This window comes from Melospiza melodia, chromosome 3 (assembly GCF_035770615.1).
Source record: "Melospiza melodia melodia isolate bMelMel2 chromosome 3, bMelMel2.pri, whole genome shotgun sequence".
Taxonomy (NCBI): domain Eukaryota; kingdom Metazoa; phylum Chordata; class Aves; order Passeriformes; family Passerellidae; genus Melospiza; species Melospiza melodia.
Genome location: NC_086196.1, coordinates 56,562,340 through 56,634,428, shown reverse-complemented (window position 1 = coordinate 56,634,428; position 72,089 = coordinate 56,562,340).

Genomic DNA, 72,089 nt, shown 5'->3' with positions numbered 1-72,089 from the left:
TTGCAGAGAATTCAGGAACAAAGGGAAAGAAGGAAGGATTTTCTGATGGGGAAATGTATGTGTCTCAGCTTGGAGTGGCCACAGAGAGAATTCCTCTCTGCTTTTCAGTGAGTGACTGATTTGTCTGTAACAGGACAGGACGGCTAGATGTAAGAAGCAAATGCTTGTTACGTAGTGTAAAAGCATTGTTTGAATTCCTTTTCTTTTACAACATTTTTCACCAGGAATGTATCCTTTGCATTACAGAGCAGGATAGGAACTAGCCACACTTAAGAACTACTAGAGAAGTATTTCCTCAGTGTAAGAAAAAATGTGTGGCTATTTATTTCAAACTGAATTTAAAGAGCACCTTGTTTTAGACCAATATGTGGCTGTCAATGAAACTTACATGTGGGTCCAGAGATTTTCTTTTGTCACTTATTTTATGCCTGGATCTGAGAGTTTTGATGGCACCTAAAAAAAAAAAAATAGAAAAGGAAATTGGAAAAAAATGCAGGATAGAGAAAATAGTAGAGGTAGTTATGCATTTGGTAGAGGTACAGAGAGAGATAATGGTCCCTTTGCTACCAAAAGAAAATGGGTAGGCAAGGTTAAAAGGCATTGGAAGCAACACTGATTGCAGTGTAATTTCTGGAAATGAAAATGGTTATGATTTTTATTGGCCTCTAGAAGAACTACGTGGTAATAGTACTGCAGCTGGTGAATCTCAAAAGGCAGCTGAGGAATAAAAGCATGAAGTGGTGCCAAATCACCTCCTTGGCAGCCATGAGACCATCAGTTCCAATGGGGATGCTTTTCAGACTTCCATACAGGATGCTTTACTTGGCCCTTCAGCCCATCAGCTCTGGAAAAGGTGGTAGGCACCGAAGCATTCATTTTAGGTTTTTACCCTGTAAACACTAATGAGGATATTTTGCTCCCTTTTCCCCTCTACTTCCCTTAGCCATTCATGGTCCCTGGCTGTGATGGAATCAGAAAGAGCCAGGAATGCAGTGGCCCGTGCCACTGGCAGTGTGGATGGTGCTCAGGGGGACAGTGCCCCATCTCTCACCAAACATCAGCTAGGGTCTGATCTGCTGGGAACAAAGCTCCTCTTTCCTCAGTGCCTGCTGTCCTCTCTGCTGCTTGCCCGCTGGTGTGTGCAGACAGATCCCTTCTACAGGCAGTGGTTCTCTTCCTCTCCATCTGTTTGCACACTGAGAAACAGGAGGAGAGCCTGATTTCAGTCTAATCTGACTTTACAGCTCTCCATCACTTAAGATAACCTACTGAAGTGTCCTTTCTACTAAAACTGGCATCATGGATAAAGCATGGAATTCCATAGATTTTATCCCAGCTCACACCATTGCTATATAAGCTTGGACACAAAGGGATAGTAGGAGAGAGAAAACATTGAATATTTTCATGGTTTAGTTCACTATTTTAACTTAATGGGAAATAAAAGACCTTTTTGTTTTAGAGATGTTTGTTCTTGGTAAAAGGCATGAAAATGGCTGATGGTAACTACTGTTAGGGAAAGATTTTCTGTTGGGAAAACAGAGGGTCTGCAAATCAATATATCTCCAGGGAAAGATCAATTTTTATGCAATTTAACAATCACAATAATATAAATTAAATACTTTATGTTCACATTAATTTCTGCTTCCAGTTAGACCAACACACTGCCTGATAGCACTTGCAACCAGAAAATACTCTTCCTTATTCTCCCCAATGAGCCAAGATTTTTGTTTGATCTGCATCTCCCTCATGCACCAGAGGTTTGCAATGATCATGATTTGCTCTGACGAATTCCCAGAGTTTCAATTGAACTCAGAAATGGGAATGTAAGGGAAGGAAAACCAAGAACTACATTACAAATAGGCATTAAAGAAGCTAAGGCATGGTGATAACAAATTCAAGCTAAGCTAGATGAGCTGATATTGCCAGTTCCCTTTGATTTTCAGTAATTTAATTCTGAAAAAGTTCTTAAATTTTTGATTGCTTGCTCTGAATCAGGTTTGGATTTAAGTTTGTGTACTTATATTTTGCTCAGATGTATTTGACTGCTAACAAAAGAACCAACAAAAGAGTGCGAGGGAGAATAATTTCTGTAAATGGTATGGCAAGTAGTGCAAGGAGCACAGCATGACAAAGCACTGATCAAGCACAGAAGGATAAAAAATTAAAGGGAAAACATGGAAGGACAAAACTTGGTTGATTTCAGCAGAAGTTTGCATTGATTGTCTTTGAAACTGTGTTGTGCACCGCTGTCCTGCCTGATGTTGCCGTGGAAGAGGGAAAGCTTCTCACACTCATATTTTTGACACCAGCACAGTGGGATTTCCTGAAAGAATAGAGACAGCTACTGAAATCCTCTTTCACCTGCTCCTAAGGTGGCCCTTCTTAAGGGCTCACAATGGACAAGGAAGGGGACTTGGGGTGAAAAGTCACCATCCCTTTCAGGAGCTATGGTGACACCCCTTTCTGGCAGAAAAGGTACAACAAGCCATGTCTGTGAAGGTGACTGGTATATAGTGACCATCTGGTGATCTCCATGGGTTTGCACCTCCTAGGTGAGCTAGTCCCTGGGGGCTGAGGCTGCCAGGGTGAAGTACAGGCTTTCTGTGGTTCTCTGGCAAGGAAATTGCTGCTAAGTGGGGAAACCTGGGGGTGTGGAGGGTGGTGTCCTTCTTTTTTTGTGCTACAATATAGTCACTCTGTCATATATAATCTCTCTGCTTTAATGAGTAATACATCCTAACCCATGCTCTCTACTAAATATATTTCTCTACTATCTTGCTTGTTTAAACTCGACTTTAATGATGGTTTCTTCCCCTGTTTTAATTAGAAAATGTGATAAAGCTATTCAGTGAAGTGGAGAACAAGGTCCTATCAAATGAAAACTTGCAAAGGTTGCTTTATGACAGAGACAGTTTGAGAAGTGATAAAATAATAATGCAAGTTCTTTCTTTTTCGACAGGCCAAATTTACTAGTAGACCCCAGACACAACACTCCTCAACAGCAACACAAAACAGCTGTAAACCTGGATTAACCAGGCTGTTAAATTGAGTTTACAGCTGCTCTGCATCACCAGAATGACCCAAAGCAAGCAGCACATACCAGTAGATATGGGCCTAATTGTACACTAATGAACAATGAAGTAGTTTAGGATGCAGTATTCACTTTGGCAGAATGAAAAAGAAATCTTCATATAGAGCAGATATGTTAGAATTTATCCTGGCTTTGCTCAAAGGGAAAATTCATCCTCTTTTATTCTGAATGGATTATAATTAAGAAAAGCATGAGAGACAAATTATTCAAGGTTAGAAATTTAAAAGAGCTTTAAGAATACATCCACTCATTCCAGATATATTAATGCCTGCTTAGGCTGGAGTTACAACAAGTGGAATTCATAGTTTAATTATAAAATGATGGACAAAAAAACCTGCTTAGGTAAGCTTGTGTTTCCATTAGGGAAGAAAAATCATTACAGAAAACAAGATTAAAAGTTAATGTTGCAAATCTCATTGTCTGTATAACTTCATTAATGCTGGATAACTACTGTATAATTAGCATGGTGTTCATTGTAGAAATCTGTTTAAAAAGTTGAAATTAAGTCCACCTGCTTAGTCTGTAGTTACCTTAAAAAAAAACTGCAAAGATCAGAGTGTTTTTCAGTGCTTTAAGACACTGGGTTTTCTCTTACAGTGTTAAGGCGTTCACTTTGCTGGGAATCCAACAGTCTTCAACATATTTGACAAACACAGAAAGCATAAAAACTCCAGATCCCTGGTTCTCATTCACATATGCAATGAATCATACTTAAATTGCAGGGAAAAGCTGGGACAGGACAACCCAGGAGCAGAGTAGCTCATTTTCCTCTTCTCCCTCACAAGCCTTCACCAGCAGTAGTGCAAGATGTGCTCAGGAGGCCTGGGCCCTCTGTAGTGAAGTGAAGTGAGGACTCCTGCCTCATACATCCCTCCAGGTCACTCCAGAAGCCAAGAGGGACCCAGCCTTTCAACTTGAATCACCTTGGGGGCTCTGCCTTCCAAAACTGGTTGCAAAAACAGAGTTTTCATTTAAGTAGAACTGAGCCTATTGCCCAGGCTGGGGACAGTCTGGCTGTGGGTACATTCATGCGGCCAGGGCCAGGCTCAGGTGAGCACAGCTTTGTGTGCTGAGCCTTAGCCCACATCCACACAGACACGCAGGGCTGTGCCTGCTGGGCAGGAGCCCATATCCCACCTCCCAGCTGGATGATGGCCAGCTTAGGCCAAGGGCCGTGCTCGGCACGAGTACATGGCTTCCCCTTCACAGCTGAGCAGCATCCAGCTGGCCCAGAGCACGAGCACAGAGAGATGATGCTCACCTACTAAACACCGTGTAAAATATACCAGTAAAATATTACATTCACTTTGAAAACACATTATCCCAAGAGGGGTGAAATATATAGCAGTTCAAAGAAAAAGCCAGGAAAATCTGATCTTCAGGTTGTAAGATATTTAACTTTTTTCGTTCTTGGGTGTTGAGCATCCCACACACTCTCAGTGACAATAATAGCAGTAACAATAATAAGAGAAATTCAAAACCTGAAACAAAAGGCAAAGCTGAACTCAAAATACTGAGGCATTCTGAAAATTATGCACCTACAAGGCACAATTTAAGAAATCATACTTAACCAGTGCAAATAGAAAAAGGGAGGAAAACCACATTAAAAAAAAAAAAGAAAAAACTATTCAGAAGAGTCTTTTGTTGCTGAAACTACAAAAGCAAATGGTGAATCAGATTGTGGCATGTCATTAGAAGGAAATGTCTCTTCCCAATGAAAACGGCTTTTATACAACTCAAAAATACAATTTTCATGCTGTATTTAATGGAGATCTCACTTCTTAGGGGAAAAACATGCGCAAAAAATACATTTCCAGAGCCAATATAAAGCCTTTTGATAAAAGTAACTACTTCAAACAAGCAAAAAGCTTGTGGACACATTCATAACAGACAATATTCAGACGATATTACAACAATAATAGAATATGGTTGTTTAATAGATGCACACTACTACTGTTTCCCTTTTTTACACTGCCCAAGAGATACTTTATTATAATAAATCCAGCCAAGTCCAAATGGGAAGATACTGCTAACATACAATTGCAATTCTCTGACTGTAATCCCACAGGAAGTATATTGCTACATGTCCTTCCAGATCAATCTCTCGGTTAGCATAAAAATTTTTCACCACCTTGATCTCAAAAGAATGAGCCCAGATTATACACAAGGAGGATTTGGACCCTTATTTATTGTGCATATCTGTCTTTTTTAGTGCTTCATTATTATCTTCATGGATGAGCAGATTAACTGGGTATCTCTGTCTGGGAGGATAAATATACTTGTATGTGATATCTAGGAGGAAGGGTGGATGTTTTTCTGGATGCCTGCTCCCAGAGACTAAATTGGTTTATGGAGGAGTCTTCTGGCTCTCATTTAGGGGACAGTTAACTTTTGGGTCATATTGAAGGTGTTTTGGGAAGAGTTTGGCTTCTGGAAGTAGGATCTTGACATAACAGACAGGGAATGGAAGGAAAAAAAAAAAGAATAAATAGATTACAGGGTGCTAGTTCACTCCCAAATTAGGGCTAGGTATCCGGGGTTTCCAGACAGGGGCAGCCACAATTTGAGCTGCCCACAAAAGGCTGAGCTCTCCTTCACTGCTCACTGGGGTGAAAGGGTGACCCAAGCCTGATGTGCTCTGGATGCTTGATGACTCCATCCCCAGCCACCCAGGGCATTGAAGAAAGTCAGGCACATGTCACTCTGAGTTTATCCCTGCATATGCTTTGATGGAAAAAATGTGTCCTAGGGGATAGGGGATGCTCATCCTCTGCTACAACAGCACACACTTATGTGTTTATGTCAGTGCATTGGTACCAGATGGGGCTCTCACTCCAACCATTCTCCACTTCATCCATGTTCTTAAAGAATATTCAGCATTGGGTAAGGCACTGAAATATTTCAGGATCTGTGTCTCTGTTGGGGTCAAGATGGCTCCAGGTGAACTTTGCATGCAACCATCACATGTGAATGTAAATATTTACACTCATCTCTGAAATGTCTGAAAGTGGCCCTTTGTGGCCACAGATCAGTGGACAACTCATCTGGTCTGTTATAACCGTATTTCATATGTTATAACTAACACAAAAATAATGCTGATGTCCTGCCTGTCTGTACAAAAAGAGCTAGGAAGATGCAAAATAGGAACTGAATTAGACTCCCCTAAGAGGAGTGCTAGTGATCAGCCAAATAGGGACTCATTACAGGCAAACCAGAAGGCTCACATGTGACCCCAGGAATACACCAGACCTAGTGGGAAAAAATGTCCTATTGAGAACATATCCTTTCTCAAGAAGAAAGAAAAAATTCAATACCACAGTTTTAATTGAAAGCACTGATAGAAAATCTACTGTGAGAAGAAACAAATAAATATACAGCACAAAAGCCAAAGGTTGGACAAGGTAGATTACTGGTCTTCCCCTTTCCAAACTAGATTGTTTTCTACATTCCTTTAAACATGAAGCTGCAAACTATACAAGGTGATTTTGCCAAAATGCAGCTTTGAAAAAAGATTTCTGTTGGACACAGTTGAGTGTGTTGGGTTTGTTCCCACTAATGCTATGTCTGATTTTCAGTATAACTTCTTGATATGGGTTGTAAAGTGGAAAATAATAACAAACATGTTATTTTCTTATGTAAAAGAAAAATGCATTTCTTACACTATTTGCTACAATCATTCTTGGTTAAAGATCACCATTTGTTAAAACGTTACATAGGAAGAAACCTGGGAAGAATTTTGAGGGTTTTTATTTCTTCATTTTAAGTTTGGATAAATGACTTTCTTTAAAAACAAGATTTTCTAATAGTTCAGATTCCATGGAAAAACACAGTTGTCAATCTAACCTAGTTTTTGATAAAAAACAAGAAAGCAGGTTAACTGCACTGAAGAGATTTATCTCATAAATGAAACATTGTACGTGTTTCAGGTACACCAGTCCTCAAAAATCCCTGCATTATGAACTTTAATGTATGTCCTGAAAGTTAGGTACACTTAGGAAGGAAAGTCTTCCTGAACTACTATGACAATATGCTAAACACCACATAACAAGACCTAAATGATTGGGGTAGGGTTTTCTTGAAGAGGTAACATTAACACTCTTAATTAATAAGAAAAAAACCAAGAAATTATCTTTTTTTGTTGTTGCAATATAAAGAATGATTTACAAATAGAAATAATGGATATATATATATATATATATATATATATATATATATATATATATATATATATATATATATATATAAAATGAATTCTATCCCATTATAAATATAATCCATGGAGTCTGGTGTATCATATTTGTCAACAAAGATTTGAGACCATTACTGTTATTACATCCAAGTGAGTTATGAAAAAGCAATGCATCCATGTTTTCTTTATATTCTCTAAAAATATGCATCTGTGTTTAGACAGGCAGATATATATATGTGTGTGTGTCTACAGACATGTCTGCACTGAAAAAAGGAAATGAATGTACTAATATATTGAGAAATATATCTGAAAAAACAAATAGCCAGAACATATGTTTCCTACTTGAACAACCTGGAGAGCATTGGAGAAATTGGGTTTCTTGTCAGGTTTCTGCTCTGATTTCCCTCCAGAGCACAGGATGGACACCTCTCTCCTCTTACTCCACCAGGTGCTGGCAGAGATTGCACATCCCCTGTCACTAGGTCCCTTATGCTGAGGAACCACAGTGGGGTGACAGCAATCCTCTCTATATTTATCATGTCTTGGGCACATCTGTAGAGACAGAGAGCAGTGCTGAAAGCCACAAAAATAGGCCATGCTATATAAAAGAGCTTTTTAGGTGCATATTCTTCTAAACATCAGCTTGAATATCAGTCTCACAGCCACAAAACTCTGTGTCAGGCCCTTCTAGGGTTAGAAATAAATCCTGAGTATCTTTGATATTATCCCCTTCCCCTCATAGGAAATATCTTCTTCCTTTTCTTGAGACCTACAGATTATGCAACTCGTATATAAATGGAATTTGACAGATTTCCAGGACTCTTGCTTGGTCTTCTGGCACTAGGACTACTACATCTTTAAGGAGAAATATAGGTGTTTGCTCAGGAAAGGAAATAAATGTCTGGAAGGTTAGACTGGGACAAAGAGGAAAAAAGACATCAGTTTGAACCTGCTCAAAAGTTTGGGTGTTGAATGAAGTTTCTGGAGAAGATAGCAGCAGGCAGATAAACTTCTTGAATCCACTATATTAACATTTCTAATTGAAAAGGTCCCACCTACTTGACTTCCTAGTGACAGATGAAATCACATAGCACATATATTAGAAATGTATGTAGAAATGTGTATCAATCAAAAACCAGTGGAAATTTTCCACCCTTTTGTCTTTCTCTTTTACAGCAAGAGACAACAGAGAAATGAGGCAATCGATCATAGCTTGTACACTCAGTGTCCTAAGGCTTGCAGGATGCTCTGTAATTTGTGATTTGACCTCTTGGTACCTTTCTCTTGCTGAGGTTCTCACAGAAAAAAATTATGTGCCAATGAAGAGTGACACAAGATTTATCTTGTTTGACTGGCTAGGTCACAACAACAGTTTGGGTTATTCTATAGCCATGTGTGATGGCTGGGAAAGATATAGTGAGGCTCTGTGGAATTGCTTCCTACAAGCATCACCAGGAAAGCCACAAAACATACCTAAGGCTATTAGATGGAGGATCAGGTGATTCATAATACAGCAACAAGCACAACAACATCAATATCTTGGATTAAAGGAAGAACAAACCAATCTGAATTAACAGTGGGTAGCACCCTGCACTGCAAGTGTGTCCACTGCACTGTTCCAGTACATGCTACAAGTCTCATGCCATAATTTCCATGTCACTGCCACTTGCACATTCAGCAACCAGGACAGACTGGGCTTGGGTCTGGCTAGTCCTCAGATCCTCAGTGGGTGTGCTGAGATCCCTGGCTGGTGCTGGTTTGGCCTGCAAAGTTCTGCAGTGTCCTCTGGGAGATGAACCAAGGCACTCACTGCTGGCCTAGGATCAAGAGTTGGGAATATATGTTTTGCACCTGTTCATTCAGCATCCTCTGCACCTGCATCTCCTACTAGCTCATTACTGGTGCTTAATCAACCCTTTGTTATCCTGGACAGTATAGGCCAGCAATCCCTTGTGTATCACCCTCTTGCCAGGATAACTCAGAGGCATTCTATAGACCTGGTAGTTCTCTGATAACAATAACCTTCATGTTGTTGTGTAAGCCTGAGACGTAGATTGCAGGAGATATTTGCTTACACACTAGGAAGGCAGCAGTGGGACTCACAGAGGGATAACCTGCTCTTCTTATCTGGCACCTTTGCTCTTCCTGGCAGCCAGGTCATACATTTATTTGCTGGGTACAACTGTATATAATGAGTGCTGCCACATCCAGCAGCTGATGCACTGCCCTCACGCACACAGACACTCACCTCACTCACTGCTCTGCTATTTACTTCTGATTTATGGTCCGCTGGCAATCCGCATGGAATGGGATTGAAAACGTTGCACTGAGTGAATTAATTATATACCACTAGATTTATAGGCCACCTACTGTATTTAAAAATAATTGAACTGTGAAATTATTAAGTTAATTGACAATTTCTGTAAGTTGAGGGTTAGGTAATTACAAATGGCAATTATGGAAGAACAAAAGTATATTAAGCAGCACAGGCAAGAATAACAAATTTCTGGCACTTCAGAGGTCTCTTTTTAACTTCAGTATGTATGAGCTCCCATCAAACCAATGAATCCGAACAAGGTATTAATCTTCAAGAGAGAAGAATTAAAATAGCATCAAATGTATTAGAAAAATATATTAATTTCTGAGAAAGCAGGCTAATAATGAAACCAAGCTAAATAAAATATTGGGGAAACAGGCAAAAGTGGGAAATTGCAAATACTAAAGAAAATTGCAAATGTTAAAAAAACCACTTGTGTTAAAATAGTTGTATGACAAATTGCAAATATGGAGACATACATGGAGAAATAGTGCATCATTTTTAGAAAGAGGTTTTAATAGTACAGGATGTGGCAAATAAGATCATTTGTACCATTACATTGGCCTGTAATGAAATCCATGATTCTGTAAGAATCTGTAAGAAACTGTAAGAAGAAAAATTATAATAGCATTTTAAGCAGAAAAAAACAATTAGAAAAGCTCAGATGATCTTAAACTGTAATGAAGGACTGAGTACTGGAATCACAAATATACTCTGCTAAAAAAGTGAATACAGAGACAATATTGGCATAGACCTAAGTGTTTTCTTCTCCTTTGTATTTCACCACATAAAACTGGTGACATTTCTGACTCTCTGCCACATTTACTCTGCAGTGAAAGATATGGAAGAAGTCTCCTAAATGTCACCTCAAAAATCCCTTGGTAATTATATTTCCTTAAGAAGACAAAACCTTGGTCATTGGTGAGACCCTCTAACATTTCAGAGGCACAGAAAAGGGAATATAAGGAAAAATCTTACCAGGACATCCTTTAGACAAAGTGTTTGTATTCAATAATGTCAACAACAGGCTTCCCATCTGCTTCAGGAGGAAGAAGAGATTAATAAAAGAAACTTTTACCAAGACAGAGTTAATCCCCAGCTCCCACTCCTGTTGCTGTGGAGAGGCAGACTGCAACAGGGTCCATGTGGTTCTCCAGCCTCTTGCCCCAGCACCCTGTGCTGGTGGTGAAGTCTCAGGGACATGGCAAGGTCACAGCTGTCCTTCTGACCCTGCTCTTCTAACCTCTGTCTCCCAATGTCCATTCATCACTTGGCCCAGTGCTGATAGCCCCCCACCTCCTGATAAATCTCCTCATCTTATGCCAGTGTTAAGTTTTTTTAACAGCATCACTAGCCAAGGACTGCCCACTTTACAGTATCACAAAAACCCTTGTTGACCAGCTTGAAAACAGAGCTAGTCAAAACTCAGGGCTTTGTATTTATTGGAAATGGTAATACTTCGCAAAAAAAACCCCAAACTGAAGTGAATTACAGAAATAATACCAGTGTATTATAGATTTCCATTTCAAATTATCTCAAGTTTCATTCATCACTTCCAGAAAAATTTCTGGTTTCTTTTCATGTTTACATTGATTTTATACAGTTTTGCAACATCAATAGTGGGTACACACTGCATGGCATATGATAGATAACCTCTTATGTTTATTTTACAGTTAAATTATCAAAAGGCTTTATCTATAATGATATCATAATATCATGATATAATGATATAATATATATAATAATGATTTACCATCTTCTTTTCAGGCTCAAAATATCTTCTGCCTGACTTGTATTGACAGCTTGTGTGATAATCAAAGCTTTTTCCCTAAGAAAAACATTTTCAAGGATAGTTTCTTAATAGCCTGTTAAAACCTCATTTATCCTGTCAAGTAATTATTCACAGAACTAGCACCATGAAGTCAATGTGACAAGGGGAGAAATGATGCTCACATCTGGGCCACATCTCCCTAGTGATTTGGAAAAGCCTGATATGTGGGGCCCCTTCTTTGCTTGCCAGGTTCAGCAGGAGCAGAAGGGCTTCAGCAGCATTAGAGGCACTCGTCTCCCAGGATCAGCCCTCCCAGCTCAAGGAATGCTCAGGTATCTCTTGATGTACCTGAAACAGGTTCTTTAACACTTCCTTATAACAAAATCCTAAAAGTGCAGTAGAGTGTGAAAAAACCTGTCACAAAGAGTAAACCATATAGCATAGTGTAAATTGACTAGTCATGGGGGAAACAACCCACACATAACAAGAGAACACTCAGAAAAATGGGTTGCTACCCTAACTTCAGAAACCTACTGTGCAGCCTGTGAATTGTCTGTACAGTTTCTTGGCATGGTGTTATTAAAAACAAAACAAAAAAAAGAACAGGAGAAATTGTCTCATAACCATTTGCACAGTTTTTATGGTATCATTAGAATATACCTTTGGAGCAGAAATCTCACTGTGAAAGTACACAGCATTATTTTCTGATAATTTTTCTATTATTTTCATCTGCTGTGCATTTTTTACCATATATTATGCATGTTTGCTTTCTCCACTGGTGCATAACAATGGTAATGGCTGATCTGTACAGTACAACCAGCAGCCCATGCAAAATTTCATAGAAGCACTTTTTGGTGTGCATTGAAGGACGAATGGAGGCATCACAGATGTTTGAATGTGATTTATCTTCATTTTATCTCTTAAAGAAACTCAAACACCCTTTCTGTCTAGCATGATAATTTGTTTAGTGTAATGTGCATTTGGTAATGATAACAATGTTTGACCTGAGGTACTGCACACTGCACTCAAAAGAACTGACTCTTTAAAGTGTGCTTGTATAAACTGAGAATTTAAACTCTCTGTCCATGTGAACAGCTCCTCAGATATTATGTTTGTATTAGAGGAAAACTTTTAGGACATCCCTAGGAAACTAATCCCCAGGAGGCCTGAAATTCAGAGGAGGCTAATATGTCTGTACCTTTGATCCACTTTCCACACAGCAAAGCCAGACAGGATTATGTCAAAGCCTTTAACAAAAATACTTGGGGAATTTTAAACCCAGAAGTATCTGCAATGCTAGAATCCAGGATCCTTTTCATTAGGTCATCTTATGTAATATTTCTGACTTATACACATGCAAATCAGTTTGCAGGGATGAAAAGAGTAAATGCCACTAAAGGCCTCTGTGCAATCTTCATGTTCTGCCATGTAGCAGACACTGCTGAAGTATGTCAAAGGCTTAATTTAATGAAAAGCAACATTTTCACTGCCTTACCTTTGTCTGTCTCCCTAAAATTACTAAATATATTGTAAGTTTAAAATTTTAACCATTGATTTGTTCAAATACTGCTTACCTTCATTTTTCAAGGCAAGAGAACTTATGTGTAAAACAAGCCTTGAAAAATCTGTCTGAATTAAGTTCTTTTGCAAAAATATGATTCACTCACACAGCACTACAATGAAATGCATAATTTGCTGCTTATTGACAGCCAGCTCAGTATCTGCGCAATAGTATCAAAGTCATACTTATGGAAGACTCAGCAGAGCAACTCACCCCTGGTAAGATTAGAAACACTGCTAATTTCCAGAGCTGTTTTGACTAGCAGCAATACAAGAACGTTAGAAAAAAAAAATCTTGTCTTTTCAGTGAGAGAGACCACTATGTCATTTAATTGCATTTGAAGAGCTTTTAAAGGATAGGTTTTGTTCTGAGTAGGTGATGACAGTACTGCAGAATTTCTCCAGATAACTGTGGTAAATGCAGCAGCAAAGGCAAAGACTGCTTAATAGACAAGGAACCTCAGCACCTCTTATTACTATTCTTCCAAGAAGTAGGATTTCCTTAAATCAATTTCATATTTCAAGGGGTTTTAGTCAGCATTCAAAAATTTGTATTTAGAACTCAACAGATCAAAATCTACAGACACAGCACTGGAGATTCCGGTTAATGTAATGGAAATTGGCTGTGAATATCTAAAGAAATATGCTTGAAGATCTCGCTGTCACTATAGAAATGAAAAGTCAAGCCTACTTAGCACTTCAGCTTCGTGTCATAATTATTTTTTCTTGTCCAACTTTACGTTCCTATGATCTGTCTTTTCTGTAGGGATCAGAATTTTTTTTTTTAAAAAAGTCATCCCTCAAGATGGATATTTCAGGTTCTCAGAAAAGCCCTCCATAGCTCCTGGAAACCATGTCATTCAGGTAGCCAAGGGAGCCAACCTGATGTCCATTTCACATTTTGCTAGTGACATTCTGCTGTAAGACCAGTCTCATTTGGAGCCAGCCCTAAGTGATTCTGCTTCTCTGTGCAGGTCAATGGATAACTAAATGCCTGTGAAATAGTACCATGGCAGAAAGGTAATACTCCTATATTTCCTTTAATGACAGTTTTTGTTTTTCACTGCCACTATACCCCATTAATCCCACTCTGAGAGCTGAAAAACGAGGTTCCATATATCCAGGTAATGGGTTGCATGCTTTCAAGGTCTCCTCCACATCCAAGTCTTCCTAACTCTTGAAGAACCATTACCAAAGTTCCTGAATTCTTTCTCATCTCATACAATGTTATAAAGCACTTTATACCTCAATGAATTCCTAATATGTGTTGCTCTCCACCTTCCTGTGGCAGCCCTGAGGTCTGCTGAGCAAGAGGATACAAAGTCATCTTTCTCTACACTTGCAAGCTCTAACAGGGAAAAACACAGGCACATTGGATCTTGCTCTTGTTGGAGTACAAAGTAGAATTTATTCTACTGAGGTTATAGTAGACAAACATGTTTCTTCTCAGAAGGAAACAATTCCATTCTCACCACACAGCTCAGGGCCTGTGTTCTGTCTCACTGCCCATCCAGCTCAGGACTGAGCCCAGACTTTGACCCAATGTTGGCCAGGTTGGATGACCTGGATGAGTTGTTCTGCTCAAAGTCACTTGCAGTCTCTGTTAGGGGACCTTATTTTTAATGGCACCGCAGCCCAGCCCTACCCTGCCTTGAAGCTTCCCACAATTCCTGGGGAGCTTGAAGGAGTCCTGGGGCAATGATGCTAGAAAGCCCTTCCCTTCCATCCACAGCTGATCCTTCACTTCATAAATGCCTGCAAAGTAATCTCAGAGTCTGGTGGAACAGGGGTTTGCAGCAGTCTGGACACAGATATGGCATCCAGTGTAATGTGGGATTTGTCATAGGCATCTTACTCTTAGATGGAACACCAGCAACTTTTCCTTCATCAGAATGGCTGCATGCTCTCTCTTGCAGTCTGCCCTGAAGTTATTCAAGGTTTTAACTTCCCCCTCATCTTGTATTTTATGTGACTAGGAGATTTTTGGTAGCAAGTGTTTGGCCCTCATTTCTACGAGCATGCCATTCATGTTTACCTCAGAAAGCCGTGCCTGGACTTGTTTAGAAGAGTAAGTAACAAATCAGATAAAACCTGTGTGACAGGGCAAAAGAGAGTAAATCACTTTAAGAGCATAAATCAGCCTCCTGCCGCTTGTCCTTCTAGAGGTTAGAGATAAAGTGACAAGCAAAGAGGACAGAGATTAAGGAATAGAGTAGCTAAGCTGTCTTGTAAGGAGTTTATAATCTTTTGGTAATTAATCACCAATAGTGGGGTCTGATCTGCAAACACCTAAAAAAACTGCTATTCCTTTTTGCCCAAATAGAGCAAAATACAGAAGGGTATTGGAGCTGTGAAAATGGACAAGGATCTGGAAATATCCCAACATACTACCTAGGATCATTCAGATGAAAGTTTTTAACAGATAGGTTTTAGCTTTGAATAATAGAAGATGGGAAACCTGGAATTTCTTCTGCCCTCTTTTTTTTGTTTGCTTTTTTGTTTAATTATACCTATTAAAAATATTATTTGACACAAGATTACTCAGCATCCATTAATGTACTTTCCTGGCATAGAAATTTGCAGAAGAAAAGTAATGCATTGTGAATAAGAAAGTGCTATTTTTATGCACTCAAGTAGGGCAGGTTACACAGGCATCTCCCAGCCAGAAGTAAAACCTTGCCCTTGATCCTGGCCCATGGCACAGTCATTTTACACTGCTCCATCAACCTAAAACAGACTTAAAACTTAATTCATCCAACTTCAAAGAAGCACTGGAGGCATTGCAGTGTTGCCATTTCAGGTTCCGTGGGGCAAGACCCCCAGCTAATGGGAGTGTGTGCAGACTCCCAGCAGGAGACTGCAGCACACACCACCTGCTCCAGGCATGGGCTGTGCCAGTGCTCTCCAGCACAGCCCCGGTACACTGGTGATCAGAAGACCAGGTATCATGCCCTTTTTGGTCACCACTGAGGATTGGGCCCCATCATTCTCATTCAGAGTGAGTTACAGGCCAGAGCAGAATGTTCTGCTCAGGGTTGCTCCTGACAGCCCTGCACATGCAGTGTGGTAGTCGTTGTCACACACATGTGATACACTCAGCCCTTTATAACAATAACCCACCCACCTGACCCATTCCTTACATTATTTAAGTTAGTTTTCTAAGCAAATTGTAATTTACTCCAACGTTCATCAGCTTTTTAGGATTTCCAGATGTGGCCATTGCTAAAACCCACCAAAGCCACCACTTCTCCATGAACCATTTGTGTCCCCTGCTGGAAGGACCAGCAAAGCTCCATCTGGGGGAGTGAAGGCTGCTGCTGCAGGGAAAGGACGGCAGCACAGAGACAGGAAGGGAGAAGAGGGAGATTCTTGAGCTTTGTCCACAATCATAAGACTGTACATCAGGCTTTCCCTGGAAATGTTCTAAGGGAGTTCAAGATGCAGGGCTTTGCCAGTCAAAATCAGCTTCACCTTCTGTACATGGGTGCTCAGCTTAGCTGGTCTCCTGAAAAAGATATTATGCTCTATCAAAATAATGAAATTTCTTTCTAAGATCATGCAATACCTGGAGTGTTCTCTTTCTTAGCATCTTCGGTCCTGTGCCAGCCGGACCAGGGTGTCTGTGCTAAATGCAGCTCTATGAGCCCTGGATTTCTGTATCTCCTTCTTTTCCTGTGCATCAAACCCCACGGTTGCCTTGCCTACTGTGGCATTGTAGGCACACATCCATTCATGCTACATGCTAGACAAAGAGAAGAAGGGAAGTGCTCCTTCCAAGCAGGAAGACTGTGCTGTTACAGGATCCCAGGGACAAGGTTTCCTGTCAGTTAAGGACACCCCATTGCTTAATGAGCAAAACAGGGATTGTTGATAGGCCACTAAATAGAGTTAAAGGGACAATTTGCTGTAGGCCAATTAATGGTAGACATTATTTCATCTAATCAATTTCCAAGGAGGAGCTGTGGCTGGGGAAATATAAGAGTCTTTAAGTTTCTCACTTCAAAGCTAGGAATTGATTTTTAAAAAGCAAAAATCTGAGAATAACCAGGAAACACATTACCAAGATTCAAAGCAATGGTTTTAAAACCAGCCAATCAGAAGAAGACATATTTGACATCATGAAGACAAATTACCTGCTAAGCAAAATTAGGTTGAAGTATTATGACCAAGAAAGCAAATCCAGCCTTGCAGGCAACAAAATGACTGCTTTAAAGAGAATTCAAAACTCAAGTTAAATTAAGGTATTATGAAAATAATGTGGAAAGTCTTAACATACTACTGTCAAATCTGGACAACTCTATAAGGAAGGCAGAAGTTCTGGAATTTCATTTTGATATGAACTAATAAAAAAAGGGGAAAACATGTGAACTTGTGGTGCTTTACAGCCACCAAAAATAATGTTTAACTCCTTTACAGATGCAAAAAACTCTTTTTCACTGGTTTCCCTCTTCAAAATTCACTCTCAGTGTATCCTGAAAGTCTCAATTTCTACTTGAATAACAGTAGTGATGAAACTGAAGAAATGAAATTTTATTGTGATAGGAAATGCATATTCCAAAATTCTTTGTTTTGGTTTTGTGGTAGGGATTTATTTTGGTTGGTTGATTGGGATTTTTTTTAATATTTGGGAAACTATAAGTTTTGCTACAAACTGTTCTTTCAACACTTTAAAAACATAAGTGCTGCACATGTCACAACTAAGTCATCCCCTGCCCTGAAAACATGGAAGAACAGACTTGACATTTCTGGCATTTCTAGAGTAACAGGTAGAACACAAACATGCTTTAAGTATATGTTTTCCTCCATGCAACATAAATGAGTGAAGAAAGGCACTATCATCCTTTCCCTGAAGACTGCAAATAACATCTAACTAATAAAGCCATAACACATTGCTCTGCACAGTCTTTCAGGTAGTTGAGCTTCACCACTGAAGCTCAAAAGCACATGAGGGTGTTGACATGCGGGTGTTAGCCTGGATTGTCAGCCACAGCAGGGTCCCTGCTGATGCTGTGCTTCAGACCTCAGCATGTGAGACGTGTTGGCTCTGCTCGGCACCCCAGGCCAGCAGGAGAAGGCCCTGCTTTCTGAAACCTCAAAGAAATCCTCTCTGTCTCCCTGATCATTTGTATGGTGCTCACTGGCACATCCTCTGAGCCCTCAGTCATTTACTTGTCCCTGAGTCTCAGAGTAATTTAGCTCTTCCACTGAGCTCTGAGTAATTAAATAACACTTTCCTTTCTTTTGTGATTCCCTCATGTGTCTCAAAACTTCAGTGCATCTTCCCTAACACATTAAGGAAGAGATCTTGGCTTCCCTACTCTCTTTGTCACACAGAAACACACATGCCCACTTGGGAGATAAATACAGATAGGTTTTATTTATCACTGCCTGCATTCTTCCTCAGAGCTCTTCTTCTTCTTCCTTCTCCTCCTCCTCCTTCCACATCCATGCTCCAGGGTCTCCAGGGGTCTCACCCTGATCATTCCACATCACTGGGAGAAATGCCTTCACATTTATGATATTCTGCCTCCAGCTAATAGGCACATCATTCCCCAGGGTAATCTTGGCACCAGCTAGAGCCACACGAGCCTATTTGTGTGTTGCAGACAAATTGTTCTTGGACACCTACTTAACAACACATCTAGCAACAAGGCACTACCCTGCCAATATATTGCTAAATTTGCTGGGGTTTGCCTTGTCATTGTGAAACTGCCTTTTTTCTTCTTTTCTTTCTTTCCTATAATCCCAAATATCTGAAGTGCTCAAAGCAGCTGCGCCTAGACAACGGTCTGGCTTGGATTTTCCAATTTTATCTCCATCCTTTCTCCAGGCTCAGGCATTAGGACTTAAGGAGTGATAGGATATAAATCCAGACAACTTTAATGGACTATCTGGGAGCTGATAAAATTAATTTTATTTTCCTGAAAAACATGATGAGAGTAGAAAAAAGGGGTTAAAGAAAATGAAAAGCAGGGCATGCAACTTTCAATCAAAGGAGTTTTCTTTGTAATATATGGGGAAAATAACTAATGTGTATCAGGAATCTGAGCAAATAGATTATATCATATCACTTTTATAACTTGCAAATAAGAAGTAAACAGGGTTTTCCAGTGCAAAGATAAAGCAGAATCACATTAGAGATTACTGAAGGATTTGTTGTGGTTCACTTTTTTTTACAAGAGCAATTTGGAATATGTGGGTGAACGTGACCTGATGGAGAATTTTCCTTTGCTGTCCTATAACAGTCTGCACAGCAACATGAGGTACCTTCCAAACCAACCATCATAAACAAGCAAAGACTTTATAGTCTCTGAGGACTCAGAAATACAAAAACTCAATAGGACCTGCAGTGCTTGTGGTGGAGCACAGACACTCACATTCCCTGCTCTGGTCACTTACACAGCCTGCATATTCCTTTCCCATAAAGACTGCTAAAGTTTTCCTTGAGGAGGACCACTTAATGCCTGGGCTGTGCCAGTGACTGCAAAACAGAAACATTCCCTTCACCAGTTCCTGCATTACAAAACAATTTGGAAATCTAAAAGTGAGGGGAGTAAGATTGTGCTTGTTCCCAAAAACAAATGCACAAAAACCTCCCATCCAAACAAGGGCACATGCAGAAATCCCTGCCTCACCCAAAATGCCAGAAGGAGATGCTACCTTGCCCTTATGTTAGCATGTGCTTTAGAAATGCAGCCAAGTCCTGAAGAATAAGAAACCCATGGAGAAAAATAACATATAATCACTGGATTAATGGCTGCCATGTGACTCATATGTGCAAGGACATAGAAAAAATACAATTTTGTCACTGAGACTGGGATGCTGCTACCTAATGCTCATGTTTTCATAGAACTTCCTCAACTAGGAAAAACTTGTTACCTGACAAAATACATTTTCCTTCCCTAGAACAGATACATACAGAAGGTGTCAAACATTCTGTATAAAGTTATACCGAATAAGAAGTTTCAGCACCCTTACCAGGAAAAATGAGACTTTTCCAAAACACACTAGGAGGGAAAATCCCACTTGAAACCATTTTAAGTTAAGAAATCACAGTTCTTACAGAAAACACAGAACTGTCATGACAGCATATTTTTCTTTCCATTATTTTTTCATTCTTCTATTTTTTAATGGAGGGGTGTTATGTTTAGTTTTGGGATTGTTTTTCCATTATAATTTGTTTGTTATTCCAGGACTAATATAATATTTCTGCATAATGAGCTTTTCTCAGCAGCAAGTAATCTTATACATTGTTAAAGCATTTTCTTAACATTGAGCACATATCAATATTTCCATTTCTCGTTCATGCCAAAAACCATGACTTTGTGGTAAAGGTGATTGTAATTGCAAATATATATCTATTCAAATGTTACCTGAATGTGTCAGAGCTGATCTCATTATTGGATAAAGTTTTACTAATTGATAAGATAATGCTGTACTAATTATCAAGCCATAGCCTAGAAAAATGAAGATACATCATATGGGAATGTACTGATACATTACTCTTGTCCTTGACATGAAATCAAAAACGATAGCTATTATTATGTCTATGTACTAACATTTTTAGTAAGTTAATCTTACATCAAATGAAATGTGATAAAAAAGAAAGACACAAAGCTAAACTTCAACATTGAAAATGGTCTGATCAAGATAAAATTTCGTCACTGGTTCATCAGTTCTTTAGTTTCAGCTCTTGAGACCTAAAACCCCCACCTCTGAATGTACTGTCTCAGTTGGCTGTGGAAGCTGCTGTTTCACAGTCTAGAGGCTGGATTTCCCTGTCTGAGATCAGTTTAACTGGAAGCATTTTGTGACATTTTCTGTAAAAACAAAATACTCTGTAATGGCATACTCACATGAAATTATTTTTACCTTACCTGTGGCCCATCTAACATCAAGAACCTTCAAGTGACTCTTAGGAGGAGAATGTAGCAAAGCAAAGACAAAGGTTATATTGTGATCTGGGCCAGCATTACAAAAGAGAGGTATGCAGATTTAGAGCTTGTTACAGCCTCATCTTGACTCCAGCTGTAAATCCAATTGGAATCTTTGCACTGACTTTAATATCTGATTAGTATTTAATTTTTTGATGAAACTCCATTTAAACATATTTTTGTTTATATATATAGGCATATACACACATTAATATTTATGCTTTCATACATTTATATATATATATATGCATGCAGTAGAGGAATAAAAAGACAAACTTATAAATGCACTTTACAAAATAAACTTGTATTATAAACTGCAAGAAGATAATAAATAAGCCTGCCTTTTTCCTACTTGAATTCTATCAGAAAAGCACTCTACTTGTACTTCTTTTTAGATATATATATTTATATATGTTCAGTGCTTACAGCATGCTGTTTTCATTACAGATTGCCAGTGTGCTGAGAATTAAGGCCATGTTACACACAGACAGATGTTATTTTATAGAGTGTCATTCAGTGTAATAGTACCAGATTTTAGCACTTAGCCTGCCTCCAATTACCCATTAACAGTTTGTGTAATTGGGGAGCACGAAAATATCTACTCTGCACTGGAAAAATTATTTCAGGATATCTGCTTCCCAAACTTTGGGAAGTCTTTCCTGTGAGCAGCAACCATTGTTTAAAACAAAATGCTTTAATCAAAAAGGAGTGATTGAAAAGCATTTGAGTATTTCCGCCGGGCAAAGCTCCCCTTCCCACCTTCATTTCAAACCCATAGTGAAGCAGAATGCTTGCCTAAAATCCTGTGCAAAAGTTTTGGATAGAAGGAAACAATCTGATACAGAATATTCTGATGGTGCAGTTTGCTGCTTGTTTGCATTCATTTCTGATTTCTTAGCGGGTTAAGGAAAATTTGTGTATGTAGATGAGTTTTATTCTATCGTAAAACACCCACACATCTGGAAAGCCCTTGCATTCAGCACATCCTTTGTCAGCGATGCTAAAGCAGGCATCTGCTATGTGCCTCTTCAACAGCACGCAAAATGTTATTGACTATCAGGCCATGATATGTGGTTATTGTTCTCTTGACACATTTTTTGGATCCCAGTTTGTGATGGTACGTATAGAGATGGATGGTGTTTTCTGAGAAGTTTTAACAGATCCACAAGCAAGTTTACAAGAAAAAGCTGTATGTGTTGCGCTGTAATGGCTCATCCAATACAACTGGGAAAAGTCTAATGATGCCAAGCTTGATAGCCCAGTTTCTGACAAAGAAAAGTCCAGGCTCCCCAAATACACCTTCAACAACAGGCCCTTATTTTAAGACCACATTCAGATGCTGAAGCCATTAATATCTTCTAGAGGAGTGCTTTTCCAGTGGGTCTGAACTGAAAGCTGGTCTGCACATTTATTGCTGTTTGTTGAAATGCCCACTCCAGGACCTGGACAGGGATTACCTCTAGGACAGCCCGCTGCCCCAGGATCAGCTTCCTCCTGGCAGCAACCACCTGCACCACAACTGGACTCTAAACTCCCACTTTTGGCTTCTGAACAACGACTTTGTTGGGAATGGTCTCCTTCCACAGGTGGAATAGTTGTGTGTGCATGCATGTGCATATGCTTGTAATCAACTCTGAACCCCTTGTGAAGAAAGACATTTGCTGGGGAATAAGTTTATTTTTCCTTTTTGGGTACTCCTACAGTCTCTACATTTTGGAAAAATGTCAAAAGAAGTGCACAACAGGATCATCCTTCTTCATTAGACATTTTTTGGTTTTTTCCTAACTTGCTCATGTTTTCCCCTTTGTGGAGCATATTTTTGGCACTGAAAAAACAGAATTATCCAAGTATGAGCACAGACAAAGCCTGTCAAGGGTTGTACTCACTAGCTATTAGTTGAGAGTAACAATGGCATTGTGTGAAGAGTATGAGCCGTGTTGGAGAGGCCCACCAGGTATCTAGCTATGCTCTACAGCATTCTTCAAGATTGAGAATCTCCTCTCAGGAGTTAAGCCTCCAGAACAACAGGCTGAAAGGCTGAGGAAGGGCTGGCACACCAGAGAGAATATCTTGAGACACAGAACCATAGGCAATGTGAAGAGTGGATTGAGTGATCAGTGCAGCCCCTGGCATGGGCAATACCAAGGACAAAGCTGGGTGTACTTATGGAATGATCAGCTTTAAGGGAACACTGGTTTTTTTGCATAACATGTTCTAAATGATTCCCAGAATAAAATAATATGATTTGCTCCACTGAACAGAACCCAACTATCTCTGGCAATGACAGACTGCTGTCCCTACCTGTGGCTCACACACGTTCAGTTGCCACATTCAGTGTTCCTCTCTGACATTGAATATATCCACAGACACAGGAAGGCAGCATTTTGCACCCTCCTGTCCCCAGGATCTTCTCCATCTACACCACTTGACTGCTGATCCTCTCTGTATTTGATGGCTCTGGGAGGTCAGTTAGGGCGTCACTGATGATTTTAAGGATTTGGTGGTTTTTATGAAGGTTGAGGGCCATTGGTTGTTTCTGTATGTGGATATGGGGATGATGAGGATGGATAAGGAGTTAGCTTGGGTTAGACAGCTGTACAGCAGAACTGAGTGTACATCTGATGCTCTCTGACATAGACACCAGAGTTTCCTAAATGATAGGGAATCCATTGGAAAAAAAAAAAAAATCATACTGGATAAAATGCACAGAGGTAAGTATTCCTATTTTTACCCTGTTTTTCCTGCTTTCCCTTCTCTGGGTTGTAAGTCAAAATGGCAAGGTTTTATAGAGTCTTCTCCCTCCCCTGAAGTTACATTTTGAGGACCTGGGTACAGAGCCCAGGTCAGAGCAGCCTTGTGATAGTTCTAGCTGCTGTGAGGCAGCCTGTTCATTCCCCCTTCAACAACAGCTAAGGGGCTGAGAGAAAGCGTGAACCTGAAGCTATAAAAAGAGCTGCACAAAACAAACAGAATCAAACAGACAAGGAACACAATTTATCTAGCCAACCAGACAGTTTATGTTACAGATTCACTTATCTCAGATGCTTTTTTAAGAGAATATTCAAAGAAAACATCTTTGTTGCAATAATATGCAGATCCATGATGTAATGTGTCGTTTCAATACACTTCAATAATACATCTCTAATCTTCACCACTCAATTGTGGTCAAAAATCTCCTGATTCAGCCTTTGAGACATGTTGACATTTCTAGTGGTAACTTGACACAAGAATATTGAGTACTTTGAATTGTGATAAACATCATGTTGCATGTGTTGGGTTTTTGGACTGTTTTTAGTGTCAGCCAAGCTTGTGGATAAATGTACCAAATAGCCTTGCAAGAATATGCTTCAACTTTACTCATAGGCCTGGACATTTTTGACACACATTTCTCTAGTTTTTGATTTAGCTTAATAAAATACCATAATTTCTCTCAGGAATAACCATCCTTCTTTTGGAACAAGTATTCTTGTTTTCGTCAAGCTATTTTGTACAACAGCTCCTAAATCATGAGTCTCTCCAGGCCATTGCCAAATCAAGACAGCACATCGAATTCCAGTCCCAAGTACACTGGTGTTAATTTGGGTACTAGACACAAAGGATATGATTATGATTTGTGCCTGTGAAAGGCAGAGAAGTCTCTGTAATACTTTGAAGAGGAATAACAGAAAAATACTGCTTCATCAGTGGGAAAAAATGGGTTTCCTATGAAAGAACAATTGTTTTGCCCTATCAGAAGTTTTGTCTGCAGGGCTTACCAGATAAAATGACATTAAAAGTCCTTTAAGCCTACATAAAACAAACAGAGGAATAACCCAGGCATTTTTCTCCCTGTTGTCTTGTCCTCAAAGCCCTGGTTCACCACTGTGCTCCTCTCCCTGACTTTGGTGACCATCAAGGTGGTCAGAAGGCAGCATGCACACACTGGCATGCTCTCCTGCCATACTCTTTCTGAGCACACCCTTCAGGACCTGTAGCTCCCAAAAGGGCATGGGAAATGTGCACATCTTGGCATTCATTTATGCCCAGATGACTGCCAAAATGCAGTAGAATCTGATTTGCTAAATACTCTGAACCTCTGTCATGTCTTGGAAGTAAATTGTAATGGTCCTTTGCAAATCTGCTCATCCCACTTTTTAGGTTCTCACCAAAAGCAAAGTAACTATCTTTTTCTTCTTTGCCTCTTTTTTTAGACTCTCAAACAATTTGATTCACGCATTAGGCTCATCTTTTTTGTGGATGACTTCTATTTTTATCAGTCTACTTCCTTTTTTTTTTTTTTCTGGAAATGTGTACTGCTGATTGCCAATTAAGACCTGTTGATTAAACATCTTAGGTCCTTAAAGTATTTATCATATTATGGCAACTCAAATTTCATTACCCACCTTCTTTTTGACAGTATATTATAATTTATTAAGCACCACAGGTTGACATTTATCAAACAGAGATATAGGTTGGCTATTGTTTGGCAAAACTCTTCTATGCTTGAATTTGTTCAGAGCACACATCCCTTCAATCTTCAGTTTATCTATTGCAAAGCCATTTTTTTGACACTGGAATCCCATCTTCCCTGAGCAATGGCAGGAAGGATTTAATAAATAAGGTAATTGTGACAATCACATAATTCCCTCCAGCCTCATATTTCAAAGATCTCAGCCTCATGCAAGCAGCGGAGCTCTCCATGGACTCACCCTGCAATAAGACACACATTGCACCTTTAATTCCAGTTAGATCATGTCCAGTAATTCAGTTTCAGTTTATGTTAGTACTCTGGGACATGAAGCAGTGTGTCCAGGGAAGAGCTGCATGCCTTGCTCATCTCCTCCAAATCCAAGGGAAGAGCACATTAAAACTCAGGCAGAAAGATGATGGTAGTTTACATTATCCAGGGTTAAAACAGCCCAGAATGATTAGCTATGTCCTCAGATAGAAAAAAGCATAGGATAAGTTTTTTGATAAAGAGCAGTTTTTCCCCTTACTAAAAGCAGCAGCTGAAAGTTTGGTTTCTCCTAAGGTAATAGAATAGTGTATAAAGTATGACACACATGAAAAAGAGCACAGCACAGCAGGTTGGACACTGAGTTCTGTACAGCTCGCCAGCAGGGTGTTGGGCTCTTTTTTTCTTTCATTTGTTCCCAAGCTGTATTTCAGATCAATTGTGATGGATATAATACAGAACTACCTTATGAGGAGCTGCTGAGGTCCTTTGGTTTGGACCATCCTTCAGCCCGAAGGGGATGAGACTGAGGGGAAACCTCATTGTGCTCTTCAGCATTGTCACAAGGGAAAGCAGAGGGGCAGACACTGATCTCTTCACTCTCATAACCAGCAACAGGGTTTGAGAAAGCAGCGTGAAGCTGAGTCACAGTAGGTTTAGTTTGGATAGCAGGAAAAAGTTCTTCGTACAGGGGGTGGTTGGGCACTGGAACAGGCTCCCCAGAGATGTGGTTGCAGCACCAAACAACATTGCAGCATATGGACAGCATTGTCAGGCACATGATTGGATTTTTGGAATGTCCTGTGCAGGACCAGGAATTGGACTTGATGATCCCTGTGGGTTCTATCTAAATCAGGATATTCTGTTTCACTGCTATACTGTGCTATGCTATGATTCTATACTATAATCCTGATGGATCCCTACCAACTCAGCTTATTTTATTCCATAAATTTGGTGGGGAGTTAATTCTATCATATAGAATTTGGTACAAGAGGTACAATTGCTCAGTTTATCCTGATGATTCACACAACTCACAGAGAAGATGTAATTTTGTAAGTGGTTTAATAAGTTTTTTATGATAGAAAAGGTATTAACAAAGGAAAAATTAACAGAGAGTATCAGTAAAAAACTTCCAGATGGCAAGATGTATTAGTTGGTGAATAACTTCCCAAGGGATGAGGTGGAAGTTGCATTGTCTGGAACTTTAAAAATAGATTCCGACAAATGTAAGCAAATCTACCATAAGCAATGATCTTGCAACGACAAGAGGAACTGCTCAGTCTTCTCCTCTATCTAAATAAATTTTTTTCTTATTTACAGTTCTCATCCTCTTGTTCAGAGACTGTCTTCTCTATGTGTATTCAAAGGGCTCCAAAAAATCCAGAACAGTGGCATTCCCCTTCATCACCAGATTAGGCTCTTCCAGTGTTAAATCCACAACTAGCAACAGCTTAGGTGGCAAAATACTACAGCTGGAACTAAAACTATCATAACCTGTACACTTCAGCAAACAAGACATCTAGAATATTCACTCTCTTTAGCCTTAAATTACATGGAATAAAACCAAAGGCTGTGTACAAACTTTTTAGTACAACTAAATGAACCATTGAAAGCAGATGTCAATGAGGGTGAGGTGAGGAAACAACAATTAGCAAAAACACAGATGTACTGTGTGTCCTATAAGGATAAAAAGGTGGTGCAAAAATATGAAGCAATATATTTGTTTTTTTTTCATGAGTACAAAAGCATCTTGGCTCTCAAATACTAATAAAAATTGCAAGCAAAAGAGAATGGGCAAGATTGTCAAACATTTTTGTGATACTAAAAAACAAAACACAGTTTACTGCGGCACACACAGTTAATATTAAATGTTTCATTTGCAATTGACCTAAAACATGATATCTTAGACAATGATTTCTTCAATGTTAATACAGATGATTCAAAAATCAAGATAAATTTTTAAAATTACACCTTATTGCAAGGAAAAAATAAGCTAATATATTTATGGACTGACTCCCATTCAGACAAAAGAATTCGCTGTGGTTTTGATGCTGTAGGACCTATGAATATCTTTTGAAGGTATTTTAATATTACCTAACTTAATTTTCAAAAACAATTAAGACATCTAAAAGTTTGCCCTTAATTCATCCAAACAAAGAGTTTGTGATGGTACAGGTGCTTTCCTACAGGGGTGCCATCACTTGGATCCTTTGTATAGATTTTGCTGACAGTCTGAACAAAAATATGGAATAACTACTTCTTAATGAGCTGGCTGGTCATTCATTTAGTGAATTGTAGTCCTTGATGTATGAATTGGCAGTGGAAAACTGAGCTAGACAGTCATTCTAATGCAAGAGGAGAAAACTGGCCTTCACACAACATGCTTGGCTTCCAAACTAGGCTGCCTAAGCACTCCCAGAGCACCTAGGCAGTATACTTGATGAAAATTAGGCTGTTGCTAAACATACAGTGTTTAAGAAAATCAAAACAGAAATTATTTTTCTATGAGCCATTTAAAATTTAAAAATGGAAAAACAGCATATGTCCACTGCTTTTTAATGCCAATTTCCAGAACTCCTATTTCCCACATTATGTCAGTGAGGTAACTGAGGCTGATCCTCTCCTGTACCTGAGAAAGAGAGAGAGGAAGAGCTGCATTAGCTGGTTCTTTTTTGCTGGATTTTTGAGCCAAACCTATCACAGCCAGAGTTAGAGCCATGTTCAGCTTCTCTTGATGGCCTGCAGCCTTTAACAGAGCTTGCACAAATGCAGGGCTGCTTGGACACCTCCTCTGAGTTTGGCCTTTGAGTAGAAACCTCCCCCTTAGGAAGACCTCTCTCCTAGCCAGCTGTGACCTCTTGACATTAGATGTTTCAGCTTATTCTGCCCCAAGCGCTATTCTGCTGCATGCTGGGCATTGCATTTGAGTTCAGATGAAGCATTTCACTTTGATCTGCATCTGCACCCAACCCATGAGGTGTCTCCTACAGAAGGACATCTTCAACAGTACACATTGGTTACCAGGTCAAAAATATTGGATTTAAATCACATAATCATTTATGGCATAAGCTGGGGGTACTTCAGAAACATCCTCCCTCCTTGCAGAATGCACCAAATGGGACAGGCTGCAACTCTGAAAGAGCAGTTCCACAGCTAAGGCACTGGGTGGCTTGGTGAAAGCAAGTCCTTGTTTAAAGACCATTCATTGAAGGAAGCCAGCCTGCCTCTTCTTCCAGCAGAAACCAGATGTGCTGGCCAGCTAGGCATGCACAAAGCTTATCATCCTGCTCAGGGTGTTCCCATAGGATTCTTGTTTGGGATTGGGGACAGAAGAGAAAATGTATTATTCTAGAGAATTGCTGCAGTCTGCATATGGGAACTGAGTCTGCATATGAGTCTGATGCGACTGAATTTTCATTTATTTCTTACTGTTCATGCATGGACAACTTGGAGCAACAGATTGTTATTTACATCTGCTGAAGTGCCATGAAGAGAGACAATTTTTCAGGGCCACAGTCAGTTCATATCCCACATAGCAATGAGCAGCTAAAGCTGAACATTAAATGTCATAACCTCTGCGGAAACCTCAATGAAGTAAAAAATCAATATGCCTCAGTGCTCAGCAGAAAAATTATCATGCAAAGGGAGCACCTTGTATGTTTTCCTGAAAAACACTGAACAATTCAAGAAGGCTGCCAGGGTGACTAAGGGTGATCTATCAGAAATCTTTGTACACAGAAGATGGTGAATTGCACCACATTTCCTAGTCTATCTGACCCCTTCTCACTGCTTTATGCAGCAAAGAAGAAATTGCTGCCCCTATGAATTGTGTGTGAATTTACTTGCTTCTTTTGTACCAGCTGAAGTAGAGAGCAGGCAGTTTCACAAGGATTCAATCTGTTAATGGCTAAAATTCTGGCAAACATTAAAGTTTCCTTAGGACTAAGCCATGTTCTTGCTGAAGTTAACACAGCCAGTTCTCACCCTTCCTGCCAGGGTCGGCAGGAAGGGCAGCTGGGATAAGCATCATGTGAAACTCTGGTTGGGAGCTGGGACACCTGGGGAGCCTGTTTGGCTCTGGCCTCTGTGTGTGTAAGGAAAGGAGAGGTGGAAGGGTCTGTATTTTATGGATGTTCTCATTCACCTCTCCCACAGTCACAGGGTGAGCAGTGCTTTTAGGCTTGTGGCACTAAAAGTGTTTTTCAGTTTTCCTCTCACAGAAAAAATATCTATAACTCACCTACTATTAAATAGCATCTGAGTCTGCAGCTCCTCTGCTCTTCCATCTGTAATTAACTATGGATATAACTGCCATTGTCAATAGGTTTCCATTTGGGAGACTACTTTTGATTTAAGTGCACACAAGAAACTTCTTCCATTGAAAAGAGTGCAGCATTTGTTAACCAAAAAGCATACAGGCATTAGGAAAAGACTTAAAAATGCACATGAACATTTAAAACACTGCACATTTCCATTACCTTCCATATATCTATTAATTCCAACTTCAGCTGCCTCACTTTACCCCTCCCCTAAAAAATGCCAAGCTTGGTAGGATTCAGTTCATTTCTTAAAATTTTGTCTCCTCCAGCTGATATTTTTTTTGCTTTCTCCTTTAAAATTCTTCCTCACCATATCTAGGTTTTATTTCTTTTTTGCTCCTACTCAAATTCCCTGGAGGCTATGAACCTCCAGGTGAACCTCACCAAACTGGTTTGCTCTTCTCTCAGAAGGGGAGATGAACACTGTTTTTAAGAGGTTTTCTAGATTTTCTGCCTGGAAAGAAATAACTTCAAGTTTGCAGAGTTCTTTAAATAGTTAGATATGCAGCATTCATGGGAACATACGTGGATGTTGCTGCGCATAGGCAAGACAGGCAGCATCCTAAGACAGAAGACTGTCAGCAATAGGAAAATGTATGGAAACAAAGCACCTCACAGCCTCTCACTCGTTTTGCCTTGGACTGGGAAGAGAATTGCAAGGATAATAGGGAGAAAATTCATGGGCTTGATAAAGACAGTTTAATAGGTAAAGCAAAACATGCACACTCAAGCAAACAAAACAAGGAATTCACTCACTACTTCCCGTGGGCAGGCAGGTGTTCAGCCATCCCCAGGGAACCCAGGCTTTGTCATGGGAAATGGTTACTTGGGAAGGAAAATGCCATCACTCTGAATATCCCTGCCTCCCTCCTTCTTCCCACAGCTTTATGTACAGAGCATGACATCATTGTATGGGATATCCCTCGGGTCAGTTGGGGCCAGCTGTCCTGGCTGTGTCCCCTCCCAACTTCTTGTCCATCACCAGCCCATTCACTGGTGGCATGGGGTAAGGAGCAGGAAAGGCCTTGGCTCTGTGTAAACAGTGTGCAGCAATAACCAAAACATCCCTGCGTTATCGACACTGTCTTCAGCAGAAATGCAAAACTCAGCCCCTTACCAGCTACTAGGAAGAAATTTAACTCCACCATAGCCAAAATCAGCACAAAAAGGACTGCACTGCTCTCACCACATGTCTGTGGTCTGACGGTTTATTGCAGGGGAGCAGAAAAACAGAATAGCTGCAGACGCTTTCAAGGGAGAATTTCTGTGTTTGGGATGGCAAACTCTCCTGAGACACTGGGTATATGTCCTCTCCAGAAGCACCAGCTGCTGCCTTCGCTTCACTCCCACCTTTGAAAAGGGAGATTCAGCCACTTACCCATCCCATACCAGATGAAGTTCAGACATGGCCAGCCCCCATCTCCTCATCCTTCAGGCAGGAAAATTCAGTTCTGTGTCTCTTGAACAATGAACACACACACAGTGACTGGGATTGGTCAGGCCTGCAGCAATAGAAAATTTGTAAATGACTCTTCCAGATAAGCACAGAGGATTTTCCTCACACCAGTTAGTCCTCAGGACATACCACTTGCTTTCAGATAACCTCAGGCTTGAAGATGAGTTATTTTTCTCTGAGAGCTACTTGGAATATGGGCATGCACTAATCTTCTAAGAGGAATCCTTAGTAAACAGAGAAAATGCTATTGTTTGTTTTGTTTTAAGTAATGAATGAAAACTCAGTTTTGCTAGACATGTAGCCAAATGCCTAGACAAGAGCATGCATTTCAAAACCTCACTAACACATTAGGGAATCACAGCCTATGTTTGTTTGAGTCTGCATATTTAAAGAGAACTTATAAACATTTAACTCACAAATTTTTGAGAGAAACCTTGTCAAGGGCATATGAAATAGAAACACTGGTCTGATGGTGCTCAAGAATCACTGGCATCAGGCCTAACTCATTATTTTATGAAGGATCTGGCAGTCAATCAATGGGAAATTATCTGTGCTGTATTGACATAAATCATAATTGGTTTCCCTTGAATGCCATGCCAAATCCTTAACAGAATGAGTTACTGTATGCTTTATACAAGTTTTCTTTCTTTATCAGTTCAGTTTAAATCCATCTTTGAATACAGATGAACATTGACAACCCCGGCAGAGCAATCCCTTGGGAACACAAGAACTGCCATACCTAACCCAGTATCCTGCATCTAACAACAGATAGTATCTGATATCTCAGAAGCCAGGGAAGTTAGAAAGAAAATGCATCTGTTCAATCATGCATTGGGATTATAGGAAGCAGGGTTTTAAGAGGCTTTAGTGTTTCCTCTCTAAATGGGAAATGTGGCTGCATCTCTTTTTTCCCTTGCTGCAACTTGGCATTTGCATATATGTACCTATCAATATAATATCACATTCACATCCTCAAATTTTGCTCAGAACATGATTTCATGCTGAGAATGATGTTTTTTCTTACAACCTGGAGGATGAGCATGGCAAAGCAGCACTTTTATTTGCCCTCTGGTTCTCAGCTGACAGTTTCTTCTGCGGGTACAAGAGTTACTACAGGTCATGGTATCAGCCTGGCCTTCCAGTGCTGCTTGTCTCACTGTGCCCAGCTGATCAAGTGTCTGAAGAGACCCAGCACAAAAGGAAGGCAGCTTTGCCTTGAAGACTTGACACCTTGCTTGCAGTGATCTTAGCAGCAGAGTTTCCTCCAAGAGCACTGCTAGCACAAGGGCTGCCAGACTCTCTTTGAAGGCTGTGGCATCTCTGAGATCAGCACCAAATGAGGCTAATACCAGCCTCTCTTTCTCTGTGGCATTGTTTCCTCATGTTAGAGAAGACTGGAGAAGCAGCACTGAGGGTTAATCTCTGGAGCCCTGCTAACTCCCTGTTCTGGGAGAGAAAGAAGGGGAAAATGAGAGAAAAAGAAGGAAAAAGGATGGGTATGGCAGGGTTTCACATTCACAAATTTCGGGTGAATGGGAATGTTTTCCATCATGTTCCAGCCAATGAACCAAATTCCACCATGCCCACCGGCCTCTGCCTGCCTCTGTAAAGCAGGTCCCAGGGCCTGGAGCAGACCTTGCCTTGCACAGCTGCTGCTGAAAGGGTCAACGGAGCTGCTGCGGTCGCATCAAAGGAAGAGCAGCTTCAGTGGGTTCATGGCAAGTGAGAGCAAACATAGAATAATGAAATACTAACACTGCAGTAAATCTCTGCTCCTGATTGCTCTTTTTTCCCCCCTGGTTGTTGTCCCTGTATTCATTATACATATTTTCCCATCACAGACAGGCAACTATTGTACCTTTAAATTCTTGGTGAGTTAATAACCCTTAAACCAGACAAACTAGCATTTAGAAACTTCTTGTCTTTTTTTCCTGTATTTTTTTTTACTTTTCCTTTTCTTTTTTTTTTTTTTTTTTCATCAAGCTGTTCAAAGTTGAAAAACACATTCCAGGATGTACTTCCACCAGCCAAAATAAGCACACTTTGTATCTGTTCAGGCATGAGGCATACATCTTAGATGCACTTGTATTAACTCACTAACCAACACAGACCCAGGACTTAAAATGGCCTGTAATTTCTTGGCACCTGAACTGTGTACTTACAGTAATATCATAGGCTGACAGTTTGTTGATTAAAAGCAAGCCAAGTAAAGCACATGCAGATGTCAGTGCTTGATTTAAGTGATTATTCACATACTCTCCTAAGTTAGATAGAAAAAAACCCCACATTTCTTTCTGCAGCATAACAACGTAATGCATTACCTTAACAGGACTTTTTTTCCCTTCTTTAGTAAAATTGTTCTTACTATAGGTCTGTATAATACCTACATCAAGTTTTAAGTGATCTTTTGAATATCTTTCTCCAGTATTCATTCCCTGGAGCTATTCTCAGCTTTAGAAAGACATTCTTGTTTTAAAAGAAAATAAACAAACAAACAGAATTGGTTTTAAATTGCAGTAAGTTAAAAATTAAATAGATTATTTTTTCTTTTGTAGACCTCCAGAAAATCTTCAGGCCATATAAATGCATACTTTGTCATAATAAGACACAGTTGCCTTGAGAAAGTTAGCAAGCTTTCTGATCCAACAGCATTTCATACAACAAAACCAGAAATTTGAAAATATATTAAGCATGTCAAGGTATGATAAGAATCATTTATGCTGCAATCAGATAAGATAAAAGATAATAGAAAAAGGTACAGAAATACAGAAAAATATTGTATTTCATACCAAAAATGCAGAGATCTTTTCCCCATGGAGGGGAAGGCGAACCTAAAATGCAGAAAAAATCCAAAACATTCAACTTTCCTAGGTAGGTATGAAATTATGTCAGCATAGAAGACATCAAAACTGTCTCAGAAAAATTCCCAGGCACAAGGTGGGAGTGCAAAGAGCCATGAAGAGAAGAAAATGGATAAAGATGATAAAATCATGATGCATTATTGCAGAGTAAGCCTAGGGAAAAAAGCTATGTGAGCAGGTGAGTGAGTGATGTGTTGTGATGATATATGCTCCAAAGAACAGTCAGTAGTAGTTATCTCTCTCTTCCAGATATGCAATCAGCCCAGGTTTTCATTCCAAGATGCTAAAACATTCCCAGGAAATATCTGAAATAATAACAACAGAAGAGGTATTGTAAACAGCAGCAGGAAGTGATACAATACAAAAACATACTTTCAGCACCATTGCCAAAACTTCCATTTTATATCAAAAGGTTAATAACATTTTCTTCGGTTTTTAAATGGCAACATAGACAGAGACATCCTCAGAATAATTTCATGCACAGCTAACTTTGTCAAGAGGGTCTCAAAAGAATGTCTGAGAAGAAAAGTGATCTGTCTCACTCCAAAGAAAAACAGCATCTTGGGACAAAAGCTTGATAGCTGGGAACAAGTGAGAGAAGTAAGTGTAAGCAGTGCTGACTTGGATGAGGGACAAGAGTAACAGAGCAGAGGAAAACAACATCATAGGAAGAACAGAAAAGGCAGAGAACAGACTGCATTTCTGAACATCTCAGATGCCTGTGTAATAATACAAAATAATAATAATACAAAAAGAATGAGAAGCTCTCTGGCAGAGCTGGATGTCCTCAAACAAGAACAAAATTATGAGTCAACTAGACTCATAGGACCTGGTGGGAATACTCACATGGCTGGAATACTTACCGGCTTATTCAGCCAGGGAAAGGCAGGGAAGAGGTACTGCAGAGTGGCAGAATGTGAAAAGAACTATAGAGAAACTAGAGAAACATCTCGATAATAATGAGGAAAAAAGCAAAGATGTTATCCTGGCAAATGTCAGCCATCAAACCAAGAGGATCAAGTGGAAGACACTTCTGTAAGAAATTAGCAGAAAGTCCCCAAGGTACAGCGCTTCACAGTAAGAAGCTTGAAAGCTCCAAATATCTCTTGGGAAAGAGGAGAGCAGGCTCTCCAGAAACTTCCCCAAAAGGAATTTTGATAGGTTTTTTTTATGCAGAAAACTGTGCAAACAACCAGAAGGGAAGTAGGTCTGAATCTCAGTGTAGTCTGTAGGGAAAAGTTATTTGAAAATGTCAGAGTGGAAGGGAAAATAGGAGGAAAGCTGAGCTGAGGAAATGAGAGTTAAAGAGCCTCCACAAGTGAAAAAAAGCAAAGACAAGACATTGGACTGCAAAGAGGAACTTGAAGACCTAATAAATAAGATCCCATGGGAAACAGGGAAAGGTAGTGCAGAATTGTTGACCCCGAAGAGATAATAAAAGCAAAATTGTGGAATATTCTCATCAGCTGGGGAGGAAATGGGTAGGAAATGTATGAGGAATGCAGTTTGATAAAGCATGAGGATGTCTGAGAGAAGAAAGAGGTATACCAGAAGTGGAAATAAAGTTTAACTACTCAGAATTAATTCCTACAGTCAGAGAGATCTCTGTGTGAAACGAGATATGACTCAAAACAAGTCATAGGGATGACAAAACAATCCAGGAGTCTGAAACAGCAGGTTAAACAGAGAGAAAGAGAGAGAGAGAGAGAGAGAGATAGAAAGTTCTGAAAAAAGGACAGAGGAAGCTAAATGGCTGAAATGCTCAGTATATTCCTTTGATTAAGGAAGATATTATTAAAATCCACATGCAAAGAAAAGCTATCTCACATGAGGAAAAACAGTCTAGGTTACTTAAGGGAGAGACAAGCTACTGAGCACTTTAGTTTGGGGTCCATTTTTCTATTTTTTCCAAATTCCTTGGCCTAGTAGAATTCACCTTAGGTGCTGAAATTTGGTTTGGAAGTATCAGACTCATTATTGATTGCCTTCATACAGGTCTGGTCTGGAAAACTGAAAAAGATCAAACAAGCCACCTGTTTCAAAAGCTGTAGACCAGAGAGTGGAGACTTCAGTTAACATCAGCTCCCAAAAAATGCCAGAAAATTAGACAAACTATTTGTAAAAACTAAGGCTCCAAAGAAGCAAGTAGGAGGCCAGGTTGGTCTGTCAAGCACGTATCAATCTGAACCTGTACAATTTCCCTCTTTGACAGGGAACAGGCTTTGTGGACAGAGGAAAACATGTCAAAAGTCTTCATTTATTAAGGTTCTTGACATTGTCTCAAGTGAAATAGCAAAGGAACTAGAGAAACTTGGTCCAGGTGAAACTATTAAAATGTGGAGAGGAAAGGTGCTCGGATGTGAAGAGGAAGGTTTAGAGTCAAAAAGGAAGGCAGTTCAATCAGAATTTCACCACAGATATAGCCTGAGCTCACACAAGTCTTTATTAATGGCCTGGAAACAGTGCAGAATGTATGGTTACTATATCTTTATATGACACAGTAAATTAGAAAATGGATAAGAATTAAAAAGATCTTAGCAAACTGAAAAAATGTTCTGTAGAAATATTCACTTGGCATCAAATCTTCAGGAAAGGAACTCTGAAACCTGTAGACAGTCAAAGGTTGAATGTAAGTTACCAATCTCATATTGTTGCAAAAAGTGTAAACATTGTGCTGGCACATGCAAACAAATATTTTGTATGAGACACACAAAAAGCTTCTTCCACACAATTTTCTAAAATTATTTGTCCCAAGAAGGTATTCTTTAAGTAATACTAATTCAGTGCCATAAAATCATGTCTAAATCCTCTTTACAAGGAATAATGATACATCAAATGAATTATTCCTGTACTGAATACTGATGTGAATTCACGCTGGCAAGAATACAGAGATGCTATCAAAGTCTGTAACATGAATACTGTCTATCTCTGTCATGCACAGAGTTAGCATTTGGAAGGATACACAAAACTCAGACATCAATTGATCACCAGGAGAAGGCAGCAAGATTAAAATCAATTAACAGTAAAGCAAAGGCAGCTCCTCTCTATCATCTTCTATCCCCTCATTTTGTTACTGCTGCCTTTTACAAAGGCAATGACAACAAATTTATTGCAATTTAGATCTATATTTATAGTCATATTTTGATCATCATGCACTGTCACATTTTAAACCACAGCAGAACACAATTTCTGGTTCTAATTTCTTACCTTTCCTTTTTTGAAGATGAAAGCAAGAAGAATTTTGTAGAAATGTAGAGAAAATCCCTTATCACTGTATTATTAACTGGAAGCCTGTATTTTTTTTCTCCAGCCAGGCTGTGTTGGCTTGCAGGTCACCCAGCTGCCAACCTGTAACAATGAGAAATAAATCACCCAGCTGCCTCGTTATGGTTTTCCCAGAAATGTTAGAATCTTCTCTGCTGGATTTCAAAAAGAGGAACGACCATAAAGGTCCCCCAAAAAATCCACAGTCTTGGATGGGGTTTTTGAAGGATTCACACTCTTTGTTGGCATAAGAGACCTTGTTCAAACCTCCAGCTCTGGCAAACACCTTATAGACCCATGGGTCACACAAAGATGATTGGAACATCTTCTCCAGCATCTGTACTGGATGTTTCTACATTAATGAGGGCTCAGCTCCTCAATATGAAAGTTAAAATAATGAGACACAAACAACAAATACTCATAAAGACAATTACAGGTTTTTATTTCAAAGGACGCTGATCCGAAGGAAGAGAGAATAGAGGTGCCTTTGGGACAATGCCCATGTACAGCTACCTCCAATTAAGCAAGGCCATAGCTAAGAGTGGTTGACAGTAGGCTGCCATCACTAATCACATGCAGTTGGCATGGTAACACCTTCTTATCTTTTCTCCTATAGAACTGCATCATTCCCAATACTATGTAGCACGGCAATTCTGGGTTACTGATGAGAACATAGGAATTATTATATAATCTTTAAAAGCATTTGCTGAATTTATTTAAGTAAACTGACCCATAGTTCTGCATATATGAAATAAGAAAAAATGTGTTGTTTTTAAGGTTACCCACTACATATTGTTATCTACAATATAGAGCTCACTAAATCTTTTAAACATTTAGAGAAAGCAAAATCTGACAGAAATATGTTGTAAACAATGTCTATCCATACTCAATTAATAACTCCTTATAAATATGTCATAGATAATTTTAAAAGGCCTTTCGAGACATCAAATTATTTTGTTGCAAATAATGAAATATTGGTTTGCAATATTTTAAATAAGTATGTGACTGATGAGCTGAATTCAAATCCTTGAAATCAGCTTACCTCACTTTTGAAATATTTTGTTGAAATGTTGAAATATTTTCTAAAGCAGATAAATCTACCTTCCAACCCCTGTATTTTACTCACTCAAATTGTTCTCATTTTTAATGTTGCTTGTATATGCAACAAAACTCCCTCTTTATGTTTTCATCTGTTCTGTGACAAATGGAAGCCTTCATTTTCATCAATGTCCTGAAGAAGCTAAAACTATTATAAGACCACTTGGAATAAAATAATAACATCCCAGTCATCTCACAAACTAAAATAAGCTGTTATTTAAACCATCTCATGTTAGCTACAGCTGCTAAAGTAAATGTGTGAGTTTAGATATTGGATACATTGAACCAGTTTCAACAGTTTCTACTTCTCCCTCCTTCCCTTCCTATTTCTTTAGCTCTCCCCAGTGTCTCAGTGTAATTCCTAATGGCATTCCTTTGGTTGCTCCTATGGCCAGACTGAGTTAAATCTATAGGGTTGTTTTAGGCATCCTCTCAGATAACACATTTTGATAGCCTTTTAACAATCTGAAATCTGGATTTTTTTTCACTTTTATAATGCTGAGATTTGTGATAAGGACAATATATCTCTTGAACATTTAAAAATGCTGCTATATTCCCAGCTTCAAGACCCAATTTAATGGGTCCTTTTAGGCTTATTGTGTACCACCCCATAGAGTTTTAGGGAGCTACCAATGCAGATCAGCTACAATCACTTCCTTGGAAATTTTGCATCAAATATGTCATAATTATAAGGTCCAAGAAAGTGAAGCAAGGGATTATAAATTATCACTGAAGCAATGAGATTGTTCAGCCAAATTTATTCAGCTATTTATATAGAATAAATACCACAGCTGTTTGCTACTGGTATTTATTATTATGCTTGACTGATAGGGGAGTAGTGCCTTGGAGGATATATCCTATATCCAGGATGGACAGAGGATATCTAAAAGCCAATAGGCAGCTGTTGGAAAGGTACAAAGAGGCTGAAGTAATCAGGGAGAGAGGGAAAGGGAGGTAGGACAGCTGTGGAAGGCAACAGCAGCTGAAGTCCCTGAAGGTGTGGAGGAACCAGATCTTGAAGCTAAGAAGTAGCTGAGATGGTAGCAGCAGAGTGATGGAGTGCTGTGATGCGACCTCCAAGTTCAAGAAGAGCTTGTTCCTTCAGAAATGTCCAGCAAAGCAACTTCTAATGAGACTGTCACATATCACTTCTAATGAGATCTGTAGCATGCCATGTGTGTTCTCCAAACACAGATAACAATGTACTAGAGACCACGGGCTTCCTTGAGTACAAAGCCTTTTACTGGTATAAACCCTAATAAATGCTACTTGTAACTTCATTATGGACACAACAGCTTACATCATTCACTCAGTAGAGCATATGAAAAATTTAAAAAAACTATCTTTAATGCTTCAGAAACACATCCAGGTGGAACTCTCATGGTAACTCCTAGCCAGGGCAAGGAGGAGATTGCCATGATTAAGAATCCAATTAATGTCCAATTCCAGATAGAGCCATCAGTCCTCAGGATTTGTGTATAAACCTCATGTAAGACTGTCCAAAAAAGGGTGTCACTGCAGACTCCAGATGTCTGGGGATGTTTTCTGGGGCTGGGATTGCTGCCGTGGGCAGTGGAGACCAGGACTGGCATCTGGCAGCCAGGATATGCTTTGACTGGATGAAGTACACAACATAATAAGGTACCTGTTAGCTGAGTCTAAGTCAAACTGCATTTTTCTCCATTTTTACTTGGTTCCAGTCTTTCTTATCCTTAAATATTTTAGAGATGTCCTTAAAGAATTTAAGACTCTGATTTAAGTGTGTCTGGCACTTGTGGAAAAGGATGAACCAGAACAAAACTGTCCCACAGCAAGTACTCAGGCTGCAGAGTGTCAGCAAAGCAATTAAAGCTGCATGTGTGGGCAGCCCTGAGAAGGGCCACAGAAATAAGGGGACAGAGCAAGGAAAAGCAGCACCTGGGGATGGTTTCATAGCAGCAAAGCAGCACTGCACAGGCTGCCAGAGCCATACCTGTAGCCAGTACAAACCATTCCTCCCACAAGGAGCAGTAGACTGAGATCATTGCCGCTGTTGAGACTGACACACTGGGAAGGTGTTCCCAAAACTGTGTTTCACACAGGTGGACATGCTTAGAATCCAAGATTTGAGGGACAGAGAGTTTGCAGCAACAAGGCAGGAGTCAGTTCCAGCTGACTTATGGCAAAGGAGATCCTGGCACAGAAACTGAGCTGTCTGGGCTCTGCTTGGAGACCAGCAGAGGGGAGGGAGGTAGGGAAGAAGTGGGAGGCTACATGTTCCCTCAAGGCAGAAAAGTGCAAGCGTTTTGGGTAAAAGATCAGGAACTCTGTTTCTCCTGAAGGCTGTAAAATTGAGTTTTCTAATATGATATGCTGGGGCAGAAAAAATACAGGTAGTTTACTTAGAACCTTCCTTATGGTTGATAACATTATAGATTACTATGTAAACATAATGAAAGCCCAAGGTGGACTGAGTTTTCATGGAAAATGGTCCACACAGGGCACCACAAGGTGTTTGTGCCAATAATTCTGGTGACTGCATAGGTAGAGACATAAACGACTTCATGCTTTTCACCTATCCCAGAGACATGCAGTTTCAATAGTTCATGAGGACGTTCAAATATATGAGTTAAGAATAAATTTCTTTCAACCAGTATATACACAGAATCAAAATTCATATCTATTTACAGTGCATATAATTCTTCCTGTGTTCCAATTTCAAATTGATATGGAATTGAACATCACTAGCCTTGGCTGGATTTCTCTTTCTACAGTTGAGATAAAGTATTTCCAGTATTATCATTTCACCTATCTTCTGCCTCCTCCATTGCACAGCTGAGACCTGGTCCAGGATTTACCATTCAAAAGCCCAAACATTTTTGCTAAGGGTCACCACTGCTACTCCAGGATGAGCTTACAGTATGAATCAAAGGTTGCTTCATACTAATGTAAGTTGGAAAATGTGAACTTGCTCCTTGGAGCAAGCCATCAATGTCTAAAAGAACCAGAATCAACAGCATCCCTGTACAGCCTCTATCTAAAAACTGTTTTAATGTCTTCCATGCTGGAGAGCTGATCAGATAAGAAAACATAACTAAAGAAAACTATTTACTTTAAAAACCCATCTCTTCCTCCCAAAAAATATTTGCTGTTCAGCCTTGAGCTCATAAGATTACAACCTGCATTGTCTACAGGCAAACACAAAAAGTGATCTTGTTTTATACAAAAGCCATCTTGTAAACATTCCCTACTACCTAGTAATTTTTTCTGCATTTTATGGCATTTTTCTACGGGCAGAGACCTCTAACCTTATTTCAGAATACCCAAAGCTGAATGAAATGTGTCTTATCTAGACATTTTTAAAAGGTCATTAAGTACTTATACATTTTGCCTGGCTTCCCAAGTAGAAGAAAGTCATTTTGTGGAGCTGCTGGTCCAGCCAGTGGCAAAAGAAAATGTCACTGCATCTTTGTTTTTCCTGCCTCAGCAGTAGCAAATAAAACTTGTTTTAACATCCTGTGTTTGTTTCAGTGCAGAAGCTTTGACAAAATTACTTCTTACTCATGGAAGAGGTTCCCAGGAAGTCTGTCCAACCCCTTTATGGGAGGCACTGGGTGAATGCCCAGGACTCCAGCTTCATTTTGGAGCTCTGCAGTAGGCTGGGATGATGGGAGTTTGTCATTCTGGTTGTGTCTATCTGGTCAAGATGCCAGCAGCTGCCCACTGAGTTACCCCTGTGTGGTTTCCTAAATACAGGCTCAAAGAGCACTTACATGGAATTCTTTTGGCCTTGTGTTCTGTAATGTTTCAGGTCTCCATCAGCACCAGACCTTCCCCAAGTCCATCTTCTCCTTCTCTTGTCTGTTCTTATGTTTGGGCTGGAGTACTGGGACCGTCTCCTGTAGTACCTGGGCATCGCAGAAAACACAGGGGAGTACTGGCCCTCTTTGAAGAGTCAAACCCAAATGTTGCTGATTTTTTTTCCTTTCAGTTTTTCTTCTATGCTATCCTTTCTTTGCCATTGTGTCATGGGGTTTTTTTCCCCCCTTATGTCACCTTTGCTCTGTGTGGAAATATGTTAAAAGCCTAGAGCAGAAATGTAAGAGCTGACTTTCAGCCATTTGAGGTTCTGGCCATGAGCAGCCAGGAACTGCTGACAACACATCCACAGGTCAGGGGGATAAATTCTTTTTGGTTTCTCAGATGTCTCTTTTTCAGAGGTCTCTTTGGTCCCTGCTGAAGCTCTTGTAGAAAATATAATGGATGGGAAAGGAAAAAACAAAACAGTTGTTCTCATCAGTCACTGATACATCAGGGAACTCCTCTTGAGATTTCTACAACTAAACACATTAATAGCTGATGTAGCTAAAGTTAGTTGAAAATTGCTTAAGTCAAAGCAACAGATGAAATTTGGTACAAGAATTAGAAACCAATGATCCAGAAGTTTCAAATTTGAGTGTGAATTTCTGCTGCTCATGTATTTCAGGAGAATTATCTCTGATGTCAAAAGGCCCAGCTGTAGAGCTGAAGAATGAAAGGCTGTCTCCACAACACAGCCCCTCTGTCATTTTTCTGTGTTTAGGCACACAGCAGGCTGTGCCTTAGCAAGGTCTCTAATCTGTGCTGAAAAGGAACCAGCAATATGACTGATGTTCTGTTCCAGTACCACATTTTTCCATCTGCCAGCTTGTTTTGAACTCTTTTACAGTAATAAGCAAGATTAATACTACGATTATTACTGGTAATAATCTATAAATATTGGTGAAGTGATAACATTTTCCACTTGGTGGCAGATATTCCTTTTAAAAATAAGCACAAAGCTCAAAGACACATTTAATGCCATTTTTTAATGAGGAAAAACTCTGTGGTTTCTGAAGAGCACAGAACCTGTGGATGCAGGGCTGAGCTGCAGAGATCTGGGGCAAGGACTTGCCCCCAGAGCCAGGTATGTGGCAGGCAGTCCTGCATGGACGCATTTCCTCCTGTGCTTCTGAACCCACCTTTGCCCACAAGTGTCCTCAAAGGCAGGCAGGAGGATATTGGCTTTACCATTCCAGGAGTCCATGGCAGCCCATGAAACCCACAGGCCTTGGAGAATGTCAAAACATGTAGGTTTGGGGTGTGTCAGCACAAGTTCAGCTTCCTGTAGGCTGTGTAATTGAGAGGAGATGCTCCTGCTGCTCCTGCTTTCTCCCACTTACCTGCAGGCAGGTTGCTGCTAAGAGAGGCAATTTTTCCCCATTCTTTTATGCAGTGCTGTGCAGAGCACCCATAAGGACATTAAATATGAGGACATTTCTTGTTTAGAGCACCTGGAATAGAAGCTGCTGGGAGCTGGAGAGAGGTCTAGGGAAGTACTGGCCCTTGCTTCATGTTGTCTTCAAGGCATCCACTGTCATTCCTCCAGGAAACAAGGCACTGGACTAGCTTAAATGTTACCCTGCCCCAGGACAACCAACTTTTTTCCTTTCTCTCCTAAGATCCCATCATGGTGGGAAGGCAGAGGACAAATTTTACCCTGACAGTTAACAGTGAACATCTCAGAATCACATGAACACCATCTACCTGCAGGTAGGACCTATGCATTCAATCAGATTGCTGACTAGAAACAAGGTCATTATACTAGCTGGCAAGCATTTAATCAATTAAGTTCTTGAATGTCAATGCATTTTTGCATGAAAACTTTTTAAAAAAAATATCACAAAATATTTAGGGTCTCACTCTTCTTTCAATATTCAGCATGATCCTGAAAATACAGCCTTTTGTTTCCTGGTGGAAGTCAATGCTTATCTTCAAAACAAGGCCACTGCCAACTCAGTGTTCTGAGAATACTTCTCTATTGCTGTTCTGAGAATACTTCTTCAAGTAATACTATGTCAGCTGGGGAAAAAAAAAGCAAACATTGCAATGAGACCTCTCTCTCGAGCAGAAGGGCGTGGTGGAAAAAAGCTCTGTTGCATAGTGCTGTGGACTGTCATGTCCTTTCTGCAGCAGGACCTCTCATTTTCAAGGCAATGCCTTCATCTCTAACATAGCTGCATACTCTTTCAAGAAAGAAAAGGTATCTTGAGGCCATGACATGACCTTCTGTAGCTGAGATTTATTTTGAACTGCTTTTAACAAGAACACATAGCAATGTATCCTCCCTCAGCACAAAACAACACTCTCAAAGTTCCCTTCTCTCAGCACTGAATAGGAAGCTGAGTGCTTCTGTCTAATTATTCTGACCTTTCCCCTCTCAGGATTTGACTAAGACTATTCAAGGAGCAGAGAAAGAGGCTCTGTTTTTGCCTGAGTAATGTGTTGCTTGGTAGGATCAGTCATCTGACACTGTACTGTCTCTCTTCAGCATTCACTTCCTCTTGAGCCTCTTATTTGATACCAAAAAAAAAAAAAAAAAAAAAAAAAAACAAACCCAAAAAAGCAACAACAAAACAGCAGAAGAATATAAACCATTCCCATCAATCCAGCATCTCTCCTGTGTAAGTGTGGCTCTTTGCCATTGAATTTTAATGCCAATGAATCCCATCCAGAAAGGGCATGGGCCACTGCTTAGTGATGCTAATGAAACCTCCCTCCCTCTCTATTGCAGCTGTATCTGCTTCAATAACTGATGGTGGAAGGAAGGTGGCTTTCTCTCAGTGAGAGGGTCATATGTAACATGGACAAGCAATAGGTGCCACGGGGTCTGTTGGGAGGACCAGGTGCCAGAAATTTCCTAGCTCTGCCCAAAACCAAAATTACATTTATTTCCGCTTTCCAGATAGTTGGCAGGATGCTGCCTTTGTGCTAAATCAACCACATCATGTCTCTACACAGGGAATTTTGTGAGGGCTTGCAGTTAGAGCCTCACATTTTCTATCTCATTATTTTTACTCTTGCTTATCCTGACCTTCTCACAGGGCTTATTTCCCCCTTCCTGTTCACTTTTCCATGTCCCTCTTTTCTGCTTATGACAGTGACAAGGTACAAGAGTGGCTATCTAGATTTACTTTTCTTTTTACTAATTACTTGTGCACTCCCAGAGGAAAAGTTTTAAAGGTAGGTACCATACTAATTGAACATGAAAGTTCACTCTGAATTTTCCCCCTCCATTCTTTTGGTATCTTGTATTGTGTGGGACTACGCTGGTTATTATCATATAGAAAAGCAGTTACAAGTGAAAAATTACTGACATCAGAAATGTGGAAAATGACAACTAAGTAATTAGAACAGTTTAGCCCACTTATCTCGTTTTTATTATTTATCTGCTGACATTTTTGTACAGCATTGGAAAATTCCCTCTTCCAGCCAGGTGGACGAGTGAATACCCATGCCATCTGCTTAAATGTCTAATTTGCAGTATGCCATCTATATGACCTTCAGTTTTCAAATCATTTTATAACCCATCAATCTGTGCATCTGGCACAATATTGTCTCTGTACCTGATAACTGATTAGCACATTTTAACCTCACTCATTGCAAACAACAAATATTTTCTATTCTCATCACAGCTTTCTTCCTTCCCATGCCTCTGCAGGACAACATAATGAATTTGTCAGGATCAAAGTCATTTTCATCTGACGTTTTTCAAGAATCCATTTGCTCTCAGCACTCAGATTTTTTGATATACTTTAGCTGGTTTTACCTGTCCTGCAGACTCTGTGAAAAAAATACCAATTCTGCATTTTCAAACTGGAAAAACTGTGCAACTCAGCACAGAAACTGAGACTACAAAGAGCATGTAAGACAAAATGCTGTGGACTGAGAGCATTATTCATGCAGGTGTTCACAACGTGGTATTCTTCGTAAAAATAGTATCTGGTGCTGTCGTCACTGGAAGTGTCCAGAAGAATGAACAAAATCAAACAGCTTGCTATGTGCTCCAGATGGGGTTAAGCGAATGTCTGCCCCTTAAAGCATTTTCTGAAAAGTTTATATGTCATGTCCTTCAGCTGCCTGGCCATCACTGATTTTTCAAATGGATTCACTGCTTCCTTCCTTGCTCCCAGCCAGCCAGATGCTGCTGATGCGGCAGTACCAGGAATGTGACTTATGTTAGAAGGGAAAATGCTCACCCAGCACATGTTCAACATGTGTTGCAGGGAACACACAAGCCCAAACAGATAGCAAGAGCCAAAATATGCCTCCTAGTTCTGATCACTGGCAGAGGGAAGCACAGAAGCTCTCAGGAAAGCTATTGTGCTGAAGGAAATAGGTCCTTAGGGCAATGCAGGGCAGTTAGATGGGAAAGGTTTGCATCAAGCAACACAGTGGAGCAGAAATGGAGAGAAATGAAGTTTGCTGTCTTCTGTGGGGGCAGTAAGGAAATTGTTCATATCTTATGGCCTAAGCTAGGACACTAGGAGAAGGAGTAAATATTCCCTTTGTTTAAACTGGAAAGTATGGCTCATATTTCCAGTGGTCTTGTTAGGTTTTGGCATTAAACAGATCAAGACAGTCAGTGTGAATGTGTCTTAGAGAAGCCAAAATGATTATTGGTGGGTCAAACATAGGCATGCTTCCCTCATCAAAAGAAGGAGGACCCTGAAGACCATTTCCATGCAAACCAAGGTGACAGCTGGTAATTGGCATCAGAGTATTTCTTCTGTCACCACTGATGCCTTGCTTAAGCCTTGCTAAGTCTGCTAGGACTAAAGTAAACATTTTCTAGTCTCAGCTAAATGTTGGCAAACAGGACTTGACACTGTGAGTGGAACTGGCCAGGAATTTTCTGGCTAGTTCCTTTATTGGAAAATATGAATTTGTACAAACTGACACTTTAGTCCAAAGAACGTTTCTAAGTTAAGAGACAGAGAGAGGTGTTTGCCCCCACAGTGATATGAGGACAGCAAGCAGGATATCTTATCCTTGCTTTATCTTACTCAGATCACAGTTATGGTCTGGGTCTACTTGTTGAGAGCCTGATCCACTACAGCAGACACAGGGATCAGTCTGACATCAACATCTCATGGGCTTCTACTTGATACTTCTACTGTGCAACTGTTGATGACAACAGCTGATGTAAGAAGAGAGACAGATTTTCTATAAATCAAGGCAGATATCCTGGATGAAAGAAAAGAGCAGAGATTTTTCCCTCCAGCCTGCTGGAATTACACCTATCACTAATTCATGCTCAAAGTGTGACTTTCTAGAAGAAAATATTCAGTTTCATCCAGTCGTAAGAAAGAAGGGATGCTGAAATCTGAGCAGAGCTTGAGCACAGCCCTCACCACATGTGACTCACTGTCAGTGCCAGCCAGCTGAAACCCACCACTGGTAACCTCACTCATCCCTTCTGCATTTTTCTGGTGTAACTCCCACCTTTTATGAAATATCCTCTCTGTTCTCTGAAGCCTTGAAGATTTTAGCAACCTGCTGTCATCTATGAAACCAAGATCAAAGGCAACAAAAATGCCTGTCTAATCTTGAATGTAATCCTCCTTACATGCATTTGTTCCTGAGCTGTGGGTCGGTGCCAGCAGCCTTTCTATCCCCATCTTTGAGCTCAGGGATTAAGACTGGGGTCACTCACACTGTTGCCACCATGGATCTGACTATTTTCCTGCTGTCCAGTTTAGCTACTATTCATGGTGTGTTGTACATACAGGCATGAGGAGAGTTTGTGAGCAGTCCCACAGCATATGACAAAGCTATTAGAAACTGGCCTGGTATCACACTTGTCATACCTCTTTTCAAAATGAGAGTTCCTGTCATTAAACAGCCACTGACCCCTTGGCAGCAGAACCAGACAGGTGGGACACTGCAAACAACCTCCCCTATAAATGCCAACACACTGTCCTTATCTGACACTGTACATCTCCAGGTGATAAAATTGGTTTGACAAAAGTGGAAACTGGGAAGCCTGCATCACCAGACCTGTAGGAAGCTGGAAAAAAAAAAATGCATCACTTTATTTTTTATTCTTCCAGATGGATCTTCTTTTAGCTTTCATTCATGCTCTATGTCTCACATCTGCGTGAATTTGTTAGCAGTGAGACAGCACATCCAGCGCAGGCCACATATCTTCCCTTTTGTGCATCCTTTCAAAGCCTGGCTTGGCTCTTCCTTCCTTGACAGGGGATTTAACATCACCCTTTTAATATTCCCAAGACTTTCTTGGGCTTAAGTATTCCAAATATTATGTAGTTCTAATTATTCCGGTAAGACTGCAAAATCTCAAGTGTTTTCATTCCCCTAAAAGCTGGCAAGGGATGTGTAAGTTCTCTGTGTTTTTGTTTCACTTACTGCACAATTTGTTTTCTCGTTCTCTCCCACTTGCCAGTGCAAAACCAAAATCTGCAAACTTCTCTCTGAACCACCCCGTGCCAAATTTTCCAGGAAGTAAGCTGTGGTATCAAGTCCCTCAACACAAGGAAGAGTTGTTCCCACTGCAAACATCTGCACTGACAATAGCACAAGGAAAGATGATTAAAAGCTATGCAGCTCCTATATTCTTTGCATCTATGTGGCTGTAACCTATTTAGTAAGCAAATTTCAAAATTTCAGCTGTGATTTTTAATTTCATCTATGATCGCCTTTGTTGCATATAGGAATTATTTTTTCCACTGTCTTAAATAAATAATTTACCATTTTTAAGATTACATTGAATTTAACACATTGACGCTACCTAGCTACAGTGCATTTAGGATAATAATTCTAAATTTAAATAATAATCTTTTTTTAAGCTTTTAAAGAGAAAGAGTTGACTAGCTTTAAAGTGCGTATCTCTTAGGTAAGTAACATTAGTCATTGCTCATTGTGAGAAACATAGCCACATATTTACTGTAATGCAGATTTCTCTTGATTAATTTTGAAAAACAACACTAGTTTTTCTTCCCTGGGGTTAAGAGAAAGACTCCTATTTAAAAGAAGAACTCTTGAGAAAACAAATTTCATTTCAAAGGTTATTAGCAAAAAGAAGCCTTTGTTTTAATCTTAATGGAATCATTCTCTTAGGATGACACAAATATCCATAAAGCACCATGATTTCATTTGGGGTTTAAAAAAACAAAAAACAGCTTTATTTTCCCTTGACACAAAACAAGATTAGCTGGGGTGGTTTTTTCCTGCATTGGGTAATACAATAATGGCTAGGTTGTTTGTCTCTGGCCATCGCACGAGCTTGCAGGGAGCGGGGATGAAGGCATTAAAGATTTCCTCTGCGGAGCCGCTGAGGAGCAGGAGGAGCACAGCCCTCTCCTCCTCCCATGGCTCCCGGAGCTGCTCCAGCATCCCAGAGCCTGCCGGGCACAGCTGGCTCCCAGAGCCATGCCCACGGAAGCTGGGCTGGGCTCTCCATTCTCCCGACCCGCCAGCAGAGCCCATCTGCTCGCAGCACTCGGGAAATGAAGCTGCTGCTGCTGCTGCTGCTGCTGCTGCTGCTGCTTCCTCTGCTGAGCAGGGCGCGGATTGTCCTGCGGTCTGCAGCTGTGGGGGAGGCTGTCCTTCCTCCAGCCAAGGGCTCTGCTTACATCAGTGCAGCTGTGAGGTCCCCCAAATGCAGCCCAGCTGTTGAAAGCCAAAATGAGCTCCAAACAGCGTGAACCAAACTGTCCTCCTACATCTGCGCCTCCAATCCCATCCAATAAGATGTCCACTAGTGACAAAGCAGAATGGGACTGTAAGATGCAGAGCACACACTACAACGTTACTGCAGCAGTTGGTGGATATATCCTACTGTGCTTCCATGGAAAAAGAGCTATCCCAGCCCCTGGCAAGGCTCTGGAGATGCCCCCTCACCTTCACAGACCAAATTGCAAAATATTTGCCTGATTTTAACCAACTCTCATATGGGAAAAATCTCTAAAAATAATTAGGCCGAGATGAGTAACTGAGCTTACTTAATTTGTTTACAAATCCTTTCTGTTAATAATAATTTTAAAAAAATTAAAAATATAGGGAAAAGTAATAGTTAGGGGTTTCTTCAAACAAACACTTAGAGGTCTTTAGACTTGAAAATGTGTTCATTAATCAGGTGGTAAGCCCTTGGAAAATACTGAAAAGATCCAAGTGCTGAAAAAAATACTCTGTCCCCTGCTAATAAATTATCTCTAAAAGCAAGAGGCCTAACTGAAAAACATTGCAAAGCTGGAGAGGAGCAACATTTGCTCATACCCTGTAGCATGAATCTAGAATCTGGCTGTACCTATTAAAAATCTCCTCTTTAGTACGTATTGCCCTATGAGAGATGATTGTGATTCCTAAGTTCAGGGGGATTTTTCTTTCTTTGAAAGCATCTACAGTGAAAAAAATACACCATCAAAAAACCTGTTAGAGCACAGAAAGAAGGAGATAAGTGTGTTTGTAGCAGATATCTGCCAGAAATTCTGCTCCAGTTATCATAACCTCAATGTGTTCTCAAATTAAACTACTAAGAAAGTCCAACAAGCAAAGCAAGGTTTGTTTTCTTCACGGTTCATTGTGAGCTTAGGTACCTTCTACTTCCTCAAGGCAGAGCCAGCGTCGCATTTGAAAAACATGTCATGCCCCAGATTTATTTGCATTCACAGGAGCATTTTGTAGCACAGTTTGATAAACAGTTTTTAAATAGAAAACGTTACTGATAAAAAAACAAGAGGGAGGGTATTTTTCAAGACAAAGGTTTTCTTTGGGAACAACTGAAAGGAGAGCATGTAGAAAGCCTTGTACATCCTGAAGCCCTCCTGGAAGTAAGCAGCCCTCTAAACAAAGGCATTATCAAAGGAGCCCTGAGCACCTCAGGAAATTAGCTGTGCTATCTTAACCGCATTTGTATTCAAATCCGTATTAACACAGGCATCAGATCCGTACTACACTTTCATGATTTTGAGGCACAGACGTGTGACAATCATTTGCATTGTATGCTTTGGAAAGTAGTGCTCAATATAATAAATCTGTTTTCAGAATGTACAAGAAAGAAAGGTTTCCTTTCTGAATAAAGAAAGCATTTTCTTTATTTAGAAATAAATTTCAGGAAATGCAAAGTTTCTGTCAAGATGTTAGAAAATAATTTTGATAAAGCATTTGCATAATATTAGAAAATATAAATAGTACAGTAATTTTAATTTCATAATAACAATAAAAATATTTGCTTTTAATAGGGACTTCCCCCTTCAAAAGGGCATTTTTTTTACCAGTGAACAGCTGATGTTTTGATCAGCAGGAATAAGAGGAAAAATTGTTGTGAGCAAATGTTTTTAAATGGACAACTAGCTAAATATGCAAATAATCTGTGCAACATTCATTTCCTATTATTTCCTGAGGAAAAAAATACAAAACTGTTCCATCGGATTCTTCAACATGTCCTGAAGGGTTGTTGAAAAATGACCCCTCTATGCCTATTTCTGCTTAATTAATGCAAGTGAATGTGTCAAATATCCATCCTGGTAATGGATTAAGAAATTATCTACAAGCAGCTTTGGAAAGCTGTAGGCAAACAGAATTTCTCAGTAGCACTATGCAGAACATCCTGCCCTACATCAAGGCAGAGCTGAAAAAGTTGAGGTGAAGTGAATGGGCTACAAAAATATGTACAGCTTTAAATTTTCTTGTAGCAGACCAGAGCAGCATTACCATAATAGTTACATCTATCATGTATCCTGTCACATAATTTCTGGCTCTCCCACTCCAGGTTTGCCAATCTTGAATGCATATTTCTCTCTTTTTTGCTGGTGTATCTGTAAAGCTTCAGGCAAATTTCCCTCACTGATCCCTTTGCACACGCTCCCTAAATCAAGCCAGAAAGATGGTTCTTATCTCCTTCTTCAAATTCCTCCTCATGACATACATATTCTGGGATGCTGACAAGGAATGAAAAGCCATAGCAGCTGGGGTGAGCAAAAAACACCTAGGAGCCACTTTGAAAAATGCCTTTTTTGAAACAATGTTAGTTGACAAAGACATGTATGATTATATTGCCCATGCCTAAATTGCTTCCTCCACTTAATTGTTGTATCCTGGCCTCTTTTGATGGTTTCTCTGTTTGTTGATATGAACAGCATAATTTTTACAGATAAGGACAGCAGAAGGCGAAGGAAACATGGCAGATGGGCTTTGATAAGAACATTGACCTAGAGCAAATGAAACACCATCATCGAAGGAAGTCACTCTTTCACAGTTACAGAGAGATTGTATAGGACATTTTTCTGTTAAATATTTAGCCAGAAGACATGCAGTTTTAAAACAGCTAAAAGCCTTTTCAGAATTGAAGTCTGGTAACACAGAGTAGAAAATTAAAAAAAAAAAAATTGACTCTATGAAGCAATTACTATCAGCATTTGCCATATGAGGAGCTTCCATTGTGGGTGTTAAACTCACAGAAGGGTTGGGAAGATCAATGCATCTGGTTCTGTTATATTGTCACCTCTTGGGAATAGGAAGAGACAGTAACTGATGTCCAGACATGTCTGGTGCCCAGACTCTGAGATGGCCTTGCAAGGAAACCAGCTGAGCCATGCAAGATACCTAGTCCTGAAGGGATAGGTCAACAGCTGAAGGCCACAGCTCCTTACTTAGCACTCCTCTGGGCCATAGCATTCCTCTGGGCCATAGCATTCCTCTGGGCACAGCACTCCTCTGGGCCATAGCATTCCTCTGGGCACAGCACTCCTCTGGGCACAGCACTCCTCTGGGTACAGCACCCCTCTGGGTACAGCACCCCTCTGGGCACAGCACTCCTCTGGGTACAGCACCCCTCTGGGCACAGCACTCCTCTGAGGAGCTTCCTTCTTCCTCAAGGACCCTGGTCAGTAATGTGGCCCCAACACTGCACAGGGCCTTTTCACAGAGAATCAGCTCAAGATATTCTGGCATTTCTAACGAATTTGTAGCTGTGCAGGGCCTTTGGTGTGAGCCTTCCTCTTTTTTTACAAGACTAGAGGACAGGCTGCAAGAGCTGGTCAGAGCTCTGACCTGTTTCTAAGGGCTTATCCAAGTCTTTGCTGTACTGCACTCATCTGTCTCCTCTCTATCGTCTGTCCTTCTCTCTAATCTAAGCAATCACAGATTCAAAAGACTGAAATATGAACTTTGACTATAACAGCCAGAGGGTCTTCAGACATGAATTGAAAAGCAGGATACTCTCTGTGCAGCAGAGTGCCAGTGAGCAGGAGCTGAAGCAGCCTTCAGAAGGAAATGGGACAGATTGTTTCTCTGCTACTTTCACTGCCTGGGTAAATGCTGCTTTCTCCTTTGTGTTTTCAAGAGGTGTTGAAAGAGAGGAGCAGATCTTAATTAGCATGGTTGTTTCTCCCAGCCATTAGGGACTGCCTCTGGGATTTTGACTAGGAGAATCCTGCAATTTTCCAGGGAGAAGAAATTGCTGTAAGAAGTAGCCTAATTTGAAAACTCAGTTAGGAGAGCACCACAGCACGCTGCAAATGGGATAAGAAAGTTCTTCCTGGATGGGAGAAGACCACATTATTCTTCCTGCCCACAGGCTGCCTCACCCTCCCCCGTCCAGTAAAAGAATGCAAACAAGAAGAAGTCGTCTATGCCTGGGTATAAAAACTTGAAACACAGAGAATCAGAAAACTGCCACAATCAGGAAGAAAACATTCCAGCTAACTGAGGAGGGGGAGAAGAAGCAACACTCCATACAAGACCCAGAGGTTTTCTTTCAGGAAAATTACCTAAAATTATTGTTCCCTTGCTTGGTTCCAAAAGAGACAGTTTTGGTGTGTAAGCCTCGACAAAGGATTTATACCAAAAGGAGGCAAGAAAGAGTGTTTTGGACACATCTGTTGTACCTTCTACTAATTAGCTTTTTGTGCTCTCCTGATGAACATCATGGCTTCTATGCAGTTTCTTCTTAGATCTACAACTGTATAATTGATCATAAATGTCAATAGTGCCACTTCACTGTACAAACACACAATAGGAGGCTACAAAGCCTGACACCTGAAAGTTAATTCAATTCCCAGTCTAATATTTAGGCATCATGTTATCTGTACACATTCTGGATCTCACTCCTTGATCTTGCACATGTTCTGTTCATCACTTCCCCAGAAAATCCCTAGCCTTATCAATATTTAAATATTGGATTAGCCTGGTGTGAACCGCTCTTTGCCAGGTTTTGTTGAATTCTGTCCTCTGTTCCATTCACCTCTATTTTTCATTATCATTTCTTTCAAAATCCTTTCCTCCTCTACTGAATGCTCCTTAAGTTTTGTTTATGGAAGGCTGCTAAATGAGCCATTAGCCTGAAAAGCTAGCTATTCATCTGTGGTGCCATCATTTTATACTCACAACACTGGGTAGGCTACACCTTAAATGTACCTTGTAGTTAAAATACAAGAAATTCAGCACTGCTACTTTCTTTCTCTCTGCTGAGTGAGACTAAGAGATTGGCTTTTACTGGCAAATTTCAAATCCTGTATTTGTTTTTTGGTGCTGCTCTTACACAGAGAAATCATGGGATATGCTGAGAGAGATGAAGGAACTCCAGGATTGCCCTCCAAGGGCCTCCTGTGCCAAATTCTTTGTTCTTGCCCGTGGTTTGTGCCCAACCTTTGCATTGCATCCTCTCTCTCAGCTTAGGCTCCACCACCCTTCACTCAGCCCTTGGCCCGCAATCTATTTCCAGAAATCGGAGCCCTACAGTGAGAGCCTCAGCCTCCCCTGGGGCTGGGGAGTGCACAGCTCCATCTCTCCCCCTGCATCTCCTTCCAGGACCGGGGGTTTCTGCTGCTGCTGCAAACACAAGCACAGAGCAGCTCCACAGGAGGCTCCTCCTTGATGCTCCATGGTCTGGGAAAGGGCCTGAGATTGAAGGTTCCAAGGCTGAGCTTCCAGCTGCTCAACTAAGACATCCCAGAGAGCTCAGGGACACATGCTCTGTTCCCTTCATGTCTAAAGGAGCAGATGTGCTATTTCAGGGATTTTTCAGAAATATGGAAAAAATTCCTACTGCCAGCTGATTTTTTTTCTCTCTCTTCTAATGCCTTCTGCTGCCACTCCTGATTCCTAGGAGCCATTTTCCTTCTCTTTCTGCGTAAAAAAATACTTTTGAATTTGAGCTACTCTTAGTCAACTTGAACATCTATCCCATGTTGAATGTATTCCCCTCTGCTACTTTTTTCAAGACCATCACTTAAAGGCTAAATAATTTTCTCAATATATTTTAACTTATTTTTAGAAGGCTTATTTCACCCTAATATTTGGTGGGTTTCACTTTTTCCTGTGCTTTCTGATCTGTAGGAACTGACTTCTTTCCTGATACGTCTCTGTAATAATTTTTGTTTGCTGAATATGCTCATTCCTACCATCATTCATAGGCAGCTGTTGTCTCAAATGGCTTTGGGAATATTTTCCTATAATTTTCTCGCTCTGCTTGTTTGGCAAATTCTTTCTAGATTTTTTGATTTTGATTAGAGGAGAGTTCAAGCCTGTAATCAAACCCCTGAACTCTTCAGTCCACTTGACTTTACTAGCCACTTCATTCAACTTCACAAACTTTGCCTCCCTGAAATGACTCTATTTATTTTAAAATTAATCTTAACTTCTGCTCATACAATTCAAGGTAATTTTCTACAATCAACCCCATTAGAAGGTCCTTAAGCCTACAGAAAATCTAGCCTGAAATAAGTAAGTGAAAATTCTCTTTGCCCTTTTGTGATTGTGACAGAGAAAAAGAACAGTAAGGACTCTGCACTTTTATTATCAAAATGAAGTCATAAGATCTATAAATACAGTTTTCATTTATAATGAGCCTTAAATTTGAACATTTCATAAGGAAAACTTTTGTTTTGCTAATGAACTGAAATAACATATTCTGGAGGAGAAAATCATGGCTTTATGGGAAAAAACAAGGAATGGAGTTTAGTAATGTTAGGACTTTGCCCAGGAGTTGTGAAAGCCCTATCAAGTGTGGGAGCTCTCAGCCCACTGTTAGAGAAGCTGGCTGAGCATCACATCCAAAGTGTCAGGAAAAACAGGCTGATAAAAGGCATCTGGGAGCAGACTCACTGTTTTTCACTTTTGCATGTACTCTGTGTATTTTCGCAAAAGTTCTAGGCAATTGTTAGGAGTGCAATGTGCTGAGAAAACGTTGACCTCAAAGTGAAATATGAAGCCTAAAATACAGGCCCAAACTAAATCATAGGTGTTATATTCATGTGCACTGGGGCTTAGATGTTATCCTTACATGAAAGGATACATTTTTTTCTTTTAGCTTAGTCTGCTTTTGCTTTATTAGTCTTGTAACTAAAGATGGATAAAAAATTCTAATCAGAATTCATTGAATTTTCCTTCCACAGGCATAGACTACCCTAATTTGTAGCTTCATGATACTCAATATTCAAGAGGCATTCAAGTGCCTAGGCTGCACTCTAAATGTCCTTTCAAGTCTTGGAAATTCAGTGCAACTGTTTACTCCACAAAATATTCCAGGCGTTCACTATCTTGTTTTGCACAAGAGTTTCCATAATTTACCCAGAAAAGTGTTATAGCATGCCACAAGCAACAGACAGAAAAATCCTAATAGCAGATAGGCACCAGGCCATCTTCCCTCTAAGACATCTGTGTACTTGGGAGATGGTGAAAATGGGTGTGAGGCAGGAGTGCAGGGGGCCACTGTCCAAGCTGGCAGAGGCAATTTCAAGATAGCTGAAATATCCTCACAAGCGGTTCCAGTCCAGCCCTGGTGAGTGGGATGTCACAAGAGAAGATGTTGGACCCTGTCTCTGTGGCAGCACAGAGTAGACAGCAAGGCAAACCATCCCACCACAGGCAGCTACCTGGGTACCCGCCACACGGCTCCTTCCAGGTGTTGATGGTGTCCTTGCGCCAAACTTTCAAAACTCAGGAGTGTTGAGTGGCATTGAAAAGTATTAAGTTCCCATTTTCCAGTGAGGTTCTTTCTGCAATGCCAAATTGTTTTTAACAATGTTATTATCGTTAGGCATTTCAGAATCTGTGTACAATTACAAGACAAATTTAAAAACTGGAGTTGAAGTCATGGTTTGCTTAGGTTCTTGTGAAATTTTCCTCAGAATAAATTAGCCCAGTGTGGTAATTATGTGAGAAATACCTACAAATCCTAATTACTTGTCCCAAGCATCAAGTTCTTTATGTGTTTTATTTGAAGCACTCCTACTATGTTTTTATTTCATTTCCTCAGTTCCTCAGAGAGATGAGCACAGGGTCTGAGACACCTGAAGGAGCAGACCTGTACCCAGCTCAGCAGGCTTTCACATCCCAGAGGTTCCCTTTCACCAATCCACTCTATACCAGGAAGCCTGTTCTTTCCTACCTGTCTTCCATCTGAAAACAAATACACACAAGATAGGAAACATGAGCAGGAGGAACAAATCAGGGTGGACCACATATTGTAATGAAACATACAGCTTTTCTTCTTCTCTAGTATTTACTAGAGAATAGATATCAGGTTTCTGACCGACCAAACCAACTGCAGGCTTTGTAGACAAATGAGGTTTTAAAAAGCCTTTTAGATCCAGGTTTCTCATGATCCCTCCTGGCAAAGAATTAATCAGTTCAACATGTGAGGGGGTGTTTTGGTCACTGTTGAGTTGATGTCTGAATTGCATGCAGACAAAACAGCCTGTTTGTTTTTCTTTCAAAGAACAAGCTTTGTTGTTTCGTGAAGGGCTACAATTCATATTTCTTCCTGAAAGGAAAAAAAAATCTGTGTTTATAATTTTCTTCTGTGAACTTATTATTTTTTACTTGGGTGGTAAGCTAACATTGTACTTAATAAATAGTGATCTTTCTAAAACCTGCCTTCAAAAACATAGTAGCTTAAGCCAACTATCAATGCTGTCAATACTTATGTTTTACGATTTCATGGTTGTCGTGTAAGAATTCAGATAAGTAAAACAAGAATGACTAATTGCTGTGGCAAAATGTTACAGACATTTACAAATAATCAGTCATTGTAATGAATTACACCCGTGTACTACAGCTAATTATTAATGCTTGCTTAACTTTGGGGGGAAGGAGGTGGTAGTTATTTGATTACTGATTATAATTTTCTAGCTACAGCTGACAGCCAAATATTTTTCTTTCATTCCCAAATAACAGCTATTAAGCTAAAATGTGTCTGGGCAAACCTCCTATGTCTTTGCACAGTTCTGCAACAGGAGCCCAGCACAGGGTAAAAGCCAAGGCTCAGGCTGGGACGCTGTTCCTTCTCACCATGCAAATGCATGTTTTCTTGAACATTTCTCTTTCTCCCCTCTCTTATACAACTTGCAGCATTCACTCTTATATTATGAGGTGATTTCTCCTAGGAATGAAACTCAGGGAGAAAGAGTGAATGTCTTTTTAGCCAGTGGCAGTCAAGAAGTTTCACAATAAGACTGTGCAGAAGCTGTTTGTGGCCACTGCCCGTAACACAGAGAGTACAGGTGTTGGCAACACCTCTGTCAAGGGCTGCTTAGAGCAATGGACCAAAGAAAGAGATGTGTGCTCCACAGGGAGAACTATTGTTGTGTTAAGGAGAATTTTAGAGAGGCAGATCTATAATACACCCTTTAATCTTGCATCAAAAGTGATGTCAAGAGAGACTGCAAATCTCTTGCCTCCTCATATGTTGATTAAGAGGTTAACTTCCAAATAATCCTCCAGGTAAATGCAGCATGGCACTACTCTTTCTTTTTCAATTTTTAACAAATACCTTGCTGCACTATCAGAGCCCTCAGTTATTTTTTCTTCTTAACATCCTGTCCAAACAAATCCAGCGCCATTTTGTTCATATGTATGCACCACATTGCTTTGCCATATCAGCTTTTCATCCTTACATTTAATTCTTGTTGTCAGACTCCAGCTTCATTATCTTTTGATTGACCATTATTTCACCTCTGTCACACACAATGTTACTTTTTATTTAAAGCAACCCTGTCTTGAAGGCATTTAGAGGAAACACAGCTTCCACTTCCACTGATGCACTGGTGAAGTTCATATACTCCTTTCAGTCCTCACAGGTATAAATTTTCAAGAAGACTTTTTGTCTTCTGAGTGTGTGGAAACCCCCTTGTCATTTTATTAAGTAGCTGAACAATACACGAGGCAAAACTGTTCTTGTACTTATTCTTTGGCACCCTGTGTCACTCCAGACCTTCACTAGGGCAGCTGAAAGACCTCAAACACAGCCACTGTATCCACCATTGTATAGATGTATAGATAATCCTCAGCTGTACCACTGAGGATTCCAACAAATCAATACTTATTCGAGTCAGTAAAATCAGGACCTTGTCCTGACTTTTTGTGCAAAACTTTTACTCTTCTTTTTCAAAAAATAATAATTAAAAGTACTGTCCATAGATTCCCACACACTTTGTGGAATTCATTATGAACCTAAATAGTGCTCTAACCTAATGCAGTGAACAGCAAACTCCCACAGCAGAGGGCAGGTCCTTGGGATGCTCTTTGGCCACTGTGCTGGGTCAGTAGCTCTGGCAGAAAAGTGAGGCCAGCAGCCAGGGGACAGCTTTCATCTCCCTTACAAGAAATGTTGGAGCATTTACATCTGAATGCTTAGTGAACACTCCCCTATCCACTTCAGAGATAACTGAGGCATGAACAGGAAATATTTGCTCAGTTTTGGAGTGTGATTTAATTACAATTAGAACCAATGTCAGTTATGTAGATTTCTGAGTTATTAAATTCCTTCAGTAGATAAGCAGACTCCCTTGCTTAGTTCTTTGACAGCATTTTCGTGATTTTAATGTCTCTATTAAATTACAGGACCATTTTCCATCTAAGAGAGGTTCAGTCATGAGCTTAAGAACAACTGATTGGATTAAAAAAACCAAAGTTTAATTTAATGGTGGTATTATCAATCAAATGATTAGCTGCCCTCTCTAGCTTTACCTTGAGTACCAGAGTCCTGGAAACTAGAATTGTAATAATATTAAATAGAAAGCCCAAGAACAATCTGAGTGCTAAGGAAATGTGGCAAACTTTGAACAGAGCCAGAAGGAAAGGAAGATAAAAAGTCTGAATTAATCTTAGCCAGAGAGAAACTTGGACACTCTAAAAATACTGCCTGCTGTCTCTTCCCATATACCTTCAGCAGTAGGCAGCTACCAACACATCAGTCTGTGTCTATGAATACATGTAAAGATAGCTGATACTCCAAGGCATCTGAAATAGCTGCCACCAAACACAGAAGTCGTCCAGAGGATTCAATAGGGACCCTGGCAATAAGAGATAACAGTGAAGGGGAGGGGAAAGGCTGCAATTCACCTGTATTTTCACTCATTTCATTCCATTTTTCTCACGATGATGACTGTAATCCCCCAACTATTAACCCTTCAGGCCATGCAGATGCAGACGCTGAAAACTGACTACAGCAGCTGCAATTCATCTTTACTCTTCAGCAAGTACTTCTAGGCTAAAAGGCAGCTTTTAGCAGACTGATACTGAAATCTGTGTGGCATTTGAAAGTGCTTAAGTATTAATGGGTGTGTGGGGCTGAAAAGGAGCCAGGTGGGCTTTCCAAGGGGCCTCCTACAAAACACTGGCAGCCAGCTTCTCGCTAAAAGTCATCTTCTGCTGAGCAATGCATCTGAGTGAAATTAAACTCTCAGGACGTGCCATCTGTAATGCTCACAGAACCAAGAAAACATTCAGAAAACATGCAGAAAATGAACACGTCATCTAATTTGCCTCAACTGGATCTCGTTCTGCAGCTGAGCAACAGGAGCATACGGCACCCACCTTCTCATCCAGACCCACCTCACACACTGGCAGAGGCCCTGTGCAAAACCTGGGCACACGGAGCTTTGGTGGATTCTGTAGTTTCTGTAAAGTATCTGTCCAAGTCGGTGTTCCTATTAATCCAGAGAAGACCCACCAGGCAAAAGGTTAGGAGTTTTTGTGACACTTTGGGCCAAAGGAGAGCCACTAATCAGGGCTTGACTCCACCTAAGGGGAGGCTGATCCCACTAAAGGCAGCCCTCTGTCAAAAGGATGGAGGTTTTCTTCCAGTTCTGAGTTTTCTCCACAGTTTATGCTGTAGCCTGGCCATCTACGAAGCATCAGATTGTAATCGGCTGACAGTCTCCTCATCTGACAGGAAGGTGTGAAAGAGGATTTTGAAAGAAACAGGCACTGAAATTTCTCTTATTTCTGGCTTTTTCCTATTAAAAGTCAAGGGGTTTTGTAACCATTTAGTGAATTGATTTTTTTCCTACCTTCTTATCCCTTCACATTTTAATCTGCTCAATGGAAATGCTGAGAGGGAGCCGAAGGCCTGTGGAGAAAGTGGGTAAAATCAGAAACACATTCAACATAAGACTCTGTGAGAAATCCTAAGGATTATTTTTTTCCCTGGGAGAAAATATTTCTTTAAAGTCATCCCTAGTTTTACATGGAAAGGGGGCTTGGTTATGTCAGGTTGGCCCAGAAATTTTACTTTCATCAAAGCTTAGACTGAGCTAAGCTCTTTAACATTTCTCTTCTCCCTGATCTTTTCCCTAAAGGAAGACCACATTGCTAGTACATTTTAACTTTGCCAAATAGATTTTCATACAATTTTCACCAAACTTCCTCCTTTCTACAAGTTCAGTTACTGCCATGCTGCAGGGTTTCTTTATAATAAAAAAATGCAAAACCTCACAAAAGACATTTTTGTGCCAGCCTTGCTATCAAACTGAGCCTTTTATGACCAATAAGTCAAAATTTCAAGTAGAGTATAAAAACTAACATATTTAGCTTCTGTTAAATAATTACAATAAAATAACAAATACATCATATTGAATTATCTCCATATCATATAAAAATGAAAAAAGTTTATCTCATCAAGTTAGGTGTTAAATACTTAAGGTTGTCGTGTTCTTTGGAATTATGAAAAGCAAAAGAAATCATGTTTTCAAAGTGCAAAATAACCATTGGTTAACATTATTATCAGTGCATCACAGAACAGTTTGGCAGGAATTCATTGTTTTTGTTTACAGAGATTTCCTTGTTACTAATGGAAGGCATTTGGTTTTTTTCCTAAAAGATAACCAGTTTTCCATGAAGCACAAGATACTGAAAACTCCATTACAACCCAGAAGGTCATGGTGGCTGCTTGCATACTGTAAGGGATGGGCTGTGCATTTTGCAATGTCTCCATGTGCAATTGCAATGTTCATGTCTCCATGAATACTGTCAAGTTACACATCAAGCTTCTCATCTACCTCAGCCTTCCCTTCACAGCACAACATAGAATCCTTTTTACTCAATATGGGCAAGTTCCTAAATCCCTACTGCTCCCTACTAGACTGCAGTTCCACTGGCTGTGACCTGGACCAAGTGATGCTATTCAGAAAGAATAGCATCAGAAGGATGTGGCCCTCAGAATCCTCAAGGTTGGGAAATATTTAGGAAAAATTTCTTCTGAGGTTCTCACCTTGATGTTCCTCACCAGGTTTCTCCTGGTGCCTCTCACTCTTAACATGAAAAGGAAGGGAAGAGTTGTTCATGTGATGGTTTGGATAAAAAGCACTTTAAAAAATTGAACAGGAAAAGGAAAACGCAGGAGAAAAATAGACTTTACATTGAGAATTGTACAATTGTATAAAGGTAGCTGGTGGTACAACCTAAAGCCCCTGTGTAGTTGAGATATCATTTAGGAAATTACATTTTTACTCCACAGACCAGAAATGTCAGCCTTTGGTCTTACTGAAATATCTTACTTTGCAGTATTTGTGATTTTTCCTCATCCTTCTGAGTTTCTCTAGGGAAAAGAAAGTGATGTAGCAACCAATAATCAGCATAAACAAGCTCTAGACTTTAGTGAATTTTCCTGCATAAACAGCAGGAGATCTCTCATAGAAAGAGGCCTTCTTTTCCTGGATGTCTAAAGGCAAATATGCATGTATGATTTATTTGTAGTACAGTAACACAAAGAGGCTCCAGCTGAGATAACAACATTGCTTTTTTCCAGGTGCTCTTTACACAGAAAAACAGAAGTCCTTGTGTCTGAAAGTTTACAATCTATCTGCAGGAAAAAAAGGAGGTATTATTGCCCCTTTTCTTGCACAGATGACATGAAGACACTAAGAAATAAAAGAATTACTCCAGAAATCACCAGAGGAGTCCAGAATCTAGATTTTCTTGGGTAGAGTGACCTAAATTTTCCTTGCCTCCTGCTCTGGCCTGTTGGGTTTGATCTGATCCAGTGACAAACGTGGCCATGCAGAGGGTGCATAGAGCAGGCACAGAGCCAGGGGCAAACCCAAACTCACGGATGCTCCAGATCACCCCACAACCCTCCCACTGCAAGGTCTCCTACTCAAGGGGAGCCAGGGCTGTAGGAAACAGGGCAAGAGGCCCCTCGAAATGACCTGTGTCTGCAAACAGGAAGACTTCTTCCTTGCTCCCAAATCAGAGATTTCCTTCTTCTCCAAAACATAAAGTTCCAGGCCTTGTGGGATCCTTTTATTACCACTGTTAGTTTTACTTTGGATGATCTCATCATTCATGTAAAATTCAATTCCTACATGAGAAATATATACAAATGGAGGGGTCAAAGAAACTCACAGGAATTAACCCTCTCTGATCTCCTTTGGGAAACTGAAAACTTTTTTATTCAAGTCGTGTTTTTCAGACCGATACCTTTCTGTATTTATTGAGTCTTCTGAGAATTTTCTCCTAGCTTTGAGAAATTTAGCCAAACCTCCTTCCCATTCCCTATGGATATCCTGGCTTTTCTTTTGGTCACCTGTACAACACGTTTTTGTTAAACTAGTATTGACTGCCACAAAAGCCCTCAACATTTATCAAACTACTATTAAAATTTTATCTTGTAGAGTGCTTATTTATGGGAAAGAGATAGAATACTTGAGCTCTTTCATGCCCTCAGTAGACAGCAAAGTTGAATTACCTCTGACTCTACCCAGCAGAGCTGAAAGGCATCAGCAAGATTAAACATTTACCTCAAAAGGTCGCATCCATGCACAGAAAAATGGGTTTATCAACACCTTGCCTCCTTTCCCCTCTTCTTAAATACACATATTATCTTTGCTAATAGCCAGCTTTATAACACATTTTTATAATTTTCTAGAAGAAATATACAGTTGGACAAGCAAATTCATTCAAATGTTCTGCCAAAATCCTGGGAAAGTATTTATCCTTTGTTGACTACAGGAACCTCTTGCAGTTTTACTTCTGCCTTTAGCATCCATTGCCAGATGTATTCCTGCTATCAGTCTTGTCTTTATCTCCTTATGCAGCCTCATTTCATCTACTGAAAAGAAGTTGCAGTATTTATTTGAGTTATGAGTAATACCTGCCCATTCTGAATCAGCATCCACTTCACCTTCTCTTTCACTATTTTCTTTAAAAATATGCAGCTGAAGAACTTCATGCCTTTTTTTGAGTGTTCTTTCTGAGTTATGAGTCAGCTTGACTTAGCAATTCTCACCTCAGCGCTACGATTTTTCACTTATAACTCACAGCTCTCCTCACCCACCACAAAATTTTTCTTTCTTAGAGGCTCTCCATCTGACTGCAAAGGCTCAGTACCAATAAGTTAGTTATTTATCTGTTTACATCCAGTGCTTCTTTTCAAAAATCTTTCTGTGTCACTTCTGATACAAACTCTTAATGTTATAAACAGCTTTGTGACCCTCCTCTGCACTGAGGCTTTATATTCTCCAGTCCAGTCTCATGAAAATTATCTGCCACATTTAATCAAACTTAAGCTTTTCAATTTATTAGTCTTAGCTGTCCTATTTGTGTCTCAAATAGGATTAGTTCGTGTTCACTTGGTTCCATGGTTATTTTCTATAATGTCATTTATTCTACAACTTCACTTGCTGCTTACCTAAATCAAGTCTAATAAAATACTGCCTCTTGTAGCTTCAGCGTTTATTTAGTGAAGAGCAGTTAGTTATTATACCTTTGAATATCTGAGCACAATTAGTAGTATTTTTTTCTCCTATCTATTAATTTACACATTAAGGCCATCGAAAATTATATTTTCCATGCTCAGATAAGACTTTAAGATCTACAAAGAACTGACAGTACCTTGCCAGTAGAACTTTTCTTGCAAGGCATCTCAAAATTTACAGTTACCCAGTTTCTTTTTTAGCCATGCTTATTTCATTTTTCCAAGAAACGCACAGTGAGGTATCTATATAATATCAGAAAAGTTACCTGTTGCAAAGTGGTTGACTAGGGATTTTGTTTAAAAATTATTTGTTGCCATCTTTTCTTTGCTCAGAGGTGCACAATGACATATTTGATTTTCTCCTTAGCCAGATTAAAACGAGATAAAAAGATTTCTGCTCCTGCCTTCAAAAATATGCATTTGGGTAGAAGCCAAAAAAAGAAAGTAGGATCTGCACAGATGAATCATTCTTAATAATTTATTAATTTAAGAAAAGAGGGTTTATAGCTGAAACCTTTTCATATTTTGAACATTTGGTGATAAGGCTCCATACAAGATAACTACAAACTATACATAAGGTTGCCAAATTAATTATTGTAGAAGAATCTAAATTCAATTTATACCTGTGATAATCCAATAGAAGTTCACACTTTGAGAAATAATTTTTTTTCCAATAGAATTTAAACACTTTATTTTTCAGATACTATTTTACAGCAAGACTTACTACATAAATTTTATATTCCAATAGAAATTTTTTTTTCACAGGAAAGCCATAGAACATTTAAATTTGCATTTATGTTAAAAATGTGGCTGTCACTGATCAGGGACTAAATGCATAAATTTTTATTTTAATTAGTAAAGTAAAACAAAGGAACCCTTATTTGAATTGTAGGTGTGCTACTTGGAAAGCTGCAACTGACTGATATCTCACTACTCTCCTCAATCAGAAACTGAACTTTTTCACAATAACACACAATTGAACCTACTTTCCCTGAAACTCATAAGCAATGCAAGCATATAATCTAGGTCTCAGTATAATAGTTGTGCTGCTTATTTTAACCTCCAGAGAGTTCTCTTCAATCCTGTCTCTTGGGTGCCTTTCTTAAAACCCCAGAAAAGAAAGGAAAATCTGACTTTCTGTGTTCCAAAGGCACTTAACGTTACATCATGTGTCTTTATAATTAACTTTTTTAATAAAGATGGGATTTTTTCCAAAGGCCTGTTTTCTCTCACTGTTTAAGAGAGTGGCACCCAACCGGGAAGTCACACTGAATGGTCACAGGGTCTTTCAGCTCTCCCATTAAGACCTGCCTATTTGAGTGTTTTATAATGTGGCTGTTTTTATTCACATCAGGCTAAATCTTGGCAAGTGTGTCCCCAGCTTAGGAGTAAATTGTTTGTATGGAGCTGAATTGATCTAGCTGTTGCTCAGGGAGAACGATGCCAAAAACCACAGCTCCTGGGGTCAACTTCCACCCCATAGGCAAGCCAGAGGCTAGCTAGGCACTAAGCAAAGTTTGGTTTGGGACACCTATGCACTCAATCCCTCCCATTTCTGTCCTGTCCTCCCAGTCACTTCCATCTTTACACTTTCTGCAGGAGTCTAAGTGAAAGCCATTCCTTTCCTTATCTGATTATTTGGAGAATATCTATGTTATTCTAAACCAAAATTTTTTCATTTTTCCAGGAACAAGACAGACTCCAAGGATTATCTGCAAGGTTCTTCTAGATGTTAGATTCAAGACTGGATTCACAAGAAGCGCTGATGGAGGTGTGGAACATCCAGGCATGGATGGTCCTTGACAGGCCACAGAGCTCATCTCCAGGAAAGCTTTCCTCTGCCTCCAGGCCGGGGCTTGGGCATCAGGGAAAGGAGCATCCCAGCCCCGAAAACCCCCCAGAGGTCTCCTGTGACAGGCTGCACACCTCAGCCCTTAGGGTAATATCACCTCGCTGCTCTCAGGTAGCCTAGATTATATTTCTAAAATAAATGCGTTTCAATTTCAACAGTTCTTTTAAATTATTATTTGATGGCTCTCAAAGTGGGCATTACACTGTCTTCCCTTCAGAACATACTGATTGCACTCTAAATACATTGCATTCTATTACAAAGAAAAAGAAATAAATAGTCTGCTGCTGCAGTACTTCTTCCCACTGTTGCTTTTAGCAACATAAACAGCACATACAGGTCTTAGGGTGGTTCCTTACAGGATTTTTCCTTTTTAATTATGAGGCCCACTTTAATTTCAACTGAAACAGATTATTTTCTGAGTACGAAGTAAAAGCTAAGGTGTTACTTAATCCTACTAGCCAACTCATCTTTTTATTATCTGTAGGTTATCATGGAAATTTCAGATGCTCTCTTGTGTCCCATTAGACATGTCTAAAAATGGAATCAGGCCCAGTAGTGCATATTTAACACTAAATTGTGTTGAACAGCTAAACTGGTATGTTGTTCTGTGTTCAATTATGTTGTTCTTTTGCTGCCTGAATTATAAGTAGTTTGACAATTTTAGTTTGCCAGTTCAACACTGTTAATGAACAGATAACATTTGCATATTCCCTATGTAAGGGAGTATGTGAAGCTTAAAGTCTGCTGTCAAATGGCATGAAAAATCAATTGTTTTTTTAATGCAATGTCTTACAATTACTTTCTCTACTTCAATGTTTTTAACCATCATTTGGAAATCTTTCTATTACATGGCACTCAATCCTCAACAAAGTAAATGAAATCCTATATCATTTTATGCCACTTCTGTCTGCAAAAATATTTTGTTTTTATTTGAAGTGGTATAAGAAAAAAACTATTGTATTTTTCTTATTATTTTCCTTTTTGATGCAAACTTTAAAAAATGCTTTTGATCAGTGGTGCTCTTGGCTGAGAAACTAACTTTTCCGTGTTTGCTCAGTGCAGGTTTTCTATTACCAAATAGAGGTAAATTTTGTATAATTTAGTTTCAAACGTTACAGTTCAGACTGTAACTATCTACAACATCCTGAAGAGTTCAATAACCACAAAGAGCAAATACCAGCTAGGTCATCTTTATCATAGACACTCTAAAATTAATATAAAATTAAAAGTCTGTACACTATTTTTTTGTTAAATTTAATTTTAAATTACCAAAGCATTTAAGCTCTTGCAGCTCACTATGGAAAGTGTTCTGCAGACGGGTAGACGTCAATATCAGAATGTATCTTCTGGAGGCTTTAATCTTCCTCCACTTTATTCACCCTGTCCCAGCCAATAACTATTTCAGGGCTGCCCTCAGACACGGCCCTCTTTTTGCCTGACCTATTTGCATGCTAGACACAAAAAAAGATGAGATACTCTAGGATGCAGACACACACCCAGCATCTGCTGCCAAGGCAACAGGAACAGGATTATGTTTCAGATAAAGAAGGGTTGACGTTTCGGTTCTGCCAACACCCACCGTTTCCTTCAGGAGAGGCCAATTTTGCCGGTAGATCTAGAAGTCACCTAGGATAAACACTTTGCACTTGCCTTACCTTGAGTTTGTCTGACTGAGACAAATACAAAGCATGACTTACAGCAATGCTATTTAGAAACTGGAATCTGGGCTCTTCTTTGCACATACATATATATCATGAAGACATTTCTTATGCCTTCTTCTTGCACCATGGCCTGACAAGACATAATCTGTTCCTCAGAGTAGGTGTCTTCTACATGAGACTGGCACACATCTTTGGCCACTTGTGATATTACTTCATTTCAGCACTTTGATCAGGTTTGAGCACTTAGGCAGGTGTTATGTTGAAAGGCAATAGTCTGAATAGAGGTGGCTACTCACAGCCTGTCAATGAAGGTTTTCTGCATGCAAAATTAGAAAAGGAAAAAAAAATCTGTAGCTGTGGAGAAATATAAGAAAAAAAATGGGCAAGTTATTAGCTCAATTATTTTCTTATCTGTCTTTTAAATTTAAGTTAATGAAATGGGCTGAAACATTTTATATCACAGCAAACAACTGCTGTGTGATGCTGGGCATGGAAAACTCCTGCCTTTACCTTCCTGCAGGACTACACATTCCAGCAGGGTAGTAGCTGGGAACATTCTTGGGAACACCAGAGCACAGGAAAGAATCTGTTAATTGTCTTTTGGAAGCCTTTTTATGAACACAGGAAGGGAGTGCCGTGTCCATTTAGAGAGAAATGTATGCTTTTGGAGCACAACACTCCCTGTGAGAAGTCATTGGAGTCTGGCAGTGCAGAAAGCCTTATGCAGCCAGCTCACACAGTGTCAGACACTGGCGTTTTTCAGCCTCTCAGATGTCCTCACAGTTCATCAGAAGACAAGTAGAAAATCCTCTCTGTGTGCCTCTCTAAATGTAGATTAAGTATTGTTGAGGCGTGTCTGCTGAAAGACCTCAAACCCTCTGAGCTGAAACGGCTGCGGAGCACAAGGGGAGCAGTTGCACACAGGCCCCACTACCCGAGACGGGAGCCCTGCCTTAAATTGTGTCAGAGGACATTAATATTGGGTATTTATTAATATTTCTTCATGGAAAGGGTTGTTAACACTGGAGCAGGCTACCCAGGGAAGTGGTTGACTCACCATCCCTGGAGGCATTTAAAAGACGTGTAGATGTGGCACTTGGGGACATGGTTTTGTGGCGGACTTGGCAGTGCTGGGTTTGTGGTGAGACTTGATGATCTTAAAGACTTTTTCCAACCAAAATGGCTCCACGATTCTAATATGCTCTCTTCATAACCTTCTGCCATCTCCAGTGTGCCTAAAGAAGGTACAAATTTTTATGTTATGGCCTTAGAAACCACAATGGCTGAATACACGCATAGTGTATTACAGGACAGGCTACACACTGTCACCACAGGGGATCAAATCTCTGATGGTGAACCAGGTTTAGATTGTCTCACACTCCTTAAACCAGTGATATAAACCATTATAGCATTCACTTGCATATTTAGAGATATCAGGCAAAAATGCTACTTACTATGATTATGATGGGGATTATTATTATTAGGCAAACTTCTAGTTTGATTTGCAAAATCAGATTTTTTTCCATAATTTTTTTATTTAACTGGTTAAATAACAGTACTTGATGCACCACAGAGGAAGCATTTGATTATCTGTTTTAGTAAACCACTATGGAACATATAAAAAGTTGTAGTGGTTTTGGAAAGACTGAGGCAATGCTATAGGAAATATTTATAAAAGCAAAGTTTGAAAAGTTATTTCCAAAGTGTAAGTTAGACTTACTTGAGATAAAAAGATTTACTGATCTTCTGTCCCTGAAGAGTGTTTCAAAAAAAGAATATACAAATATACATTTTACCTAACTGCAGTCACTATAAGGTGATTTTAGAAAGTTTGGGTCCTTTAAATGAAGCTATAGTTCTAGGCAATTTTTAAAAGACGGAAGCAGGAATTTCTGGTACTACATGCTTACCTTGTTGTATTTTAAATCAACAGAACTATTCAAACATTCTGACTAAATGTATTAAGTTTGGAAAGATAATTGGCTTTACTGGAAATACAATTATGTATCTGCATATTCAGGTATTTTATGTCCACTGGCAGTTATTTTTCAGCCATGGTGTTTTCATTTTGCCTAAGCACTTATTTGGAAGTTTCATTTAGGATAGCAAATAATAAAGGTTAGTGTTAACATTCTTGGCTTTAATGCGAAGGAAATCTTCCTGAAATATATCTCGCTGTACCTTGAATCTTCAGGATTTATGTATCCCCATGCCCAACTTTATATCATCTAAACAGCAAGTGGCTATTCCACTCCACCCTTTCAAAAGCTTTCCAAAAGCTCTCAGCAAGTGAGAGGGTTTTTCCAATATCTTTACTTTCTTCTTGTATCCAACAAAAGCATTTTAATATTACAGCAGACAAAGCTTCTCTTGTGAACTGGCCTCACTTCCGCAAAACATTAAGCACATGATTAACTTTCAATGCACTTTTTAAATTTAAGCTCAGAATGTATCCCCATATGACAAATATAGCTGATATATCACATATGTGAAAGTAACTGCACACCAAAGTGCTTTACCAAATATGAATGGCTGTCCTGTGTGCTGAAAGATAAGTATGTGCTTAACTGGTTGGACATTTCTAAATATCAGTAGAGTTTTGTTCCCTGTATTTTTTTTATTTCTAAACAAATCCCACTAACAAACCATAAAGAGGCTTTAAAAATGAGAGTTCTGAGGGCTTTATGAAAGGTTTCTGTTCATTAAATTCTTAGGATCATGATTTTACAAATACATGTTAGTTCTTATTTTAGGGGGTTTTATACTACTTAAATGAATTACTTGTATGAAGTACAGTACTTTATGTTATACTATCTTTGGCTTAACTGACCTAAATTACAACCTTTTCTTTTCCTTTATTTTTTTATATGGAAAGTGTAATTTAATTTTCTCTCTTTTTTTTTTTTTTTCTCTTTCTTTGATTCACTTAAACTATTATTGTATTGTAGTGCTTTTACTTGTGTGTGTGTCAAATTTACCCTTAAAATGAGGCAAATAATGAAAAGTCCCCTACAACCTCATGAGGCTTTGGTTAACTAAAGCTAACTGTTCCACAGGGAGTAGATGCAAAAAGATACACTCTAACTTTTTTGCAAGTCCAGGTAGCAATTGAATATGTTAGAGATGATGTACCCGAGCTCTATAATTATTGTCTATCCTTTTGTTTCCAAAACTTTCTGGCAATTGTGTGCTCCATGGCAAAATAGTTCTGCTATTTTGTACAACA